This window comes from Martes martes (assembly GCF_963455335.1).
Source record: "Martes martes genome assembly, chromosome: 2".
NCBI lineage: Eukaryota > Metazoa > Chordata > Mammalia > Carnivora > Mustelidae > Martes > Martes martes.
Window position 1 is genome coordinate 122,173,994 of NC_137889.1, and position 72,089 is coordinate 122,246,082.

General features: G+C 36.5%; 1 protein-coding gene across 2 annotated transcripts; it reads right to left on the reverse strand.

Moving 5' to 3' along the window:
* Nucleotides 1-11,768: 11,768 nt before the first annotated feature.
* Nucleotides 11,769-44,351, reverse strand: ANKRD50 (ankyrin repeat domain containing 50). Of its 2 annotated transcripts, XM_080796958.1 has the most exons (4): nt 43,536-44,351; nt 22,880-23,109; nt 16,448-19,998; nt 11,769-14,828 (listed from the first exon to the last, which is right to left on the reverse strand). In XM_080796958.1, the coding sequence occupies exons 1-3, from the start codon at nt 44,045-44,047 to the stop codon at nt 16,451-16,453; spliced, it is 4,290 nt and encodes a 1,429-aa protein (XP_080653084.1). In that variant the 5' UTR covers nt 44,048-44,351; the 3' UTR covers nt 11,769-14,828; nt 16,448-16,450. The 2 variants fall into 2 exon arrangements, with proteins under 2 accessions (XP_080653084.1, XP_080653083.1); XM_080796957.1 differs by lacking the exon at nt 11,769-14,828 and having other exon boundaries at nt 16,320-19,998; nt 43,536-44,062.
* Between the last annotated feature and the right edge of the window lie 27,738 nt (nt 44,352-72,089).

Consider the following 72,089-nt stretch of genomic DNA (forward strand, 5'->3'; position numbering starts at 1 on the left):
TTTCTCTGTAAAAAAAAAAAAAAAAAAAGAAGAAGGAAAGAAGGAAGGAGGAAAGAAACGGAAAACCACTAAATTAGTCTTTACCCAAATTCACCGATTCCCATAGAAAGATTTTCTCTCCATTCTGGTCAGCTCACAAATGCTGCCTGTCCTTTAACTCTCTGCAGCGATGGGGTTAGCGGGGACTGACTCTGTTTTCAGTTCTGCCTACTGGCTTCATCCTAAGTAGGCTATTTCTTTGCAAATGTATACTCTGATTGCTTTACACCCATGTGTTCTGCCTGCTGTTCTCACTTCCCCAACTCCTAAACTGGTGTTACTATTCTTCAAATTGAGGGCACCCTGAGGATGGAAACCTGCAGGGAAGCAGAATGAACTTAATCCCATTGTTAGTTTCTATTCTAAACTGCCCAGCAAGCAAAGAGCCACTCCTTACGGGATGTGTCCTTACAGGATGTGTTGCTCCTGAGAGTGAGAGGGTAATGAACTGTGAAACCAGATGGCTCAGTCCCCTCAAGCCATTACAGGGTTAACTTCCCACTAACTTGGGAGCAACAAGGGTGCCACCTCCCACCAATCACCCCTTCACAACCCCAGGATAACCTCGCCTTAAAAGAAGTCTTTTATTGGAAAAAAGAAATGGTAAAACCTGTTAAGATGAACAAGCAAGAGCACAAGCGAATCAACTGGAAAACCACCATAAGCAATTAAAGATTTCAATAAAGCAGGGAGAGATATGTATTTTCAGCAGTTTTCACATATACACACAATAGCCAAGTGCAACAAACAGTGGAAGAAATACACAAAAATGACATTTTGGGGGTCTATCAGAATGACAAAAATCCCAAAATTCGATCATGTAAAGCTTTCCCTTTTCGCTCTTTTTGAAAGTCCACGAGAAAACAGGCGTGCTCCTTCCCTGCAGAAGGAAGTCCAGGCTGCTATGATCCCTAGGGAGAGCAATTTACTTACTACATCATGAAAAAGCGCCAAAGGACAATAAAAATGGCAGTGTGGACCAAATGAGCAACACTGGCTTCCTCTTCTTCTCATCTTACTTTTATGGGGTGGAGGCACTTTTCACCAGGTTTTGAGAAAAAAGATGTCTTTAGAGCAACACTAACCTTGTCATCGTCCCTAAAAAATTATTTTAAAAGTAGAGTGGATAGAAAGGGAAAAGGACCAGGGCTGGGATTTCAATTTTCTTTTATATGTAGTAAAAGCTCTATTTTTTTTTTTTTTTTTTCTTTTTTAACCTTGGGAAGAGCCTTCCGTTGATGTGCATGCAGTTGCCATAAGCCTTTACAGGGGCCATATGCCGGAGCAAAGTGAATCCTTGACGTCAATTTACAGACAGAGAGATCATAAGAAAAAGAGAAACATTGGAATGGAGCTTCTCACAAAGCACACTCTTGAGTGTCTCGCCTGCATTTCTACTTTTTCAATCCACAGGAAGAACTTCCATCTACCTTCCCACATTAAAATATTGAGGTCTTGAAATTACTGGGAGGAAATGGAAACCGCAGCTATCAGTTTCTCCAGCAGAGACCTGAGGACTCTCGTGGACTTTATTTGTACTCTAACTTCACCGAGGCCTGGATCTTACCCTATCTTTGCTACTGCTACTTTTAAATCTTCTTCTCACATCCAATTCTACTCCAGTGTCATCCATTTTCATTCCTGTCTTTGCTACACTTAAAACTTTGTTGGCCAATTTCCTCTTTCAATGATCCATTCCTATAAAACGATACAGGGGTTTGTCGTTGGAAGACAAGAAAACAACACGATTTCATGTTTTGCTGTCTGTGCATAAAGTGAGTGACAGATACCCAGTGACCCTTCACCAATAGACTTTGAAAGAGGTGACATGATGGACACTGGTCATAATGTGTATCTGTTATGTACCCAGAGATTTGTGGACTGAAAACCAGCAGTGAAGTGTTTACTTTAGGCAATGACTCATGGTTAATACATCATGGTTACTGAAATTTGAACCCTGTTGTTGAGGGACTAGTGTTATTTAACTAAACTGTAATAACAAGTTCATGCATTATGAAGGCTGCATACAAAGTATTTGAAAGTGGTTTTTTTTTTTTTTTTATTCCCCCACAATGTCTTAGAACAGTTTTAAAGACATGAAAATTTTCAGCTTTGTGTCAGATAGAATTCTGTGAAGTGATCTATTCTCCCCCCCCCCCCCAAATAGCTATATTTCTTCTATGGACATAAGATATTTAGTTTCTTAAAAATCTTGTCTGGGGGGGCGCCTAGGTGGCTCAATGGGTTAAGCCTCTGCCTTCAGCTCAGGTCATGATCTCAGGGTCCTGGGATCGGCCTCTGCTCAGCAGGGATCCTGCTTTCCCCTCTCTCTCTGCCTGCCTCTCTGCCTACTTGTGATCTCTCTCTGTCAAATAAATAAATAAAATCTTTTAAAAAAAAATCTTGTCTGGGGTCAGTAGTGGTAAGTTAGATTTTCAAGAAAACTATCCATTTCTTCCAGGTTTTCAAATTTACCTGAATAACATTAAATAGGTCTTTATGTATGCATCAAGTATAGGTTGATTACTTCAGGTTGGTCTTTTACCTAAGAAAGTGTATTTTGGCTGCCTTCTTTTGTTACCTGAGTTCTGCTGCCATTAGGCTATCTTCTTGTTCCCTTCCCCTGAAACAGTATTTGCTGCTCTTCATCCCAAGAAAGGGGTGTTAGGAGATGCTCTTACCACTCACAGCAGACCCTACCCATTTACTTGAATCTGTGAATTATGTCTGTCTTCTGACTTCACTGAAAATGAGCATACAGGTTTTATTAATGTTCATCTTATTACTTTTGCATAAAATCCAGAAAGACAAAAAGGAAATAGCTGCCTTGCATTTCTTGTTTCACTAGAAATAATCACTGGCTTTTCAACACAAAGTTAAACAAATTTTATTATTTAATATACGCATTTAGCTCAATAAAGATGGATTTTTAAAACTAAATTATCTGTGAGTTCTTTTGTCACCATAGATGAAGGGCTTGGTTTGTGGGAAAATTGTGATTATAAATGGAGAGCATGAGGGAATTTTGGGGTAGTGGTGGAACAGTTCTCTATTCTGATTATAGCAGTGGTCATAGAAATCCATGTGTGTGATAAAATGTCATAGAATGATTTAAAAATGGGGAAAAAATGAGAAATACAAATAAAGTTGTTTTTTTTTTTTAAGATTTTACTTATTTATTTATTTATTTTAGAGGGACAGAGAGAGAGAGTGAGTGCACATGAGTGCACAATCAGGGGAGGGGGCAGAGGGGCAGGGAGAGAGAATCTGAAGCAGACTCCTCACTGATCACAGAGCCTGAGGTGGGCCTCAATCTCACCGCCAGGAGATCATGACCTGAGCTGAAACCAAGAGGTAGAGGCTTAACCGACTGTGCCACCCAGGTGCCCCACAAATAAGGTTTATGAGTGTTTTTTAAACAGTGTTTTTCAATGTCAGTTTCCTGGTTTCAATAAGTGTACTATGGTTACACAATACTATCACTGAAAGAATCCAGGTAAAGAAAACACAAGAACCCTAAATCATTTTTGCAAGTAAAATTAAAAATTTGCTTACATTTGGTAAATTTTTGCTCTAATTCTTAGATTAATTTTTTTAAGATTATTTATATATTTATTTATTTGAGTGAGAGAGAGAGAGCACAGAAGTTGGGGGGAGGGGTGTTGGAGAAGGGGCAAATGGAGACGCAGACTCCTCATTGAGCAGGGAGCCTGACTCAGGGCTCAATCTGAGGACCCTGGGATCATGACCTGAGCCAAAGGCAGATGCTTAACTGACTGAGCCACCCAGGTGTCCCCAATTTCTTCTTTTAGAAACTTAGACCTTGTAGATATTTAGATATTTTTAGAGATAGTAGGAAACCCAATAATACTGTTTAGTCTATGATCATTCAAAGCTCATATGTCATGGTGGTTTTTTCATACAGCATGGTATCTTCACTTGAAAGATTGGATTAAAAATTTCTCAAAACTGGGATAAATACTATTGTTTCCTGAACTGATCTATGATGGGAAAACAGAGGTATCTTTGTTCAGTAGTGTGATAGGTTAAAGGAGATGTGATCCACTCTTCTTTGAAATAATTAGATTTCTCTATCGATTCCGTTATGGAGAAGGAAGATACAAAAATACAAAATCTGGAATACAAAAACTGGAATGTAAAATCTTAGAGGTTGACATGTGAAACCTGGGAATGGGAAATCACTCAGCTTGGATTAAGAAGATCTGTCACATGATTGAGACCAAGTTTTCCAAGTCATTCCGTTAAAGGAGGAAGTTGAACTAGATGACCGAGGGCAGCACTTCACAAACTTGGGAAGTTATCAGAAAATACTGAGAAGCTGCTAAAGTGGCTAGCTGAGTTTGGAAATCCACTGATCCAAGATAAATTTTACATCAAAAATTACTATTTTAAGCAGGACTATAACACCATCCATTGCAGAAATAAGCGATATTCTTATCTAACCACGAATTGTTTGAAAAAGTGAGACTTCTTAAACCAACCCATATATGCATTTTCAGGCCTTAGAGAAATACTCTTTTATAATTGCTTTTATCCATTGGAAATTCTAAATCACCTTCAATCTTTATTCTTAAGCATTCCCTTATGAGTACATTTGACTGAAATATATCTTAAATAGCTTTAGTTCCCTGAAATCAAGATTTTCTTTGAGATATTCTGAAGTACTTCACTATCATGAAGGAATTCATTATTTGAGGTTTGAATAGGGTCACTACAAAAAAAAAAAAAAAAAAAAAAAACAACAGATAAGACCTCTATTTGACTTCTTAAGTGATAAAACATTTCTTTAATGTAAGTTTTATTTTACATTCTCTCTAGCTTTTCATTACTTGATTTTCAAAAAATGACTGACCAGTTTTTCTTTCCTTTAAAAAATATTTTTTAAATTGTTTACCACCTCAATGGGGTAACAACTTGAAGTTCTTACTCTTATTTCAACCTATATTAGCATATACTTCAGTTAAAAATTAAAAAAAATTTTTTTTCTTTAATGCTAGTTAAAGACTGTTTTGTTTGTTTTTTTGTTTGTTTTTCCCCTGTAACACGAATTTTTGCTCCGAAGCCACTGATATGTTTTCAAAGCAGAGCTGTTTCTGTGAATATTCCTGTGAGGCCCATTACAGCAGAAACAAATACAGGTAGGATAACTAGGGACATGGCCCACTCTTGCCCTATCTCTCCCATGAAGGTTAAGGATATCACTCCTGGCTCAAGTCCCACATTTGCACCACCATTGCCACCCTGTGAAAAGGCCTGGAACCTATCATGACTGCATTTGGTGTCTTTTCTTCTAAGAAGCACCTGTGAGTTTGGACAGAGGAGATGCCTGTATCATATGGAGTAAGGTTTGTTGCGGGAAATATTTGAAAGCATGATGGCCACGGTCTTCTTCTCCCTTAGGAAATGATCAAAGGCCCAGACACTACTCTGGGAATACCAAAGAACTGTTTATTGGGTGAAGCGTAAGTACCCTGTGGTTAAGGCAGTGGCATAAAGCAGATCTCTTGATTGAATCCCAAACAACTCTTCCTGATCGTCATGTGTTCCTGGATCTTCTTCATAAATATATTTATGTAAGTCTCCAAGTTACACTCAGCAGATAGAAACACAAACTAAAGAAAGATCCATTTTGTTCTTGGTGTCATAGGCCTGCCTGACACATCGCAGCAACACACGATCCTTGGGATTGGAGGACGCCTCCCAGCACAAGTGACAGTACCACTGCCTTGATCCCTCAGAACCTACAAAACCCAAATCTCTCAGCAACATGTCCCTAACCTTATTTTATCCTCTAGTCTCTTTGAACTCAAGTTTTAGTGTTTTAGACATTGTTCTTTTTCTTCTCCTCTGATTTGAACCAGACTTTCATCTATCGATGTCTCTCTGTTCCTTTCAGCTCATCCTCTGGTCTTGTTAGTAGACAATTCCCCATGAATCCCTCTGTCTCTGCCCGTCTTGTGACATCATTTGTCTGGAATATCTTCTCAAGGATGTCTGTGTAGCAGATAGCCTTGGAAATAGAGTGTTTCCTTTCAGTGCAGAGGGCAGATTTCTTTGCTGTCTAAGATAAAAACAATGGCCCTCTCTGGGGCAGAGTTTGGGCAAGTCTGCTAGCAGCCCTTTCATAAGATCAAGAGTTCTAGGCCTGTAGCTCCTTAGTTGTGCATGTGGCATCCTTCTGGGCCTGCTCCTTCATCGTTCCCATACAGTGTGGGGACAAGGAGAACCAATGCAAACATGAAGCCATGAGTAAGAAAGTTCTTTGTCTCTGACCTCAAAGTCTTGTGTCTTCTGCTGGTATAGCTATGAAACTGTGGCATGCTGACTTGTGAGTTTATCAGTGGGGTGAAATGTGATGTTACAATTCTCGATATATCTCAGTTGACATAAGCACCATGGCTGGCATTTTCTAGCCAGGGCTTCCTAACATTTATTTTCTTTTCCTAATTACACCCCGATTTCCTCTTGAGAATTTTGTATTCCTTGTTGGATACGATCTCAGGAAAGTGATTTGATGTTCTGTCCTCTCCCAGCTAAGAGATGGGAGCATGACCCAAGCTAACCTCACTGAAACTTACACAGAATGACAGACACAGTGAAAACAATTGGTATTCATTTATCCCAGCTCCCTAAACAAATACTTCCTGCTATTTCTGAGCATCCTTTTTTTAGAATCTATAGACACCTTGAACTCTGCCTGTGTCCAGGCCAGTTTCTTCACATTTCTCATGAATTTTGTGAGTTTCTAATATTCCCCAAATACATTTCCTTTGGCTTGAGTTGGTTTTCATCACCTTCAACCAAAGACTTCTAAAGTACTCAGCCTTGATCTAACACTCTGCAGGTCCTAATGTGTTTCATATGTGTTATGGATTGTGTTTTCACAGAACATGATTAGCCTTCACTACAGTTTGGGGATTAGAAATAAGACAATATTAGACACATAAATTTTAAAAAACACTCTGAATTTCTAGATTCTGTAGATCTTTTCTCTGGGACAAAGCTATTTCAAAGCATTCATTCATTAATTTAACTAATATTTACTGAGCACCTCCTTTATAGCAAGAGCTGCTAGGAAGATGGCAGCGAATAAAATAGAAAATCAATCTTTCTCATAGGGTTTATAATCTTATTCTAAGTTATATCATTTTTACTCTTGCTTTAAAAAGAGACTGTTAAAATGTAAATGCTTTGTGGGCACAAACCTTGTTTTTCTTGATTACCATTTTTATTGGTAACTGCTTATTAAGTATTCAACAAATATTTGCTGACTAAATAAATAAATCTTACTTCCAATAGGAAGTTCCTGGCCCTGAAATGTCTGCATTATTGGTCACAAACAATTGTCCAAAACGGAGATGAAAAGCATTAGAACCCAAAGGGATGAGGGGATAAAGATCTCTTTGTATTTAAGTCTTAAGTTTTTGTATCAATATGACAAATTTTCAATGTCGAATGGATACTAAAAGTCATTCTTTATTAAGTAAGAATTTAACTAGAAAGGAAATATGATTACTATTAAAGAGAACAAGTAATAAATGTAGCAAACGCAACTAATAAAATAAGTCTGAATAAAATTTAACTTATAGTTTAATGAAAGCCTCTTTGCACAAATCAAATGAAATAGAATTTAGAACTTTAAAATAAGGCAAAATCATAGTTTTCATTAATTAGACAATCTCATCTTGCTTTCTCTTTTAGAGCCTCTGTTTTTAAGATCACATTTTCTTTTGTCTTCATTTTTAAAATTTTATTTTACTGGTTTAATCTCATTTTTAATGGGCTGTTTTTCCCCACATGTCTAACAGTTTTCGTTGCAGCTTCTATTAAGATCTACATCAAATGAGTTATTACCGGGTTTCAAATCAAATGCCTCTTATTATCATCACCAGAAAAAGTTATGGTGGCTTCTTAGGGAAAGGGTCGGGGAGCGATGTGTCTGTGATATGGAGCAGGGCTGGCAGCTTACACTTACCCTTGCATCCCTGAAAACCACCGGCTTTTCCCTGCTTGCTGCATAATTAAAGGACAAATGGGTAAGTTTTCTGAATTTCAGTGACAGTTACTAAGTTCTTCTTAAAAGAATAAACTGAATTCAACTTAATTGTCTCTGGTTACAAAGAGGTCAGTTCAGGTTATCAGCTAAAAAGCAATCACTCATCCGCATATGTTCCAATAAATGATAAATAATTGGCTTGTTTTTCTGCTATATTCAATACAAACTAAGTGAATAGAACAGATGGGGAAGCAGTAATAAGAAAATACGTACTATTTCTTTCTGAGTTTGATCACTTTTGGAGCTTGGGTAAGCTCGGTATGTTTTAACAAGTGGACCAAAATAGTATAATTTAAATATTTTTCCCACAGCTGTTTCTGAATGAAAAGAAAGTGCCACGAAAAGAATAGTAACTGAACACTTACTATGTACGAGACAATCCAAAAGATACAAAGCTGAGTAAGACTCAAATCCTGTTGAAAAGAAGATTACAGTGGGAGAAAAGGAGATGATATGTTTAGCATAATGCTGAAGAACAACCATAAAAGGCAAGTATAAAATACAACAGTAATTAAAAAGCACTTCTCTCCGGCCTGGAGATGGGGACAAAGATCAATGTAACCAGAGAAATAGAGCTTGGAAGGAGCATGGAGTGTTCTAGCAATAATAAATACGGCTGTGGGGGTTGGGGAGCGGAGGGTTTGGTGCGTGGCCCATGAGAGAGGAGCGGGAGAGGACAGGGAAGCGGCAGCGGGAAGGAGGGGTGAAAGACACAGTCTGTGAGGGCTTTTTGTGACAGTCATGAACTGTGCCATTCTATAAGACACACCAGGAGATATTGAAGGTTTCTGGGCAGGTAAGCCATAAACAGAGTGATGTTCTAAAAAGGTAACTGGTGGCTACCTGAAGGACTGACTGCAGAGGAGACAGACTCAAGGCTGGCTGGAGTCTGTGGCAAGAAAAGAGCCATGCTTTCAGAGATACATCTGCTTTCAATTTGTAGGGTTGCAGAAGACCCAGCACAGAGGGGGAGCGTCCTGGTAAAGAGGGGGTTCTGGGAGACCAGGTGAGGCCCATATAAGAATGGCCACAAAAGGCATGGAGGAGGGAATAGGAAATCTGGTGGGGGGGGAGTCCACGCGGCTACTTCCTCATGAGCAGCCAAGAGAGGCAAGATGACACTGCAATATATTTTTCACCCATGTTTTTAACAAGTGATCTTTCAAAGACTGCGGAGCAGGGCACTCTATCATCAAAAAACCGAAAACCAAAACAAAACAAAACAAAAACAAAAACAAAACACACTAGTATATACAAAGGTAAATGAACTTATCTTTTCCTAAAAGACCTCTCCGAGCTTTTAATATGACAAGATACCTTGATTGGCCTAGAGAGAAGAACACGTGCAGCATTTAGGAAACCTAGAATATAACATGAAAGTCTATTTTAGACCTAACAACACATATTGGAAACAAAGTGCATTAATGTTACTTTGGAGTTTAAAACCTACATGCCTGGGAGAGGAGAGCCATGTGTATGTAAAGTAAAAGCCCTCTTAGAGATTCAGCTAGGATGGACATTTAGATTTCTAATCAAACTAATGAGTTATTTAAAATTGTAGTCACATTGTATTTCTAACTTAAAATATATAGAAGTGCATCATCCCTTGGTTAATTTCTTGAGGAAGGAACAAAGCCTTTTCTCCCAAGAAGGGCTCCCTGCCTGGACTTCCTGGTCCTCTTCTGTGCATATGCCACACCCACAGAACATCGTCTACAATATCCAATTTCAGGTTCTTTAAAGTAGAATGGAAAATTATTCACAAAAGAGTTAGGAGGACTGATATTTAGTGAGAAAGTTGATGGCTTTAGGTTTGGATATACTGAACTTAGTTTTTAAAACATGCATGCAGTTTTTTAGCAGGTATTTGGAAATGCATAACTTGCCTTTCCCTACAGGAATTATTATTTTTTTAAGATTTTATTTATTTATTTGACAGAGAGAGATCACAAGTAGGCAGAGAGGCAGGCAGAGAGAGAGAGAGGGAAGCAGGCTCCCCGCTGAGCAGAGAGCCCGATGCGGGACTCGATCCCAGGACCGTGAGATCATGACCTGAGCCGAAGGCAGCGGCTTAACCCACTGAGCCACCCAGGCGCCCCTCCCTACAGGAATTAATCAAAATTAAAGCATTTCTTTTTTTACATGTATACAGCGTTTTTATTTGTTATGTCTTTACCTACCTACTTATGGGAGTTATTAAATCACCTCAAATCTCATAAAATCACATGATTTCTTCTAACCTCTACCTTCAAAATAATCATTAGTTTCAAACACAGATTTATCCTTAGATATATGGTTGTGACCTACATCTTGGTCAGGGGGATGGTTAAGTAGGTACATTCAATTTGTAAAAAAAAAAAAAAAAAACTATAGGACGACGCCTTAAGATTTGTGTATTTTCCTGTATATGTTTTAGTTTAGCATAACTTTACAAACAAAATGGGAGTAACACACATTAAATATGTACAGTAATTCTTTGGGGACCTATTGTTACCTCACTTTCAGACATGTAGAACAGAAATAGGTAAAAACTCTAACGAAAAGCTTCTTCTAAATATTAGAAGTATATTCTTCTATGAATATGTTTCTTGTAATTTAAATTTTGTCAGTGCGGGTAATGATTGTGTACATTTAAGAATAATCTAAATATGCAGTAAATTTCAAATGATTCCATTTTAATACTGGATAATTGTAATAATTTTTTAATTTTACTGTATTAGCAAGACAAGCCAGCAGAAGTCCTATCTTGAAAGTAAGATTAGTGCATGTATTTGCTTAATGAATGAAAATTTCCCCAAACCTAGAGTATGTATCACTACTATTAGTTGGAATCCTTCCAACTACTAGGGCAAGGGATTGAAAACCTTAGTTATTGCCAAGTTCTCACTGTGTATTTCTTTGAACCACCAACTAGTGAACTCCTTATGTTTTAGTCAACCAGTCTGTTTCAAAATTCTTCTAAGGACACCACCCCTTTGTGCTTAAACATTGTTAAAAAGTTTGAGTCAGATTTTTTATTAATCCAATACATTTATAAATGATATATGGTAATTACTACAGAACTCTGTAATTATCATAAAATACTCCAACAGAATACCCTGTTGGCCTTTTTAGAAACCGCTCCCTGGAGTAATACATTGCATATATTCACACACATGCACATACATATATAAGGTGTGTTCTGGTGGGAGAAGCGGATCGTGAAGTGACTCAACTTTACTGAGTGAAGAATACACAGAAATCAACGCTTATACTTGGAATAAATCCCAAACTACCAAATGTGAGATGGCCATAATATTCTATCGACCAAGGAGCTTGCATGCACACAACTGACTGGCTTGCTGCAATTTCTGAGTCATGAAGCCTGACACTGTGAGCTATGGTAGTTATATAGTTATCAATCAGGGAAGAGAGAAAAAGAACACTAAGTCCTTACAGAAGCTTTTAGAAGACATAAAGGCTAGATCTTTTTGTTTTTCTATCTTCCTTTGTAAAGTTTTTATATCTCATTTTTTTTTGGTAAAATGTTTACAAATTCATTTTCTCCATATTTATTTAAAATAAATTAGCAACTTAAAAACCTACAGTTGTTTTCACTGTAAACATGTCATGCATGTTCTGTTGGTTCAAGGATAAAATTAAAACAAGATATCCTCTGTAGAGCAAATATATTTATTATGCACTTTCATATACATAGGGATTTTTGCTTAATATAATACAAGGAATAAAATAAAACTTTTACAATGTGAAATTCAATGTACACTTTAGGCTATTTACATACCCCAAACCGAGGAAAAAATAAAAAAGAAAGCATTTGTCTGCAACTACATTTGCTGAGAAGTGTAAATGGAGAACATTAAGCAAAACAAATATTTGCATAGCCAACAATATTGAGAAAATTATTTACTCCTGTTTTTAAAGTAGTGAATTATTTTTGGTAAGGATTCCAGTAGGGGTGGGGGATAAGGAAGAGAGACAAAAGATACTGGCTGTACTTTGCAGTACACAGAAGTTCCAGACAATTTTCCTTCCAAAACCTTTCCTACATACAGATTTTAATTTTTCATTACTATATTTTTTTAATCACTTCCCTTATCATCAACTCATGACTTTCGGGGAATGGGCGCAGACGGAATGTAAAACAAGTTACAAGCACATGGCATCATAGGTGTGTAGTGACATTAGGTGATTTACAAAATTTAAACATCTTGATTTTTAAAATAGCTATTTAGGCATTTTTAATTGAGGGGACTGTTTTTTACTCTTCTTCATGAAGCAAAAGCCATCTTCAGTCATACTTTTAAATCCCCCACAAAAACAAATAGGCAAAGTGGGGCATCTTCAGCACCCTTATTATCCTTGTCATCCTAACTAAAAGCCAGTTCTGTCCTATTCCAAAACACAATTAATACAAAAACATCCAGAGAAATACTTACTTTTGAAAATCGTATTTTCCCAACAGATTTTCTTCCTACCAACTGTTTCAAGTGTACATAATATGGGTATGAAAACATTCAGCTCTTTGAAAAACACAAATCCCTTATGTAATGAGTCATATCGTTGCCCTTTGGCCACAAGGTGCATTTTTGTAAAAAAACAATAAAATTAAATAAATATAATTCCAATAATTCAAGGTTAATAGAAAAACTGGCAGCTTTCAGGGTTCTCTTTCTAAAGAAAAATACACCTAATAAGAAATTAGAGCTTCATCTTCTACAGTAATGTAAATGTACTATATTTGAGAAATGAGTAAGATTGGTTCTAATAATAGTATGTATTCATATTTATCAATAGAATCATTAACACTTTTAAGGCTACTTTGCAAGAGTCCTATTAAGTGTATTTAATAAATGTCCCATAGGGACAAAAATTCAATACTTGAAACATTCACATTCGAGTTATCAATATTGCCATGTCACCTTAATAGTGAATGAACTTCTCTCCTATTTCTGATTATGACTTACCAATGACAAACAAAATGTGTTTCGCTGACTTTAAAAAAATAAAAAACAAAACCCTTACATGAAGATTCAAGTGAAACACTTATCACAACCATTTACACGTTTCTATTTCTGTGAACAATGCATCACATATGTGTCCTTCATATATGAAGATGGCATTACTGACCTCTTTTACTCAACATTCTTCTCCAGTAGTAGCAGTGTTTTTGTGCTGAATCTCCAAATTCTCTTTCCTCATTCCTCTTTCTTATCAACAGCACATGGGAAAAATACAATTTCTGGGCTTTCTAAAATTCACGGGGCTTATTCAAAGATCAAACCTACAACCAGGGCTCCTCAACAACTCTAACCTTTCCAGACATACACACAACCCAGTTAAGCCAGCCTTACTGGTTTAGAGTCCATCCAGGTGGCCAAGGCTGTGGGTCCCCTGCTCATTTGAACCAGTCACCTTTGTTTTCCCTGGTCAGAGATTTCATCTTTAACCCTGCCATCCAGTTATCCTGTGAGCAACTGGCCAAAGAAGAAAACAGGAAAGAGTATGTGGACAGAAAAGTGCAAATCCATCACTATCGTCTACCAAGTATCAATAAAAAAATACACATGTGCTATGATTGACAGGTTAGTGGTGTCATCTTTGAAGGACCACACATATTACATTCATCAAAACTATTCATCCAACTACCACTAAAACTGACTCAGCTGATTTTGAGAGGGGGCTATTTTGGTCATGCAGTGATTTACAAGATAGAACCAACTGAGAGAGAAGCCAGCATGAAAATCTACAAATCTAAATTGTATTCAACTGGACAGAAAAGATTAAGTGTAGTCAATGAATTGTTCAGGGATCAAAAATCTACCCTCAGACAGCTACATCTCCTTCTACTTACACACGCCCTGAGGCATGGCTTTGTCCCTGAGAATTTTCATGCCTCAGGAATGATAGTCTCTTCTTGGAGGTGGAATGACAAGTGAGTGGAAGGTGAAATTGCATCCCAGAGAATGAAACAGAACTTTGTTCTGATTCTAGTCTGCTTTTTCCTCTCTTTCTCTGTCTTTCTCTTTTTCTTTTTTCATCTTTAGCCAGAGATTAGGAGGATTCTACTGGGAAATCCAAATTTAAACTACTCAGAGCAGCTCCCTAAAACACTAGAATTATTTTTTAAAAGATCTGTCAACAAACCATTTTCACTTCAATGTGGCATTAAATAGAAACACATTTTTCAACCAATGCTGAAGGTGTACTGAACATAAAATAGTTGCATGATTTATTTTATTGAGCAACATTTTTAAAGATACAAGAAACAAGCCATACACTATAACAATGCAAATGTGACTGAAACAATATGCTTAAGTTTCATTCGCCACAAAAAAGAAAAAAAAATAAATACAAAGAACACTGCCTTTTCGTACATATTTGATCATGGCACATGCACATTTATCAAATCTTAACTTAAATTTTTTTTTTAGCTTTTACCAGGGAACTGCAGTATACATCTGCATTTAAAAACAAAAGTGCTTATTCTTGTGTAGTGAATACAAAGCACACAAAATGAAATTTTTTTAAGCACAGAGGGTTACATTGAGAAGGCAGCCTTACTATTTAGGCACATTACAGTAATTAAGGTAACTGTACTGCAGATATCACATTCTTCATTTTTTTTCAGCAAATCAACAGGCATTTTATGATTTCATCCAGTAGCTGAAGAACCACTCCAATCACAATGTCTTCTGTTTCACAGAATAGGAAACTAATGCAAAAGTTAAAGAAAAAATTAATTTCTACATAATACTTATTATATAACTACATATAGTTTTAAGACCCTATATAATTATATATATATATATATAGGTATATATATATACACACACACATACATACATTTACTATGTAAAGCGTAAAGTGGACACATCTATTAGAGATTCATTATTCAACTTATAAATCACTTTTAAAGAATCCACAAAATGTTTACCCTAATTCATGTATTTTACTGTTTAACATATATGTATACTTTGCTTTTACAAAAGATGTCATGAGAGTTAGAGGGCTGTACCATCAGAGTTGAATATTTTAAAAATAAATCACATTGCAGAATGAACTACTTTACACAAATTATTTTTAAATGATATCTGACCAGTCATCCATCAATTCCTATTGAAGGGCATTACTATTAGAAAGCACAGCAAGTTTATAATTTGTAATAATGCTTCACCTGAAATACCCCAAAATATAGCTCCAAAGACAAAAAAAAGCGAAAGGAGGAAATTTCAGTTTACTAAAGAGTACAACTTTGTTAGAGGATGAAAAATGATTAAGCAAAGTGGGATAAATATACTTGTAGTATAAATTAGCAAAGATTCCTAATGAAACCTTTGGATTTATCTCTAATGAGAGAACTGTGCTTCTGAAAAAGTATCTATTATATAAAATTAGGTATATATTTTCCCATTAACTTCCCCTATATAATTAGTGAGACATCCATTGTGGTGGAAAGATAAAGTTTTTATTTAATAAATACGATTTATTTTGAGGTTTAAACATAAAATTCTTATGTCTGAATATACTAAGTTCTAAATATCCTCTTGCTAATACATCCAACTTATCATCTTTCCTCACCTATTCTTCGTGTGTGTGCAAATTTTACTTGGAAGTGGTTTTTTTTTTAACTTGGAAGATTTTTAAGATCTGTCATAACAAAAATTACCTTTTGCTGATTAAATCTTTGACTTCCTCTAGGGTGAAAAGGAAAGAAATTAACACTGACTACCTATCTACTAAGCACTACATACACTATCTTATTCAAACCAAAATGTGAGGATTACCGAAATGGTCCTCTCCCCTCCTTCCATTACCGTCAAAGAACTTCGAAGAGGGGAAATGACGGTATAGGAGGAAATTCTTAATCTGAGATCCATTAAGTAGTATTATTCATTCATTCATTCATTCACTCATTCATTCATCCATTCACATACTCAATACATTTTCACTGAGAAACGACTACAGGTCCAAATAGTATTCCAAATACACGGAATACGTCAGAGAACAAAACAGATAAAAATCCCTACTTTCACAGAGTTTACATTTTAGTTGGGAAGAGACAAATAATAAACATAATAATAAATAAAATATATAAAGTATACTAAAAAATAAGTTCTTTGGATAACAAAAAGCAGGAAAGGAAAAAAGAGTGCTGGTGGCAGGACAATCCGAATTCACAAGGATGCTAAGGGAAGGGCTTGTTGAGAGAGAGGATGGCATCTGAATAGATTAGGCGAGGGAATTGGCCATGTGACTATTAGGGAAAAGAGTATCCTTAGTAGAGGGAACCATATTTTTGATATTTTATTCTCTATGTTGATGAAATGTTACCTTTTATAACGGCGTTTCCTTTTTATAGTTGAAGCTAGGGTCAGAACCCTCAATCTGAAGCTTCAGGGCTTGTTTAAGGCTTAATTCCGTCTCGGAGGAAGGATACCCTTCTAACACTTCCTGATGCCCCCTGTCTTGTATTGTCCGCGGGACTGACACCCTACCAAGAAAAACCTGGTTGCTCTGAAGATGGTAATTTGGATTGGTCATTATCCCATTTCTCTTCTTCTGCTCCCCACTTTGTTGATGAATAAGAAATTGCTGTTGAGATCGACTAATTTCTTGCTGAGTCGAAGGTACCATAATTTTGCACTGCGATTCTGCGGGCATTTGCTTAGGTGGCACATTCGTCCCCGATTTGGCGGTAGGCCCTCTTTTATCGAACTGAGTCATCTCATATTCTAAAACCTTTGGCTGTGAAGAACTATTTTGTTTAGCTTTTTTCCCAGCTGCCCCAGATTTGCTGGAATTTTCTGATTTCCCCCCTTTGTTTGTTTTAGTCGACTTCAAACTGGGCTTTACCTGACTCCACTCAAATTCACTACTTGGTGAATTATGGCTCTGTCCCAAGGACTGCGTTGTGGAAGACGGGGAAACAATTGACTGTCGACTTCTACTGCGTGGCAACGAATGCTGCTGAATTTGTTCTGTAAAGGACAGGTTATGAAAGCTATCAATTGGCACTGTTTGAGCCGTTGCTGTAGATGAAGTAGTTCTCAAAGATGAGTTTTTTGAGCTTTTCAGGGAATTGTTTGACAACGACGACTTCTGACGATCGACTGTAGAATCTGGAGATTCTGAAGGAGAACTGAATGCATGAGCTGGCCCATTAGGTAAACCACGCAACGAAGGTTGCATGTCCCCTCCACCAGTACTGCCAGAGCTATTTGATTTAATTGTTAATGACTGCATTTTTGAAGACACCGACTGCAGAGGTTTTTGCTCCATTGTATGCACAGGAGATGGGGAACAGCCATTCAAACTAGATGCACCATATTTTTCTAATAATTTAATTATTTGAGAATGTCCATTTTTGGCAGCAACACGCATAGCAGTGCGTCCAAATTGATCAGCATGGTTTGGATCAGCACCGTGCTCTAATAAAACCTGCACAACATCAATGTGCCCTTCCTGGGCTGCAATACAGAGAGCAGTTGCACCCTGATTACATGTATGGTCAACAATGGCACCATGCTCAATCAGAAGCTGAACCACTTTTACGTGGCCCTGCCACGCTGCAGACTGCAAAGCAGATCGCTTTTCGTTATCTGCGGCATTGACGTCAGCATGGTAGGTTATCAGAACCTGTACCATTTCCAAATGGCCTTGCCAGCAGGAAACGTGAAGTGCTGTCCTTCCTTCAGCATCACTTGCTTCTACATTTGCACCATTTTCTAGAAAATACTCAGCCATTGTAAGTTGGTTTTCTAAGGCCAAAATATAAAGCGTAGGCCTCCCATCAGCATCTTTGTAATTAACGTCAGCTCCATGGCTAAAAAGCAATTCAACAATGTCTCTATGCCCTTCTAATGCAGCAACCCGCAGTGCATTTCTTCCATCATAACCTCTCTGATCAATGTTGGATTTATTTTCCAATAGTATTTGAACACAATCATAATGACCCTCTTGCGAAGCTAATATGAAAGGTATTCGTCCATCGTTATCGATCTCGTTTGTTCTAGCACCTTGTTCAATAAGTGCTTCACATATTAATCTGTGACCTTCAAAAGCTGCCATATGCAAAGGTGTCCATCCGGCATCGTCTCTGTGATTTTCATCTAACCCTCTGTCCAGTAGAGTACGTACTACCTCAACATTTCCTTGGGCTGAAGCTATGCTGAGGACTGTCCTACCTTCACTATCGATGCTATCCACAGCGGCACCCCAAAACAAAAGCGTGTTTACAACGGAGGCATGGCCCATAGAAGCTGCCGCTAAGAGGGGTGTACGACCATTGTTATCTGTGTGGTCTACATCTGCTCCCCCTTCTAGAAGCAAGTCAACCACATCAACATGTCCTTCATAGGCAGCGACCAGCAGTGGAGTCATGCCATCTTTATCACAATGATCTACTTCAGCACCTCGATCAATTAAAAGACTAACAACTGATGCATGTCCTTTACTTGCAGGCACACAAAGTGCAGCTACAGAGAGCGCAGTCCTGCCATCAACATCCTCGTGATTCACTTCTGCTCCGTGGTCCAGGAGGTGTTCCACAATTTCTCTATGGCCCATGTATGCTGCTGCTATCAGTGCAGTTCTACCTTCATTATCAGCTTTGTTGACTTCAGCACCATGTTGTAGCAAATTCAGTACAATATCCTCATGTCCTCCCCAAGCTGCTGCTCTCAAAGCTGTTCGGCTATCAGCATCCGCACAGTCCACTTTTACACCCGCATAAAGTAGTGCAGAAACTACCTCAGTATGGCCACCCCAAGCAGCAGATCTTAATGCTGTCCAACCATCTTGATCAGTATGATTAATATTTGCACCACACCCAATCAAACAATTAACCACCTTGGTATGTCCTTGTCTAGCAGCTAGGGTAAGTGGTGTATGTCCATGGGCATCTTCAATCTCTAAATCTGCTCCCCTGGAGACAAGTAAATTCACTACATCAAGATTGCCACTGTATGCAGCATTAGCCAATAATGTTCTCCCATTTGAGTCACACTGATTTACTGAAGCTCCATTATCTAATAATGTCCGAATGGAATCCTCTCTTTCCAAGGCTTGTCGGACTATGCACGACGTGCGATCATCTTCACTGTTAACGTGAGCACCAGCTTTAACCAACAGCTGTAGCACTTCTTGTTCCTTGGGTATTAAAGTAGACAAGGAATCTCTGACAGGTGTACCATTCCATATCATCCAGAGAGCTAACTCAGCTGTCTCTAATTGTAAGTTTGAATTAATTAAATGCAATGCAAATTCTTGTGCTTCCAATGGTGTTAAATTCTTGGCTTGACAGGTATAACTCATAGCCAACATTCTGTGTCCTTCTGCTGCGTTACATAAATACTTCTGAGTGCAGTGTTTCACATCCAGAAGCCACTCTGCAAAACTATAATGGAACAGTATTTTAGTATTTCCTAGTCCATCAACAAGAAGTTTGGAGAGGACATCTAACTTACGTTGAAAGTCTTCCAAGGTTAATGACATATTTTTAGTCCATACCGCATGATACAATTCCGTTATGGTCAAAGGCCGGCAGGCTGCAAGAATCACATTCAAAATGGGCTGAACTTTTGCAAACTGTTTCCTTACAAAAAGTCTCTGACACAGCCAGAGATAGAGACCATTTAGAGTTCCTGGGATGTCACGAATCTCTCTTAACATAATAAAATTTTCTACAACTCCATCTAGAACTCGCTCTAGATAAAGAAAGCATCCGCTGCTTTTAATGTGCAGTTGATTTAACATCTCTGCAGTTTCTTTTGTGAGGTGTTGTCGCAAAGCTTCTTCTTGATCTAAACGATGAAGGATGTACTGCTGAACATCCTTAACAATATATGCCTTCCGAAGGTCATCTAAGCTTATTTTTCGAAAACCTAAAGAGACAAAAGTAGATGTCATCAATTGAAAATGATTACAGAAGCTGCCATATATTTGAAGAGGATGTCCTCGATATATAATAAACTAATAAGCAAAGAAATCAATAATAAATCAATACAAATAAATTAATACCTATGAGTATATATAGACACATATACATATATATTTTTAAGCTTTATTTATTTGAGAGAGAGAGCATGTGTGGGTGGGGGAAGGGCACAGGGAAAGAATCTTCAAGCAGACTCCTCACTGAACACAGAACCTGCCAGGGAGCTTTGATCCCATGACCCTTGAGATCATGACCTGAGCTGAAACTAAGAGACGGCTGCTTAACCAAATGAGCCACCCAGGTGTCACAATATCTATGAGTATATAAATCAGTTCTCTCTTCCTTCCATAAAAACCACTAATGGAAGATAAAGTATTCCATTTTCTGATCTACAAAAGGAACTATTTCTTATTCTATTAGTAGCTCAGGGTTCCCCTCAACTTTAATGACAAGAGATACTAAACTCAACATTAGAAAGTCTTACATACATATCCATGAAAACACCTTAGTAAGATTTTCTGAACTACCAAATGACTAAGGAAAAAAGGTTGCCAGAGATAATAATAACACTTGCTTATTTTTAAAGCTTATCTTTTGGGGCGCCTGGGTGGCTCAGTGGGTTAAAGCCTCTGCCTTCGGCTCAGGTCATGATCTCAGGGTCCTGGGATCGAGCCCCGCATCGGGCTCTCTGCTCAGCGGGGAGCCTGCTTCCCTTCCTCTCTCTCTGCCTGCCTCTCTGCCTACTTGTGATCTCTCTCTGTCAAATAAATAAATAAAATCTTTAAAAAAAAATAAAATAAAGCTTATCTTTTCACAGTAAAAATTTATATATTTCCATCCATATACCTAAATGTACACTAGCCTTAATGATGGGACTGAATATTTATATCCAATTAAGAGTATTACCTGTCACTGCCTCTGAATTACTATTATAAATACACTTTCAGAAAGAATACACACAAAATGCTTACAGTTTAAAAAATAAAGCTCTTCCAAATCTAAGTGTTTAGTAATATGTACTTAGATTGAATAAATTATTATGTTCATCATTAATGATAGTTACCTGTTCATTAAAACAGAACTGAGAATACCTGTTAATAATTTGATTATCTTAAGTTAACTTTACTAAAAATACTTTTTTAAAAATTGCAACTTCTAATCACTACATATGCAGTTCTCTTATTAAGAATAAGCACAATTTAATACATTGCTATACAAAGCACTTTAACACATTTTTATAAGGCTGAAAAATTCTCATCATTTTTAAGGGAATAAAAACAGGATTTACTGAAATATTGGACCATACTCTGTTGAACCACTTTTGTATTCTTACTGAAAATATTTCCCAGGGTATGAAACTTCTTAGGGCTACTGACAGTAGAATGACAATGACAGGATGTGTGCCAGGATTTATAACCTGTTGCTCACTGAAATTATTTATTATCCCGAAGAATCTTTGAGGGTAGGGGCTAGGAAAATTAAACTTAAAAGTAAAACAATAAGAAAGTCAAATAAATTCTGGCATGTTGATACCCTAGTAAATTACATAGCCATTAAAATAGTTTGTTTTTTTTTTTTAAGATTTTATTTATTATTTGAGAGAGACGGAGCATGAGAGGAGAGAGGTCAGCGGGAGAAGCAGACTCCCTGCCGAGCAGGGAGCCCGATGTGGGACTCGATCCCAGGACTCCAGGATCATGACCTGAGCCGAAGGCAGTCGCTTAAACCAACTGAGCCATCCAGGCAACCCTAAAATAGTTATTAAAAAAATACATAGTGACACTAAAAGGCTTATAAATGTTAAACTTTATTAAAAAGCAAGAAATCAAATTGATATAAGTATGATCTCAACTAGGTAGGATAACATATACAGAATTTAACACACAATGTTAAAGAGTGGTTATTTAATACTTTATCCCTGAAAGATGTTAATATTTGAGTATCCTGTCATTTAAAACATTTTCTATATGGAGCATGTATTATTTTATAACCAAATATAAATAATTATGTATGAAGATCTCCAAAAATACTTGAGGATTAATTTGTGCACAAAACAGTTTCAAATGGGCTATTTCCTTCAGTCCCATAACATGTATCAATTGCCATTAGCCCACAATAATATCCTCATAGGCAGTCAAGATTCTGCTTAAGGGCCAAAGTAATTTTCATTAAATTGACTCTAATCTGAAGCCATTAATAAAAATGCTACTTACTGGTTAGTGTACTTAATACCCCAGGAAAGAGAAAAATCTCTTCCCAACAATGTTAAATCCTCAGATATGAGTGGGTGAAACTTATTTAGATCCAGTAAAAATATTAATGTTCCTTCCCTAAGGTGATACACCTACCAATTTTAATTCTGAATGCACTCATTTCAATTCAAAACCCATATATCACAACTTAAAACAACAGTAAAAAGTAGAAAGAAATACGGAGGACACTGGCAAGGGAAACTGGTAAAAGTCTAGGAAAAAAAATGAGTAAACGAAAAAATATGCTATGTTCATGGATGGAAAGAAAGCGTATTTCATATTTCAAACTTCTCTTACAAGTTTAAACTAAATTTAATATTTTTTGTTTATATCATTAATAGTTATAATTTTAAAAAGTATGGTATTAAAGTCAGTCCAGAGGAATAAAAGTAAAAGTATATAATTCAGAATAATAATATTGGTGACAATAAGGGCTGGGAAGTGTACAAAAGATAAAAAATATTAAACCAGTGTGGCATTTGCACAAAAATGCCAACAGAAAGTTTAGAAGATAAGACAGTTTAGAAATATATCAATAACACATCAATATACATACATGGCAGTAATTACACTTACCGGTAAACATTTTAGTAACAGCCTTACTCTGTTTTCGGGCAGAACACAGAAGCAATAGCCATGGTGGAAAGAACTCATGGTGACCAGCCAGAAGCTCTGCAACAGTTCCAGATAAGCTGGTAGACGTTTGTTCACCTTCAGTGATATTACATCCTTCATCAACAGAATCAACAAGTAGATAGAGGCTTTGCTGGGGAGGCTTCATTCCCAAAAGAGGGAGGAGAACACATCTGTAAAACACACCCACATGAACATTTTGAATGTTACTGGCTATGACATTTAGTTTCTCATTCAGACATTAGTCATACAGGTTAGAAATATGTGTTAAGAATAAATAAATTAAGTTTTAGATACAAATATTGTACAAGTTTCAGTTTCTTACTTTAAGAATACTAATCCTAAATAGTTCACATTTTTAGTAACAACATTTTCCACAATAAAGTGTGTGAGCAAGGGAGTGTGTGTGTGTGTGTGTGTGTGTATTAGTAATTCAGCATAATTAAGGAGGACAGTAGGAACTTTAGGAAACCACATTTCAATATTCCAATCCTGATTTTTTCAATCACCAATAAAAAGCTTGAATTGCTTATAACCAAGTTAAAATGTGTTACAAAAAACCCAACCAAACAAACAAACAAACAAAAAACAACCAACTTTGGGGCCCACCTTAATAACAAGAAAATATCAAGTGTCCCATACAATTTAGAAATGTTTCATTACTATTTCTCTTACAAAATGACTGCAGCTATACTAGCTTGTCACGCGCAAATTTTGTTTTAATGATGGTACAAAGATAAATTCCTATTATCTAGGTCCCATTTGGTGTATGTTCACCTTTCAGTGTTAAAGAACAAATTATTACATTTAATTCCACAGAAGACTGCATTTCCTACTCATAATTTATACTGCAGTTGGATAGTTGAATATAATTTTTATAACTGAAACAATGCTTATTCATTTTCAACAAATATTTACTTAAGCATGTGATATGCTGAAAATGGCATTGAAAGGGACATAATCCATTTAGTTATGAATACCAAAAATTTACAGATAATCCTTTCTACAACTCTCTTCTTAAATTTGCAATCCCATAGCAACCAAGATCTAATTTGTCACTATGTCCTACCAGTATTTCTTTATAAAAATCTCTCAAACCCACCTCAGTCTGTAACATCACCACCTTACTCCACACTACCATCATCTCTCTCATCCAGACCACCATAATCACCAGTATGTTCTGTATGTTACATGTCGCCAACCACTTCCCCATAATTCCTACTGCAGCCAGAGCAACCTTACAATACTACTCCAGCCACACTAGCCTTCTTTCAGTGACTTTTATTAGATAAAATTACACAAGGACCTTTTTCATTTTTTTCTTTTTAAAGATTTTGTCAGAGAGAGCGAGCGAGCGCGAGTGCACATAAGCAGTGGGAGAAGCACGCTCCCTGATGAGCAAGGACCTCAAGGTGGGACTCCATTCCAGGATGCTAGGATCATGAGTTGAGCCAAAGCTTAACCAAATGAGCCACTTAGGTGTCCACACAAGGACGTTTTCTCTTGCAGTTTTCTCTGCCTGAAATGTGCTTTTCTTTTCTTCTTTCCTCCTTAATCTTCAATTGTAAGCCTTAGAGTCACTTTTCCAAGACTGAATCCTTATGCTTTCAGAGTATTAAATATTTCTTTCATAACACTATCAAATTTGCAATGTTAGACTTACTAATTTAATATCAATAATCCTTATTTCTTCCTGTACACTCAAAGCATCAAGAAAACAGGGGCCATGTCAGTTTTGCTCATGAGTGTATCCCAGGACTTAGTATAGTGCTGTGACCATAACAGATCCTAAATAAAGACTTGACATTGTTGTAGTCTAGTGGAAAAGAAAGAACTTCAATGCATTGTGCTCAGTGCTATGATAAAAAGCAGTAACATTACTAATGTGACTGATAAATGACCAACTCGAGGGAAGTAGAAAGGAAAGGCAGAGGATGTCAAAGAAATATTCAAATATTAGGTGCTCAGATGAATTGTTTTTAAAAAACAATTATAATTCTCCAGGAATTATAATAAATTTAGAATAAATTTTACATTAAATTATAATTAGGAGGAAGAAGGGCAATACTGCCAGAAGGAATATGTTAAATTTGGGAAAATTTACTGTACCTTATGTATGTATTTCCTCTATTATAAGAACAAAGAAGGTTGATGGATAACAGGTACTACAGTAATATATATGCCATAGTATATAACATACTATAGTATTGTACCATAATCACTGCCACTTGAGAAATAACACACAGTGCTATGGGAGTACATAGTGGGCCAACTTACCTTATTTTTTATAGGGATTGGGTAGGGGAGAGCTCAGGGAAACCAAAAAGAAGAACCTTAGTCAGGAGAAAGAGCCAGGGTGAGGACAACGCACAGCACAAAAAAAAAAAAAAAAAAAAAAAAAATCTAGTTGTGGCAACCTCACCCTTCAAAGTCTTGAAGAAGAGAAAGACCACTGAACAGAGTAGGGAAGAAAAGTTAGGAAGATGCATAAATACTGGGTTTTATAAATTTATTATGAAATTTGGACTATGACCTAAAGATACTAAGGAGCCACTGAAATATTTTAAGAAGGAAATTGATACGTTTATATTTGTATTTATAAAGATAACTGGCTATATCTGAAGGAAAGCCTGAAGAAGGGTAAGTCTATAAGGGAAGAGTGAGATGGGAGGCCACTGCTTGTAAAAAAAAAAAAAAAAAAGCGGGGGTGGGGCACCACTGCTAATTTTAATTCAGTGTTTTACATACTTTAGGTACTTTACATAGCCATGAACTCATTTGATTCTCACATAAACTCTTTAAGATGGGTACTATTATAATACCCATTTCCAGATGAGGAAATCAAGGTACATGAGATAAGTCATTTGTCCAAAGTTAAAAGAAGGGATTCAAGTCTAAGCTTGGACTCCAGAACCCCCAAGGATGGACCATTAATCCTGGTTTGCCAAGGATTGGCAAAATTTGGCAAAATTTGTCCAAGTTTTTAGCAGTGATTTGAGAAACTAGCTGTACCTCCTCCCCACCCCCATCTCCTGGGCAAACCGGTAGTTGGTCACCCGGGTTTATACTCTTAACTGCTAGGCTCTACTAATTATATTATAACAAATGCTATGAGGATTTGAGGAAAATCTGGTGGGTGAAACTGATAGGATTTGATGATTATTTCATTGCTTTTGCTTACTCGTTGTTTGCCCTTCTTTTCCTAGTTTCTTACAATAGAAACTGAAATAACCGTTTCATACTTTTCTTCTTATATAATCCCCTTCAATACTACGAAGTCCCTTAAGTATTTTCCATATCATCTGGTTCAAAATAATTTCCCTTTGATTCCTTCCTTGAATTATAGGTTATTTAGAAGTAAGTTGTATAGCTTTCAAATATGTTGGGATTTCCCAGGTTTTTTATGTTATTGTGTTATTATCATTATTTAATTCAACTGTCATCAGAAAACATACTTTGTATAACCTGCATACCCTTAAATTTATTTATTTATTTATTTATTTATTAAAGATTTTTAAAAAATCTTTCACAAGTAGGCAGAGAGGCAGGCAGAGAGAGAGGATGGGAAGCAGGCTCCCTACTGAGCAGAAAGCCCGATGCGGGGCTCTATCCCAGGACCCTGGGATCATGACCTGAGCTGAAGGCGGAGGCTTTAACCCACTGAGCTACCCAGGCACTCCTACCCTTAAATTTATTAAGATTTGTTTTGTGGCCCAGATTATATCTATCTTAATAAATGCTGTATGGACACTTGAAAAGAATGTGTACTCTGTTATTGTTGGATAGACTGTTCTACAAATGTCAATTAGGTCAATTTGGTGATAGTATTGTTTAATTGTTCTTACTAGTCTGCTGTTTATTTGCACTATCAGTTACTGAAAGGGGAGTGTTTAAAATACTAGAAGGTATGTGTGGATCTGTCCATGTCTTATGGCAACTGTATTAGTTTTTGACATTTTGAAGTTGTTATTAGTAAGAAACAATTATGACTGTTATATCCTTCAGAAATTCGCTCCTTTATCATTATGAAATGATCCTCTCTGACCCCTGGTAGTATTCTTTTCTTCAAAATTTACATCACCTGATATTAATGTAAGCTTTATCTTCTGATTAGAGTTAGCACAGTATATATTTCCTCACTCTTTTTCATTTAAGCTATATGTCTCTTTGTATACAAAGTATACTATAGGTAACATATAATTAGATCTTACATTTTTTCACTAAGCAAACTGCTATTTAATTATGATATTTACCATTTACATTTAATATAATTATTGATATGGTTCAGTCTAAGTCTACCATGTTCTTTTACATACCATTCTGTAATGTATAAGCAAATCTGTAACATATATTACTAGGATTACAGTTGGTAGGTTAAGGGGCATACCTATGTATACTTCAGTAGTAATTGACAAAACACTCTCCTTAAAAATTACAAAAATATATATTCCCAACAGCTATGTAAGAGTTCCTGTTTATTTCTTATAGATACATAAAAAAATGGCATCATTGTAGTTTTAATTTACATTTTGCTTATAATGAGGCCAATCACATTTACAAATGCCTAGGAGTTATATTTCTTTTCTTTAAGCCGTGTTTTTATATCTGTTTGCCCATTTTACAAAATATTGTCAATTTTTCCCTTTTGGGGACTCCTTAGTATTAAGAAAATACATTTGTTGCTAAATTTTTTCACTATTTACTTTTCCTTTTGACTTTTTAATGTATTTTTTTTTTAAATGCAGTTTCTTTTTTTTGTTTTTATACAGATAATATATCAGAGTCTTTTTTTCTTTTATGATTCCTGAGTTTTATGTCACATTTCCGGGAGGGCCTTCCCAACTTGAAGCTTAAAAAAAATTTCCTCATGATTTCTTAAAAAGCTTTAAACATTAAAAAAAAACAAAAAAAAAACAAAAAACAAAAAAAAAACCTTTAAACATTTTGTTTTTCTTTTTAATCAAATTAATCCTGACATAAAGATGTGACCTGGGATTCCAATTTTGTTTTCCACATGGCCCCACAGATATCCCAAAACTATTTATGAAATTATTTCTCCTACTGATCTGAAATATCTCTTTTCACAAATAAACCTTCATATATATATATATATATATATATGTTTCATTTCATTCCGTTGTTGTACCATCTTTTCTCCAAGACGTGTTTTGTTTTTTTTTTAAGATTTTATTTATTTATTTTTCAAAGAGAGAGCAAGGGAGAGCATAAGCAGGGGGGAATGGCAGGCAGAGGCAGAGGGAGAAGCAGGCTTTGCTCCAAGAAAGAAACCTGATGCAGGACTCAGTCCCAACCTGAGGCCAAGGCAGACGCTTAAAAGTGACTGAGTGACCCAGGCATCCCACTCCAGGCACTTTTATTTCTGCTTCATGCAATTGTTTAACTCAGGCAGTTGCTTATCAATTATATTTTCATTTAAGGCTATATGTTTGGCCATAGATTTCTTTGGTTCCATGGCAACACTTTTCTGGTGAGTGTTTCTTGTGGTCTGCTTCTCAGATTCCTTCCTCTTTTGTTCTTGAGATATATTTTTATATATTTGTGACAGCTCTTCTTCAGTAAGGTAGTTTTCTCTGGACCAGCAACTGCAGGTTAGTATCCAGTGCCCAGGCTTGTAAGAATTCTCCTTATGACTCAGAGTTACAAACATGAAAAATTTCTTTGAGCTTCTACTTCTCCCCAGCCAATTAAGATCAGAAGCTGTGGGGATACACATAAAACAGGGTTTCTCACCACAACCCTTTCCTGAACTACCCCCAAATGTCTGACTCATTCTTCCCAGCCCTCTTTGTTCTCTCTTTCTGCTTAACTCGGTCCAGGGGAACTTCTAGCATAAGTCTATAACCTGCCTCCATGTTTCCAAATAAGAGTTTTTATATACTCTTGATGATAATCAGGGTATGCACTTATTTTAAAGCATAAATCCTCTGCCAGTTTTGTCTGCATCTCAATTTAATACCAGCTTCCACATTATACTGAGGTTTGGACTTATAGTTCTCTCACAGTTTAATTTTTTTCCTTTTGTACTATTTTCCATGCCTTACTAGTCATATTATAACTGGAAGACAATCTATGGCTTTAAAAATGTTGAGCTATTTTTTTCCAGCCCTAACCCCACCCTAAACTCAAAAGTAAAAATCCCCCAAACTATCTGCTATCTATCTCCTGTGTGGATGCCCCATAGGTACCTCAAATTTAATATGTTTAAAGAAGTGATCTGAAGGAGGTACCTGCACCCCAGTATTTATAGCAGCAATGTCCACAATAGCCAAAACATGGAATGAGCCCAGATGTCCATTAACAGATGAATGGATAAAGATGATATGGTATATACATAAAGAAGACACACACACACATACACACACACACACACACACACACACACACACAGGAATACTATTCAGCCATCAAAAAAATGAACTCTTGCCATTTGCAATGACATGGATTAACTAGAGGGTATTATGCTAAGGGAAATAAGTCAATCAGAGAAAGACAATTAACATATGATCTCACCCAAATAAGTTCTTCCCCATCTGCCTTTTCCATGTATGTCACTTCATGTATTTCAGCATCCCCTAGTTTTTCTTTCTTTTTTTTTTTTTTAATATTTTATTTATTTAATGGAGAGAGAAAGAGAGAATGTGCAAATGAGAGTGGACAAGCGCAGGGAGACCAGTGTGGGACTCAATCTCAGGTCCCTGGAATCGTGCCTGAGCTGAAGGCAGAAACTTAAACCAAGTTAAGCCAAAGTCCTTATGCCAAAATCTTGAGTGTCATTCCTGAGTCCTCCCTTTTGCTGCAGTCACAATGCTCTCCTTTCAGTTCTAACACCAAACATGTATTTTTGGTTTTTTGTTTGTTTGTTTTTGATTTTTAGGCCAATGCACTTGGTACTCCCTCTGCCTAGAAAGTTCCCCCATATAGAATTTCTTATTCTTTATGTTTCAACACAAATTTGCTTCTGAAAGACATGTTCCCTGATCACCATGTCTTACAAAAACTTCATCATCACTTATTGTTATTATTCTAAACACTCCATCTCAACTGTTTCCTTAGTGTCAAATTAATTTCTTGCATTATCTGTGTAATGTTGTTGTAAGGCTGAAATGAAGCTCTTCCACGTCTATTCCCCCTCCCCTAGGACTTGGCTCTCTCCTCCTACCACACTATCTACTCTTCACATCTTCTCAACCTTTCAACATGGAACTATGTCAATATTCAGATCTTGGATCTTCTCTTTCTCTATATACGCTCACTTTTTACATTAGTTTATTAATGTCCTTAAGTACCATCAATATTCCACTGAAATTTACATATACAGCTAGCACCTCTTTTCTGAATCTAGACTTGTGAATCTAACTACTTACTCAACTTCTCTGCTTAGGTATCTAATGTTAAACATATCAAAACCTAAACTTCAGACCTCTAATCCTCATCTTGTGCTTCCCTTAGTCTTCTCTGTTTCATTAAAGAGTAATCCCATCGTCCCAGTTTCTCAGGCCAAAAGTTTTAGAATCATCCTTTGTTTAGGAACTCCTCTTTGTTTTCCTCATACTCCACATCCAACGTGCCTTCAGATCAATCTTAAAAATAATCAAAATAGGGCAATTCTCACTACTTCCAACACTTTACCCAAACCCAAGCACCACTGCCTCTAACCTTCATTTCTACACTAGCCAGGTACTGATTTCCTTGTTTTCACCTTCGCCAAACCAGTTCTCAACAAAGTAGCCAACATGATCCCTTAAAATCTTAAACCAGACGATGTTACTACTCTGTTTAAAAGACCTGATGTCTTCCAAACTACTGAAAGTAAAAGTAAATGTCCTTACAACAGCCTTGAAGTCCATACATTGTATGGATCCTGTTCTCTACTGGTCTCCTACACATACTCCCTTGCTTACTCTGTTCTAGCCACACAGGCTCCCTTATTTTTCTTGGATTATATTAAACCAGGTTCCACTTCAGGACTTTGCAGTTGATAATTTCCTCAGTCTGTAATTTTCCTGTCAGAAGCTTCCTTCACAATACCCTAATCTCCCCTATGTAAAATAGCAATCTTTCTCCCACAACCTCCCAGTACATCACTACTATTCTCTTTAGTCTGATTTTCCACACAACTTTTACTGTCAATTGATATGCTATATAGTATCTTATTAATAATTTATTTTTCTACCAACCACCCACTCCAACCCAAAAAATGTAAGCTCAATAAACATGGATGACATTTTCACTTTTACTAATATATCCCAGTATTAAGAATGGCATCTGGTGCATTCCTACTACCCAATTTATAATTATTAAGTGAATGAATGAATGAATAGAACCAAGTAAAAGTGAGAACTCAAAAAATACATAGATACATGTCTATATCTCACACACTGGTACTATTATAGGTTAATAGTGAAAGACATGCCACCCAACAAACGCCAGTAAAACAATTAAGAATTTTTAAATATTATGACCTAAAAAAGGTAAGATATCAAGGAAATAATAAAAAATACTCATTTTTTTTTTACATTTTAAAACAAAATTTTACAAACAAAATGGCAAGCCACAGGATCAAAGATAGTAAAAATAAAAAGTTAACACTTCACGTTCACTTTCCGAAACATAAAGAACTATGAGAATACAGTGTCAGTGACCTAAAAGAGTAATGGAAACTCAAATACACAACACTGTAAGAGGATAAACTGATACAATTTTAAAGCGTAGTTTGGTGCTATCTCATAGAACTGAAGATGAATATACATACCTTATGATCCCAAATTTCACTTCTAACTAGGCAATTTGGAGTCACCCTTCACTACTTCATTTCTAGTATATATCCCCAGGAGAGAATGTTCTGAAAACCAGTTTTGTGAAAATTTAAAAGCTCAATATATCTTTTGGGGGGCAGGGATTGGGGACAGGGGTGGATAGTGAGAGCACACCCATGCATGTGAGTTCGGTGGGGAGAAAGGGAAAGGGAGAGAGAGAATCTTAAGCAGGCTCCACACTCAAGCACAGAGCCCAATGGGGGGCTTGATCCTATGACCCAGAGAGATTATGACCCCAGCAGAAATCAAGAGTCAGACATTTAACCGACTGAGCCACCCAGGTGCCCCATAAAAAGCTGAGTACACCTTAAAGGAATATCAACATCACAACAACAAATGAATTACAGCATAAAGACTGGAATTATATATTGTATAAAACAAAAGTTTTATACTTTTATCACTAAGATGTGATTTGCCTTTTCACTCTAGATCACTCTGAAGGATACAGTGGAGTTTTCCAGAGGCTGCATTCAAAAGCAGATATGATAATCCAACTGTCTTTTATTAAGCCTAAAATTAGAAAGAGTTGCAAAAAATGTAAAACAATGCTCTTAAGTATGTGGTTCTGGGTTTGGTTTTCTTTTTGTTTCTTTTTTTTTTTTTTTTTTTTTTGGTCCTTGACAATATATATTCTTTAACTGAAAAGTTACTTATGTTAATATGTGATGAACTTATTATTAAATACTTATTAGCACATATTTTTAAAATTCATCAGTTTAAATTTCAAATACAACAAATACTGATACATAACCCACATAAACAAAGGTTCTTTGAAGTCCTTAATAATTTTTTTTAATTTGTTTTAAAGATTTTATTTATTTATTTGACAGAGATTACAAGTAGTCAGAGAGGAAGGCAGAGAGAGAGGAGGAAGCAGGCCCCCGCTGAGCAGAGAGCCCGATGTGGGGCTCAATCCCAGGACCCTGGGATCAGGACCTGAGCCGAAGGCAGAGGCTTTAACCCACTGAGCCACCCAGGCGCCCCGGTCCTTAATAATTTTTAAGAGTGCAAAGAGAACCTAAAATAAAAAAAATAAATAAAAATTGAGAACTGTTGATATAGAATCAAAAATGTATAAAACTTGAGCATACAACTAGTATGTGAATATACATAGATCTCTTCCTATGTAGCAAACTGCATATAAGTTAATCAAACTACATAGATACAGAAAGTAAATCCATAAGAGGGATCATCTTATGGGGTGTGAGATCAAAATTAGTAAGGGATACCTGAGAAGGCTTCAAATATGGATTATTTTTTTCTTTAAAACAAAACAGAAAACTCAGATTTCAAGCAAATATGGTAAAATAGGTAGGTAGAGGCATATTTGTTTTCCTATTTTATTTACTTTCTTGTATAATGGAAAAATTTCAGGGGTAGGAACAATCTATCATTTTCTCCACAAATTCTTTTTCTGCAGCCATTTCTTGTACTTGGTGCCATTAATTTTTACATTTCAATTCCTGTGAAGCCCATAGTTTGTAAGCTGCTTCTCTCTCTAAATTAGCACTTAATAAACATAGTAATTGAGACTTAAGCTACAAAAAGTTTTTTTTCTCCTAATGAATATGAATTTTAAATGATAACCTCAGAAAGATTTATAAAAATTAAACTAGGAAACACAGATGAAACTATGGGTTTACAGGAGAGGCAAAAGGTGGCCTCATGATTCACATCATGTAACATCAGTCTGATGCTGTTAGAGTCTTCCATTTTATAAAAACTAATTTCAACATGTATTTTAAGAGACTACAAATAAAATAAAAAATACTGGTTCAAATGGATTCTTATCATCTAAACTATATAATCTCTCTACATCAATTGCTCCGCAGAAAAACGTGTACTATTTCAAAACTGAATATCGTAGAGCAACACAAATTATCAGTATGAGCAAATTTATAATGTTTTAAATTAAAATAGTTATTCCTCAATTCAAGAAATAGTTACTGAGGCTCTATTATATTCTATGCCCTGGAGATAGAAAGGGAACAAGACAGGCAAGTTGTCTCCTCATTCCAGTAGGTAGGCATAAAGTCAAAGTAAACAAATGCACAAAATAATTTCAGATCATGATAGATACTGACAATTAAGAAATAAAACAAAGTGGGATGGTCTGATTTAAGAAACTGACTGGGTGGGGAGATTTCTTAAAGACTCGATGGAAAGGAAAGGCTCTCTGAGGAGATAATATTAAAGTCAGTTGATATCTAAGTGATATCCAATCAAGTAGTCATATAAAAATCTGCTCGCTGGAACCTGACCTATTTCAAAGCATAATAAAGGTAATGATGTGGATAAAGAGCAATGAACAAGGATGAAAGTGGTACAAGCTGAGGTCAAAGGCTAGGCAAAGAAGGGACCATGTAAAGATCAAACTTTATTCTAAAGGTAGTGAGAAGCCACTGGCAGATTTTAAGCAGGTAAGTAATAAGATCTGATACTCTAACTGCTTTGCGAAGATAAGCGGGACGAATATAGATAGCAACAGGAAGACCACGTTGGGAGGCCAGTGCAGGAATCTACACAAGAAATAACTGGAGTAGCAGAAATGGGGCTGCAGAAGTGAAGGTATTTATTTTACTTGAAATAAAACAAAAGTAGTTAATGAATTGAGTGTAGGGGATGAATGAAATAGAGGAATCAATGATTTCTAAATTTTTGATGGATATTATGGATTTCCTATTTGAAATATTATTTCCTTAGCTTTTTTATCATTAGTTATTTTTATAATAGTGGTATATTACTGGTTCCATACCTTTCTCATCCTCTTTGAACTGAGAAGCTTGCCACAACAGGTCCTTCTCACCATCATAGTAGAAGCAAAGAGGATAAGCCCAACTACTCATGCTCACTTTAAGCCTGTTTGGATCATGTCTACTGACATCCCACTGGTCAAAACAAATCACGTGGTTGAGCCAAATGGAAAAAGGCAGAGAAGCATATTTCTCCTCTAATAGAAGGAACTGCAATATCATGGCAAACCCCAAGAATACACAGAAAGATGAAGATCAAAAACAAATACTTCAATCTATAACAATTTCTTTTCTTTTTAAGATTTTTATTTATTTGGGGGTGCCTGGGTGGCTCAGAAGATTGGGCCTCTGTCTTCGGCTCAGGTCATGGTCTCGGGGTCTTGAGATCAAGCCCTGTATTGGGCTCTCTGCTCGGTGGGGAGTCTGCTTCCCCCTCTCGCTCTGCCTGCCTCTCTGCCTACTTGTGATCTCTCTCTCTGTGTCAAATAAATAAATAAAATAAATTAAAAAAAAGATTTTTATACACGTTTGACAGAGAATGAGCATAAGCATGGGGAGAGGCAGGCAGAGGGAAAGGAAGCAGCAGACTCCCCACTGAGTAGGTGGCATGAATTAGGTCTGGATCCCAGGACCCTGGGATCATGACCTAAGCTGAAGGCAGATGTTTAACCGACTGAGCCACCCAGGCACCCCAATGTATTACAGTTTTTATGTATTCAAATCATGAGTCATAATTGTAAAAGGTCAGCAGCTTCTGGAAAGTTCCAAATCTTTTTTCCAGATAACAAGTAAGATATAATTAGTTCTCTAAATTAATATTTATTTTTTAATTAAGCAATTACATGAGCACTTAAGATTCTATTTTATTACCAATGACTATATTTATTATTATTTTTTATTTTTAAAAAAGATTTTATTTATTTGAGACAGAAAGTGAGCACAAGTGGGGAGAAGGATCAGAGGGAGAAGCAGACTCCCCATTGAGCAAGGAGCCTGATGCCTGGCTTGGATCCCAGGACCCTGAGATCATGACCTGAGTTGAAGGCAGACTGAGCCACCCAGACACCCTTCCAATGACTATATTTAACTATGCATGTATATAGTAAAAAAAACAACATTACATTAGAATATATCTGAGATTAGAGGGACACCTGGGCAGCTCAGTCGGATAAGCATCTGCCTTTGGGTCAGGTCATGATCCTGGGGTCTTGGGATCAAGCCCCATATCCGGATCCCTGCTTGCAGGGAGCCTGCCTCTCCCTCTCTTCCCCATTCGTGTGCTCTCTCACATTCTTTCTCAAATAAATAAATACCATTAAAAAAATATATTTCTCAGGTTAGAATAACATGAAAGAGAGAAACTGACTTATAATTTATAAGACATTTATGTATAATATGGTCAAAGACAAAACTAGAACAATGTACATAGGCAATCAATCAGAATATACTCAAAGGTGCATTTTTTTAAATGTTAAGCTCTATGCCCAACATGGGACTTGAACTCACAACTGTGAGGTCAAGAGTCACCTGCTCTACTGACCAACCCAGTCAGGTGCCCCTTAAAAGGTATTTTTAAGGGCAGAAAAGTATTTACTGATTTTATTTCATAAAATCAAACCATTTTACCATATGGAAAACATTTGATTTCATAAAAAAATTTTTAAAACATCAAAAATGCTCGGGGCACCTGGGTGGCTCGGTGGGTTAAAGCCTCTGCCTTTGGCTCAGGTCATGATCTCAGGATCCTGGAATGGAGCCCCGCATTGGGCTCTCTGCTCAGCGGGGAGCCTGCTTCCTCCTCTCTCTCTGCCTGCCTCTCCACCTACTTGTGATCTCTGTCAAATAAATAAATAAAATCTTTAAAAAAAAAAACAAAAACATCAAAAATGCTAAAAACAAAGTGAAGCAAAAAACAAAAACAAAAACAAAAACAAAAGATCTGCAACATACATAACAGAAAGTTCTATCCTCTCCCTCTCTCCCTCTCTCTCTCTCTCCATATATATATAAATATAGGAAGTTCTTACTAGACACTGAGAAAAATAAGAATAATCCTACTTTTCACATCTCTTACCCACATTAACACTGACTTATACACTTAAAATGTTTCTTGAAACAGCAAATGAGCTTGTGCGCTCTGATGCAGTTTTGGAAACATGATACCTACTTTAGATGGAATAGAATGAAATTATCAAGAACTTTTAATAAAGGTAAGCAGGGAAACTTGAATTTGCAGTATAGGTTAGATTATCACAATCTCAGAGAAATGACCCAAAGAAAGCACTATTTTATTATGGCTAATTGGCCAACTATGAACAAAATGAATTAGAATATAGAGGCTAAAATTAAAAAGATCAACTAGGAGTAGATGAATAAATATTCTAGATTAGGATAAAAGATTCAAGAAACATTCTAAGAAAATGATTAAATACTTTAGAATAAACTAATAGAAAATAATCAAAGAAAACTCTAGAAACAAGCTGAAGTCAGTGCTTCTTAAATTTCAATGTGCACTGGATTCACTTAGGAAATGGGTTAAAAGGCACATTCAGATTCAAAAGACCTGAGATTCTGCATTTCTAATAACTTCTAAGAGATGCCGGTAATATTGATCTTAAGACCACACTTTTAAGTAGAAAAGTCTAGGAAATAAGAACTAAGAAACAACTTAGATACTAAGAGTCCATTTTCCCAGAATTCCAGATAATGACCAAGTTTCATATTAAATGCTTTTATCCTGTATCCTTCCATCTTGGCAGTTGCTAAAGTTGCATTTTTACATTTATTTTTGTGAATATTTGTCCAATGTGTATTCTGCGCCCCCCCCACCCCCACACTTAACCCAGTATCCTGTTTGGCTCAGAGCTCTAGCCCTGACACTGAGCGTATTTCTGGCACCCAGCAGGTGCAGAATATTTGTTTCAGAAATAAATGAATGAGCCAATGAATAGAAACACTGAAAGAGATGCTGATTTGAAAAAGAGAGAAAGGTTAGTGAAGAACACTCCAGTAAAAAGATACATGTGGATCAGAGTGAGCATAAAGGCTATTGATGTAGATTTCATTGCTATCATATTAGATATGACCACTGGTAGCCACGTAAGTTAATAAAATTATTAAAGGAGCATGTATAAAGAGAGAAGAACTAAGTAAGATTTGTTGGACAAACACTCAAAGAGAACCTAGAGGGAGAGTGACCAAACAATGTAGTCAGGGGATTTTGAAAGGAAGAAATTACAAATAATGAAAAAAGTTCTAGGACTTATCATCTAAGGCTAAGATAGAGAGAGCAATGAGTTCAGAAACTACACTACATAAATATCTTTCTGTGGGTATGTATATATAGAAGTCAAACATCAGTAAGTTAAAAAATGAGGTCATAGTTAGAAGTAGTACTTGCATATACAAATTCGAGGTATGAAGATTTGGTGGGAACTTTTTTAAAAAATCATTTTTTTTTTCCCAGAGGAACAGAAAACATGTTCGTGTCTGAAAATGCCAGTAGGAGCCAGGCTGGATATATAAACAAATGAAGTGGTCTTGGAATAGAGTAACAGAGTTGGGGGAACTGGATCAAATTAGGGTGTGTAGGTCCCATCTAAAGACAGCACTTAACTCAGCTCTACCAAGTAACTGATTCTAAAGAATGAGAACCTAATATTGTCAAATTTCCTTTTGTTTTTTCAAGAAAAACTAAAAATCTGGATGTGTGAGTGAAATTTCCTGAATTGGGTAAAAAATATTCTACTTGTAGGGTATAACTTTACTCTCTCTGGTCTAAAAACAAATTCTGAGTTATTAAGAAGTAAATCAAAGAATGGCCAAGTAGAACTAAAAATTTAACTGAAATTAAACAGCAAAAATATGGAGCAATATGTTATGTCATTATAGCAGAAGTGATTAAAGGTAATGGAATGGTTCAGCAAATGATAGAGTACCAGGAACGGGAACCAAAGGTAGTAACTCGTAAGATATGAATATAAAAGAGAAAGAACCCATCAAGGGTAGGAAGAAAAGGTTTTAGGAAGGGAAAGAGGGAGGGCTTGAATGAATGGAAGTCCATCTTTAAGTGAATAACATGGTTAAAAATTCGAAATAACAGACAATTCAGTGAAAAATGACTACCTTATACTATAACGAATAAAGAATTTTGATTATGAAAATTACATTAATCCATTTATTTTATTTAAAAAGTGAACAGTAAAGACACTTAACAAGATCTTTTAATCTGATAACATCTAAGAATGGATAGTGACAGTTAGAAATTATTAGTAGTATTAGTTATACAAGACAGATAATGGAAAGGGAATATTTTTCCTTGAAAATACCCCAAAACTGAGGGTAAGAGGGAAGCACACATTTCAGTCTCATTCTGTTCTTAGTCCCTTTGTTGAGTATGCCAAAAATACTTGGAGCCAGTTAAGACAGAAGATAGACATCTGGCCACTTAAAACTATCTGGACTAATGCCATATTCATACATGCTAAAGAGCAGACACAGCAGGTTAGTAAATTAATAATCACTATATCAATCTGGTCTGCATTGAAAACTGACCTAAATAATATAACATTTCAATTCCCTTTCTTACGCAAGAACTTCAGCAGTCCTTCAATTAGGTTCAAACATATTCTAGATAGGTAAGTAGCATTATTCACTCATTCAGATGATAATCATTTAGCACTTGCTATATGCAAAGCGCTATTCAAAGCACTATGGTAAATATAAAAAATTAATCAGTCATGAATAATGTCATGAAGAAGCATATGCCTAATAGAGTAGATAACAGAAGAGATACACATAAATAGCCAGAAAAGAAGCTAAAAATCTAAAGAGACACAAGTGAAAAATGATGTATGTTCAAGGAGAAGAAATAAAAAGACAAGAAAAAGGATTCAACCATTTGAGGATTCCTAACTGACATAAAAAACAAATGTCAGTTTGGTCTTCCAGTTTCCAATTCTTTTCTAACAAGCATTTCGCTACTAACACATTTTCTTGCTAAACTCTCAAAGTTCAGTCAGTCATCCTAATTCATCACAATTTTAAAGATTTTTTTTTTTTTTTTATTTGTCAGAGAGAGAGGGGGAGAGAGAGAGAGAGAGCACAAGCACAGATAGAGGCAGAGGGAGAAGCAGGCTCCCCGCCAAGCAAGGAGCCCGATGTGGGACTCGATCCCAGGACGCTGGGATCATGACCTGAGCCAAAGGCAGCTGCTTAACCAACTGAGCCACCCAGGCGTCCCATTCATCACAATTTTATTCCATTTAGACATTACACAAAACAAAATCTTTTTACTAAGGAAAATTGATATCACACATAGAAAACTCATACCTAGTCCTGCAGACTGTTAACTAGAAATAAAAACTAGAGAATGGTATCTACCAGGAACAAAAATTTGTATTTCCCACCACCACATCTGTCTAAATCTCCGAGAACATCCTTGGGTTTAAGGATCATGACAGAAAGGTTCAGAAAGGAGATTCTGGTTGAATGAAATAACCATGTCCAGTTGTGTTTCTAAGCGGATTTACCCCAAATATTACTTCTTTATAGAAATAGGATAAATATTACTCTAAGAATTTGAGCTCCATGAAGGCAGGGCATTTTGTCTGTTCTATTCACTGACTCAACTCCAGCTGGACTCTACTTAACACAGAGAAGGTTCTCAATAAATATCTCCAGCTGAACTGTGCTTAAAACAAAAAAGACTCTCAAATATTTGACGTAAAAATGAATGAATGTCAGAAGAAATCTTGTGACAACTAAATCAAAAAATCAAGATAGTATATCTTGTGAGAATGGAAAGAAAGCAGCAACATTTAACTGGATTAAAATAACGTTCCTCTTATTTTGATTATCATATAGTAAAAGACCAGTAATTAACAAGTTACCAAGCAGGTGTAAGACCTGTAATCATGTAAGAAGATTTTTTGTGGTATTACATATTCTATCTAGTATCATTGAAGATAAATACTAGGGAAAAATTAGGAAGTAAACTGAAGTGTATAAAACACATTTGATACTGAATCACTTCGCTGCAATTTCCCCAACTTTGTGGATCTGCGACAAAGTAATATTTTTATCAATTTTCCAGTATTATATACTATTAAATTGTTTCACACATGAATATATGAAACCATCAATATTACCAAGTGTTCAATGTTAAAAAAGGAACAATATAAAACTGGTTTTGAGTTTTTTCCCAAAAGTGAAAAAAAATTTTACTTTGCTTATATTTCATCTCCCATCATGTTATATAATAAGCTTTGATCTCTGTCTCCCTTAAAATAACATAACTTCTTGAAAACAATGATTGCCTACCTGTTGAATTACATTTCTCCCTGCCTAAATAAAATAGATTCTTATTAAAATTCTCTAAAGGACTTTCTTAACAAATCAATCACCAATAAACCTAAAATAAAATCTTGACTCTGTTCCAAAAGTAAAGGCTTAGATAATCTAATGCCAATGCCATAGACTATGCAAAAATATTTCTCTTTAGCTATGACTTGTATTCTCACATTTGCATTTGACTATGGTTATAGTAGAGCTTCACAGTCTTAGAGGAAATGTATTCTATGAATTATCAGAAACAGTTGTTACAATACCAGAGTTACCTAATTTATATAGTGATTAATTACTTTAATGATGAAGAAAGTAACCCAGGTTTCTGAAAGATCCAGGAGGAAATTAAAAGCACCAAAATGTTCCAAATAGAAAGACTATATTTCCATTATCATTTGGGAATACAAAGTGATTAGTTACTTCAGTCAGTCAGGAAATCGGGATTGGTGTGGTTTTTACAAATATCTCTAATTGCTTCTTATTTCCCTTCAATTAGTTAATAACTAAAATTCACATAGAGGAAAAAAATAGGAGGATCATCTCAACAGAAGGACGTTTTCTCAAAAAAATTTATGATACCATACGTAAAAGTCTGCTCAAAACCAGAATATAGCAAAAATATACACTTATCAGACATGATTTTAAATATTTAAGGACATTTGAAATTTACACATAAATTCCAAGAAAATAAACTGTATAATTACCTACTTTAGTTGGACTAAGTTCAACTTAGTTAGCTAAGTTCTTTGAAACTGATTTTCTAAGGTGTTAAATCCAAAAAACTTATAAGAAATGAAATTATAAAAAAAAAAAGAAAATTCAGCTCTTCAACTAGTGATAGGATCTTCACAAAAAGTAGGAAGTCAACAGGAAAAGAGTTGTTTATGTACAGAGACTTTACGTCTCTTAAAAAGTAGAGATTTATATATATTAAAGATATCACCGATTCCCTATTTAAAACCGTCCACTGAACCTGGTATTTCTCGTCTGTGCACCAATATCACCTAACAGATTTACTTGTTATTTAAAAATGATCTAATAGTTTTAAACCCGATGTTGGTGGCTAAAAGCAAAAGGTAACAGATTTGTCCTGAGTTTTACTGGACTGCACTTATACATTAAAAACTCAGCAATAATATCACACCTCTCAAAGACACATCCCTTTGGATGACTTTAATATACCCATCCCATGTTTGAATTCCATACCACTAAACATAAAGATAATTCTGGACTACTACTGTATCACTTATATGGGTAATCTGAAACCTACACTCAAATCACAACTGTGACACACACCCCTGTCCTCCACAAACTTCTAATCCACTCTCCCCCTCAAGTCCTTCAAAGAATTTCTATGATTACAAACCTGTATACATACACACATACTTCAAATCCCAGCTCTGCCACTTACTAGCCTTTAACCTTGGACAAGTTACTTAGGCTTTCTGTGCCTCGGTTTCCTCATCCATGAAATGGGATTAATAATAGTATCTATTTCACAGGATTGCTATGAAAATAATTTAGTATTTGTAAATCAGAACAGTGACACATTTGCTATATTATTAATATTTTCAATATCACTTAAAATTAATAGATTCCATACCATTAGATATGAGGACATCATAAAAACAAACATCATTCCTTTCATAACAATTCAAATCCTGCTTAAATGACTCCTAGAGACACACACAAAACAGACATAGGGTCACACATACATACACATATGCTAATCTCTACCGCACTGTATACCTGCAGCTTTGGGGAACAAACTTTTGCCTGCTAAGAACTATTTACTGTGAAGGGATCAAAGTATATGCAAAACGAGTAATTCAAGCAGCAGTGAGGCAATAGCAAGCACAAAAATAACAATCTGCCGACTTCTTTTACAATGAGCAGAGAGGTGATATGCAAAAAATTCTTTTCAAGGAATCATGTTTTCTTCGCTCACTTGCTCTCTTCTTAGACCAATCCATTTACCAATGGAAAAATGCTTAATTGAGGTTAGGAAAAAGTTGTTTTTCATACTGCTCACTAAAAGAACTAAAATTACGCCAGGTTTTCATTATTTTATAAATATCACATATTTAAAAGCACCACTTAACTTTTTGTTTACTTGATAGTGGAATAAATCCCAAAACACAGATTTTCTTCAGATTTTCAATGGCCAATGACCTTTCAAAAAGAACTTGCCTCACTTAGAGAAATAAGAATACTATAAGCAAAAGAGATTCTATGCTGAGAGTTCCTCTAAATTCAGTGCCATATATGGTTCACCCTCCCTGACAATGTAGCCTCTTTTCCAGGCAGCTAAGTGATTTTCTCTACCACAAGAACAAATATTCCTTACCAATTATAGATAACATTAGAAAAGTAAATAAACAATCGCCATAAATTTGAAAAAAAATTTTTCTGCAGTGCTTCACATTCTGTTATTAGATAAGTAAAATAAATTACTTTTAATCCATATCCTGTGCAACACAAAGCTTAAATTTTGTTTCCTTCAATACTCAAAGTAAACATGTGTATTTACAACTACAGATTATCCCCAAATGTGCAGGTACCCCATAAAATTTTAAAAACAGACAAAAATACAGACCAAAAAAAAACCTAGAAAACATTAATTTTTGCTTAGAAACCAGAACATCATGGCATTCTTACTGTTACCTTTTAAACGCTTCAGCTGGGTTCCTTTCACATTCTCCAGGCTGTAAGAGGCTTTGGACTGCTGGATCCCTTAGCTTATCCTCATATCCTTGGAGTAGTCCACTGCGGCAGATCTGGGCAACTAGACCTCTAATAAAGCCTCCAACACACAAAGTATCAGAGTCTTGGGCTTTGCAGAAATGAAAGGCCAAAGCTTGGCGATGTAAACCTCTCTGCAAGCTTGCAGGTGAACTTGGCCACAACAGCTCAGTACATAGGGCTGTCTTGCCACTGCCAGGCCCTCCTACCAACAACACACCCCAGGCAGCTCCTTTTCCAGAGACAACACTAGCATTATTCCCAGAATTCATTACAAGGGATGGTGTGTTGACAGCACTATTGCAGCAGTTAGTTTTCTCCTGGAGGCAATGCTGAAGCTTGTGGAAAACCCACTCCCTACAGTAAAACTGCTTCCCCTGCAGTAAACTCGTTTGAGCCATTTTGCAGACTTTCTCTTCCCAAGGATTAGTCATAATAGGTTCCTTATCTTCAACATTTGCTAGATCCTGGATACATCAACACAGGTCTTTACATCCATTAGGACATAACTTGCAAATTAAGTTGACTTTGAATGATACAGTAACAAGTTACAGTAAAACTCAACAGCCATAGATGCCATTTGCCAACAGAATGTGCATGACTTTATTTGACTCTTTACTCTTGATTATCAGCAGAGTCTCTATTAGTTTAACTGTTGAACTGGTGGAAAATTGCCTGGTTCCAAAGCGTGGCAATACTTTCCCTAAATCTTGATGGGTCACATAACTCCATGGTTATATCTTAGAGTTTATGTGATTGTGGATGTTTCAAGTGTGCAGATGAGACAATACATCTGGAAAACTAAAGAGAATGCCCAATCTTTCAATTTGTACAAAATGCTTCTCCAGATTCGAAGTGTTAATTCTGTATCTGAAAATTAGATGCAGAAAAGACATCTATTATAGTAAATGCCATCAAAGAGGTTACATGTATACAGTAGATCGGTAGTTCTATATTTCTTGTTGAAGGACAGTCACTCAAAGTACTAGACCTTACCAGTTTCAGGCATCTGGGCAATTGCCAGGGAGGGAACTGTTTCAGATTATGTGGCAGAAATGAGAGTCCACTGTTACCACCTTCTTAATCCAAAGCATTCAAAAACTGCATTTGCAAGAGAGTAGATTCTTAATGAACCAGTTCACAGATTTCTAGGTTCAAGAGAGCTGGCAAATCAACAATTTCCACAAATAACTAAAATAAAACAACAATATCTTAGTGCAAAATACCGTGTGTTAAGAGCTTGTTTACTTAAAAGTTTACAAAGGATATAATTTGCCAGTTAAAATAATCTCAAAAAACCATATACTTAAAAAAAATCAATATGCTTCATCTTTGGTACTTTCAAAAAGTTGGACAATTGCCCCCAGCATCAAAATTACATTTTCCTTTCTGTATTCTTCCTCCTCTATGGTTATGCTTCCCAAAGAGCTGCATTTTTATCAAGTTACCCTAGATTAAAACAAACAAACAAAAACTGTGTAAAAAAAGAAAAAAAAAAAAGGGCTTTATGCACACAACAGTAACATCCTTAACTCTGGCCAAAAAGGTCTTTCCGACTAGCTTGGTAGAACAGCGCCAGTAAAAGGAAGCTCTATTAAACTGCACAGTCCAGCCAGTCAAGGACTCCGTTTACTCGACTAGTCACACTTCTTTGTTGATAGTTTGCAAAACCTAGGGGACGACTACCAGGGTTGTGGCTGGATGGGAATGGGTTAAAAAACAAAACAAAACAAAACAAAACAAACTGAGGGGAAGATGGGGATGATCTTAAACGATAAATCTAAACACCAGTACAATGTGAATTCTTCCTTCCTCTGCACTATAGATAAACGTTTTGGATTGGGATGAGGATTGGAATCTACTACTGTGGCCGGAGAAAAGGCTGCTGGGGAGAATTTCTTCTCATGCAGAAAAGGGATGAGGAGTAGAGTGCTTCAGGGCTGGTTGGTGTTTGCCTACAGTTCCGGCCTCTAGTTTCAGCTGATAGACAAAAGGAACTCCGGGATTCCCAGAGACGGGAACCACCTTCGGTTTGAGCAGCCAGGAGCCACAGGGGGGCCACCTAGGAGAAGACACGGATTGAGGTGCAGCTTCTACGCTGAGGTCTTCCTTCCAGAAGGCTGGGAACGCCCCAAACACCCCGCCCCGCCCCGAGATTTTGGGGTGTGTCTTTTGAAGGGGGAGGGGGTGCCCGACGTCCTTGCCAATCCCAGATGAGGGGTCGCCTCCCTGTTGGTGCCCAGCTCTGCGCCCCCAACAACACGCGCCGCTCCCGCCCCCGCCCGACCCACGGCGGAACGTGGGGAGAAGTCGGTCTGGGGCCGGAGACTAGAAAGGGTGGGCGGGTGAGTCAGGTTCGAGCCTAGCCACAGCCCCCAAGCTTCCGACCTGAGAAGGGGCCTCGCTTCTACTCCCGCTGCCGCCCCTCAGTTACCTCGGCCCCAGCCGCCGCCGTGGCCGTTGCCGCCCCAGCGGACTCTAAGCCCCAGACACTTGCTCCTCTGAGAATCCGCGACCGCCAGCGCTCCTTGTACTCCAACTGCAGCCGCCTCCTTCGCTCGGCCTGGGGTTCGCTCTCCGGTCCAGATTCTCCTGTTCGCCCCCGGCAACTGCCAGTTCCAGCTGCCCCAGCAGCCTCGGTCGTCCTCCTCCCAACCCCCACCGGCCAACCGCCGCCGCCGCCGTCAGGGCAGTGACTGTCTCAGGCAGCCCGGGACTCGGCCGGCTCCGCCCCGCCCCACTCCTCGGCCCCGCCCCCAAGCCCAGGCCCCGCCCCCACCCGACCGCTCGCCCTTTCTTCGCCCGCCCGCTCCTCCCCTTGCCCCTCCCCTCCCCCCACTGCGCAGACCCGTCGCCGGCCGTGCCTGGGCGTGTGCGGGCGCCTGGACCCCGCTGCCCGCGTCGCTGGGGAACCTTTCGCGGGGGTGGCCTTGGGGCCCCGCCTTTCGGAGGGGCGGAGAAAGAGGCGGGGGCTGCGTTCTCACGTCCCCGAGCTCACGCGAGTCGCTGCCCCCACCCACCCCGTCACCACTCGGCCCTGAGCTTTTCTTTGTCTTCCAGGCCGGAGGGACTCGCTGGCTTTGGGGGCCATATCCGCTCCTGGGAAGGGCAGTTGGGCGGGCAGAGTTCCCTCTTGCCTCTCCCTTAAACTCCTTGTTCGAAAAGACCACTCCAGACCCGTCCTATTCTTCAGTCGTCCGGGTTCCCTTTCAATCCATTAAATTTCTCAGTCTGGGACAGAGAAGCAAGGAAAGGACTGGGAAGAATATTGTAAAAATAAAAAAAATAGTAGGGGTATAGGGCGACATTTCCATCCGCCTCATGAAAAGGACATGGCCTCCTACCAGATGTAGTTGAAAGTAGTCATGATTCGGTCTCAGACTCCTGCCCTCCTGGGTAGTTGGATGACCTGCAGGGGCCACTATAGGGGAAAAAGTCCACAGTGGAGGTTAGACTGTAGAATCAGATAAACTGCCCTAGAGGGCCTGCCTATAGGTAGTTACTGTTGAACTAGAGAGGCCAGTTGTTTGCACTCGCTTGGACCTGGGTTCTTTTATTAGATTCCACACTTCTGCTGGGAAGGTAAATGTACTGTCAACTGAGAGAGTAGAAAATGTGCTATGCTTATTGTTTCATTATTTTTGCTAAAGCCATGAGCTCTCCATCTCCCATTCACTATTAATTTGAATGTTTATTTCCCAAATATTAAACCAGCTTCCCATCTGTTTTCTCCGGAATTTCCAAGTACAACTATCACATGTAACTAGAAAATCATAAAACCAAATAGATTGTGCTTGTGCTTACCCTTCCATTCTGTTTATTCCTAGCCTATCCATGGCATTTTGAAGCTTGTTGATCTTAGTTATTTAATTCATTTTTTGTGACTTCTGAGGTTCTTTTCTAAAGTAGAAGCAAAAAAGGGCAAAAGATACAAATTCTCCAGAATTAGAGAGTTGAAAAGAGATTTTTTAAAAAAATACAATTTTGATTTGCATTTGCTTAAGCAATTTTAATTACCACTCAGCTTGTTTGCCACACAGCTTTATAGTCATCTAGTCCTTCAATTTCATGGCTGTAATATTATATGTTTAGAAAAAAGTACAAATAAGTATGTACATCATACTATCATTTCCATTAAACTATTTGCTAATACAATAATTAAAGTAATTTCTGCCCAATAGAGAGAGAAGTTACAGAAACTTGGGTTTAGTAGGGCTAATTTTTTTATGATAACTAACCATCTTAGAATGCTGTTCGAAATACCATGAGGGATAACCGAGCTGTAATAATCTTCAGACTCGTTTAGAAAATTTTTTGACTTTAAAGTTTATTTCACATTTCATTTTTAGGGCTTTTTGCTTTCCCTAATAAAAAAAAATCTCTGAAGAGCAGGGACTATGCCCTACACAGCCTTGCATTTCCAACACTTAGCAAGGTTCCCAGGATGTAAAGCGTGTCTGTTTTTTCACTCCACACTTAAATACTTCCAATGTACCTGACATTATGTTGAGCTTAGTGATAGGTTATACACAACTGGCAGGATGAACACAGTTTCTTAAAGTCTGGGGGACTATTGCAGGGCAAAGGAAACTTCGGATTCCTTTAGCCTTCCTTTCTTTTTGGAATATCCATTTATCATCCCAATTTTTGATATGAAGCAATGATGTTTTTTGTTTTATCAGCCTCTTCTAGACTATATTGCTGCCTTTAAATCTCTCTCACCAAAAGCTGAAATCTCCATTGTTGGGAAATATGTGTGTGTGTGTGTGTGTGTGTGTGTACACTTAGTGAGTCTATTTATTGACCTAACCAGGACATTTTTTTTTAAAGATTTTATTTATTTATTTGAGAGAGAGTGAGGGAGAGAGAAAGCAGGAACAGGGGAAGACAGGGAAGCAGACTCCCCTGCTGAGCAGGGAGCCCCATGCAGGGCTTGATCCCAAGACCCTGAGATCATGACCTGAGCTGAAGGCAGATGCCCAACTGAATGAGCCACCCCGGCACATCTAACCAGGACATTTTTTGAGAACAAAAAACAGAAAGACAATAAAATTAATTAAAATTGTGTAATTCTTAGATATATTTCTTTATTGACTGGAAACTTGATTGTATTATATTTAGTGGAGATATTGACTAGTTCTATTCAAGCATTATTTTCCAAAAATATAACAATTACATATATAAACACATAAATATACATTTATATACAAAATGTTATTACTTTTTTTAATCAATTACATGAATGCTAAAAATGGCATAAGCAGCATACTCACTCTTAGTTCTTATTCACATACATTAATCAACTTCAGTATATTTTTTCTAGCACCACATACTGATATTTTTCCAAAGAATGCATTTTTTAAGACGTAGTTTTCCTTATTTTTAGTGTGTTCATAAAAATTGCCTGAATTTTCGTTACATTTGAATAAATTTGAAATTTTTGACACCGTCAATGCTTCTCTGTAGACCAAAAATACTCTGTAGGTATTTTTAATTGAAAATTTTCTCTCTAAGTGCTGAGGTACCTAGTACATTGAAAGCAAACTCTAATAAATAAAATATATTCTCAATTTAAATTTCTTTATATTGAAATGTACAGAGTTTTCAGCCCAAATCTTTCCATAGGTGTATTCTTTTTTTTAACCTCACTCAGAGTAACATCATTCAACAAATATTTTTACAAGACAAAGCTCATCATTTAAATTTTCTTTCCATTTATTTTGATAGTTGTTCTTATCATGGAATACATTAAATTCCTTCCTTGATTGGTAGAGGTATATTTCAGTATCTTCCTGTTTGCAACTTTTGTTTTCAATAATTACAATCACTGAAAGCTGCAAAATTCTAATATTTTAATTTTGAAGTTTCGATGATTTTAAATGAAGTGATATGAAAATGCAAAGGATTCAGTTGAACTAGTGTAGATCACTCAGATTTGTTTACAAAGTAATTCTTTAAATAAGTATCACTGGCAGTCTTGCAAATTATGCCACAAATTTAAAAGAACTTTTACTACACAAAAGCATTCAGTGCACTTGCTGTATGCTCTACTACAGGGTAACTCAGTCTCCATTTCACCTATACCTTGCCTTTGGTTTCTCAACATTTACTCCTGATTCTCTGATGTGGCAGCCTGGTAAGTTCACGCATGTCAAAGGAGGCAGCAGCACCGGACCACAGCACACCTGACTGGTACATCAAACTCCTGGTCGGATCAACAGGCTTGAAAGTTTCTCTATTCCGAAGACCAGCAGTTGGCTGTACCTAGCCTCCCATATCAAACTATACTTCTTTCCCCTAGCTGCTATCCTTCACACCATCCCTGAAAGGAAGGGGTTAGTTACTTTGCATCTGGAAAGAATCCGGAAAAGAGTTATTGCTGGCAGTCTTTCAAATTTCCCAACAAATTTAAAGAATTTTGTTCACTGCTAATGTATCTCACACGCTATTAAACAAGACCATAGCAGAAGCTGCAAATAAATATGAAGGTCTACCAAACCTTCTGGATTATTTTAATACTACTGTTGATAACAGTGCTTTGTTTACACAAACATGCACAAGTTACGCTAGTTAACTGGGCCTGATGTAGCCCTAGACTATAGAAGTCTTTGATGCAGTAGGTGTAATGATAGGAACATCCAGCTGTGGCTATCTGCCTAAACACTCCTTTTAAAAACTGCTTATTCAAGCTCTCCATTTGAAAAGTATTGTTGCCAGCTGTATTTGTTTCTGTTTTTGAAAGCAAGCCCCAAAATTGTTTTTGCTTATAAAATGTGCAAGGTATAGTCCTTTCCTTCAAACGATTAAACAAACTCCAAAGTAAGATACATTTTGCAGAATTACCAGCTAACCGGAATAAAGGCTCAACTAGCTCTGTTTACCGAGTAACTGGCTACAAAGCTCTACCTTATCCTACAGGCTCCCAGATAGAGTAGAAACTCTGTAGACCCCAATATTACACCTATAGTACACAGGATAGTATGAGTCTGAATCTCATATACTTGTCCAGCTCCTAAAGACAGCAAGGAATATAAAGCAGCAAACTAGAATCTTCTAAAATATGTCCTTCCATTGGATTCTCATAACTTGCTTTTTCCTACCTTTTCTTATATAGGCTTCTATATAGTTTAAATGCCCAGTTCCAAACACAAGTCGCCACTGCCCTTTTCTCACATCTCTTATCCTGATAAAGGTAATTTGTAAAATCTCTGAACCATATTTTAAAGATCTGAGAACAGCTGAAACTGACTTAGTAATGAGTTATATTCCTGACTCCTATGTCATATGGTCATACGTAAAAACAGCAGTAATTACCTATAATTATAGTTATTTAAAAATAGTGCAAAATGTCATTTGTCAAGGTGGACTTCTCTAATTTCATTATGTCTATGTACTATGCATTCTTTGATAAAATGTCAGTGAAATATGAGATATAATTAATCTCTTGATTTGCTGCATGTAAATGCAGCAGGTAAATGAGAGATATTATTTTGTTTCTTTAGTCTTCCTGCTCTTCTAGATACCATATCTTTTTTTTTATCCTTTAAGTCTCTGTTATTTGTTACACCAGTATTTGTGAAATACTAATTGCTGGCATCAGCAACCTCTGAGAGGTAGGTAGGTTGTATTAATTTGCAAGATTAATATAATATACTAGAAAGCATAAAAATAAACTGAATGAAGGAGCTGTGGGAGTAACTCATCTCAGAAAACATTTTTTTAAGGTCACAAAGGCTCCTGTGAATCCCACGCTTCCCATCCCACACATGTTGCCAGGGAGCTCATTTATATATCTCTGTGGTAATGGTAGAGGCAGGGACGGTCATATAATGTAGCAGTGCCAAGAGGCCTATGGCAGGTGGTTTACTTCCCAGAAAATTGTTTTGTTTTTTCCTCCATTAGGCTAGATGTTAAATGACCTCCATGAAGTAATTCATAATTTTCTTCCCAGTCAGCTTTATCTAGATGCCTATATTTCTTATTAGTGCTCTTCAGTTAGCCTAATATATGATTATTCTTTTAGATTATTTCTTTTATTTTTGTTTAATTTTGATTAAGCCCCTCTATTTTTTAAAAAATTATTCTGATGGAAAAGCATAACTGAAATCCCAAGTCTAGAACTGAATTGGTTGAAGAGCGCCTGATGCCAAGTCTTTAAAGTATGAAACATAGCATTCTGTCAGAAATGATTGGTGAACTAGAAACATAATGAAAATACCACCCAAAAATTATTTTCTAAAAGGCTTATCTATAGATTCCCACACCAAAAAAAGGAAGAAATGTTTTTATGCTTTTCTTTCAACTTCTGTCCTAGGTAGACTCCAAATATGCCCTCAGTGAACCATGATTACTGAACTCTACACCCTTAAGCAGTTGCCTCACATAGTATCTGGCCTGGCCTGTGACTTGTGTTAACCAATAGAATAAGGCAGAAATGGCACTATATGGTGTCCTGATCTAGATTTGAAGAGGACTGACAGCTTCTGTTTCATGTCTTGGAATGGTCACCTTTGGGAACCACCATTAAAGAAGTCTGGCTACCCTGCTAAAGAGACCATATGGAAAGACCACATCAGGAGGCCACATGGAGAGGCCTTGAGATCCTCTGGAGAAGTGGAGAGGCCCAGCCAGCCCATCAACCCAGTTGGGCCTTCTGATGACTCCAGCCCCAGCCACCATTTACTACAATTTCATGAAGAATCCCGAGTAGACACACTGCAAGATTTGTCTAGTTGAGCCTAGTGGAATCAAAAACTATAAGAGATGTCAACATGATTGCTATTTTAAGCATCTAAGTTGTAGAATGGTTTGTTATATAGTAGTAACTAAAACATTATATGATAGAAATAAATCTCTTAGTATTTCACAAATACTACATATAATTTCTATTGTCCCTCTCTTCATCTAGTCTCTTGGGCAATTTCCATAGTTTGGATAACTGAAATAACATACCTTTATCTATACCATCCTATTTTTCTGTGGTATATACACTACCCATTTGAGAAATAATTAGAAAAATGAGACAGAAGGGTCGCCTAGGTGGCTCAGTTGGTTAAGCGTCTGCCTTCGGCTCAGGTCATTATCCCAGGGTCCTGGAATTGAGTCCTATGTCAGGCTCCTTGCTCAGTGGGGAGCTGCCTTCTCCCTCTGTCTCCCTCTTTCTGATTGTGCTCGCTTGCTCTCCTCTCTGACAAATAAATAAAATCTTAAAAAGAAAAAAAAAAGAAAAGAAAAGAAAAATGAGACAGAAGTTAAGTGAACTTTTTAATATCATATGGATTGAGGATTTATATTTATTTCCAAGTGTCTTTTCTTTCCATTGGATATTTCTTATCACATTAGAAACTTTATTCAACAAGGATGTTTCTCACTGTGGCCTATCAGATAGCCATGTTATATCTCCAAATACATAAAAACATCAGGTTCTAGCACACTGCTTAATAATAAATGAGAATCAGAAATTGACCTCTCAATTTACCACCAAAGTTTTACATGTGTTGGTGAAAAGCATGGGGTAGATCCAGAAGTACATTATTTTAATAATGTTGATTTAAGTTCTGAATGTTGGTAGCTACTTCAAAATGTAAAAAGAAAAAAAATGTTTAATATTAACCTTAAGAGCTTTTAATTATTTTCTTCCATAGAGGATTCTATATTTGATAATAACATATTATTAAGAAACTTATACAAATAAAAGATAGATCTAAATTTTGGATAATTCAGGCAAGCAAGCTCATTAATAAGTTATTCAAAATCTCACCATGTAACTAGAATATTTAACATGGAGGTAAAATAGTTTATCCAAGGATCATACCATTATATGAGAATTCCATCAAATTTATTATTACAAAAACAAAAAAGATAAAACTAAATATTTTTCAATCAAATCAGAGAAATTAAGACTCCAGAGGAGATGGGAAAGGAAGCAATCAACTTCACACTTGGAAGTACACTTTGAAAAAGAGAACTAATTCTTTTTTCTAAAAGACCACATGGAGGGAAGAAAAGGAATATAGTTTGGGGAAATTTCGAGAGGGAAGATATCAAAGAAACAACATTCATGCAAAGAATAATCATCCCTGGAACATCAGGAAGTTCCTGGCTTTAAGAAAGTATAGTTTTGACACACATAGGCTGTGTGCTATAAAACAGCAGATGACACCATTCAGATGGATTGTCATGTGCTTCACTAGCTCAAGGTAGTGAGGACAGTTAAAGATCATATTTGAGTAGGTGCAACAAACCCACATCCAATGGTTTGATACATAAGGACTTATTTCTCTTATGTAATAAAAAGCCTAGATGACATGACTCAAACAGGACCTCTAAAGTGCCATCAGGAATCACCCTTCTATCTTTCTCTTCTTCCTCTTCTGCCATCCTAAGTATATATCTTTTATTTTCATCGTCACATCATGGAGGGATGACCAATTTGTCCTAGCTTTAAAACTGGAAGTCACACATCTAGGAAACCTCCTTTGTCCCTAGTAAATCAGGACAACTGGTCACCTTTCATGGTGTCAACATGACATTCTACCTCTAGTTTTTTAGATTCATATCTCATATTCTTCTCAAATCTTGAAGACAGGAAGAAGATGAGGAAGAAGTAGAGAAAAAGAGGTGCGTAGAACCTATGTCAGAAAAATAAAACTTTTCCAGTAATTCTCAGCAACCATCTAACTTACCAGAACTACCAAGATAAGCTGGGAAGTGGATTATATTAGCTAGACACATTGCTACCCTGAAAAACTTGGGGTTCCATTTGTAAGAAGGAACTGAGAGAGTGCATAGGAAGACAGCAGTATGTGTATAATTTTGTGACTTTCTCTAGGAATCCTCAGTATCTATAGGACGGCAATAGAGAAAGCAAACAAGGAGGGCAAACCAGGGCTGGAGATTTGTCAAAGGAAGAATTTCAGAAAGGTAAAGGAACACATTATTTTGGGGTATGCATATAATTAATGGAAAAAGGAAACAGACAATAATAGAGCAGAGCAAATATGACTTGCAAAAGTGGCTGCCTCGCCTGAGAAATTGAATGTGGATTTAGGCATGTGAACTCTTGTACTGATACAAAGATCCTGGAAATTTTGATTGAAGAAAACATTTATAATAAAATTCTTTCAAAGGTATTTTTTTAAATTATGAAAGCATTGTGAAGTAATACATTTTTCTGAAAATCAATATCACTTCCTTTTGACTTAGGAGAAGATAGCATGAAAATGTTGATAAAGAGTCTCCATTTGGGCCACATTGGTCAAAATGGTTCTTAGTAAAGGAAAAAGTATTTGAAGGGAAACTTGCTGTTTGCCTCTAATTCAGCTTTTTGAGGTATATTAGATTTTTGGTGAATCAGTTATCTGTTGCTACATCACATAACGTAACCTAAAGCTTGGTGACTTAGAACAACACAGGATGTGGATTGACTGGGTGGTTCTGCTTGTCTTACCTGGGATCCCTCATGTAGTTGCATTAGGTTGGCTTCACTCCCATGTTTGGGTCACATGTTGGGTTGGCCAAGAGGTGACTGGGCTTTCCTCACATGGCTTTTTCACAGCAAGGTGGTCTCTCAGTTCCATGAGAGCTAAGGCAGAATCAGGAAAGTCTCTTGAGGCCTTGGTCTGGAGCTCACACCATGTCACTTCTGCCATGGTTCATAAGTCAAAGCGATTCAGGGGGACAGACCAGATTCAAGGAGTGGAAAAATAGACTAACTTCACCTTTTGATGGATGAAAGGCTGAATATTATTGTTAAGATTTTTAATACTACAAATAGAAAAGTTTGAGAATTTGAGAAGTAATTTAAACTCTCCACTGGCAGGGTGGGGGGCAAATGTACAGAAAGTCTGTGTTAATTTTAAAGCAATGATGCCCTGTATGTCATGGGACTCCAGGTTAAGAGTCCCTGATTTAAACAGCTTCCCTTAAATTCAGTGTACAGCTTAATATGAATAAACAGGAATACAGTCAAAAGGATTAGTAAAAGGTTAAAGAAAAATATGGCCATCTGCAATGACATTTTTTTCAGTGTTAGATTCTATATTCTATATTAAAAATTATGTTTTTACTTAACATAACAGGACTTTGAAGAGTTAAGGTACAGAAAACTTACATCATAGTTGAATAGAGACTGATAATTCACTTGATTTTGGATGAAATTATTACTTATGTAAATTAATGCATAACAAAGGACAATTTCTTTTTTCTAGTTCTTTAAAATTCTTCTGATTTTAATCAAGTTGTCACTCTATCTCTGATTAAACCAAGTTGTCACTCTATCTTTGATTAAATTTTTTTAATTTAAGAAGGTTAAAAGCAGCCTATTTTTATCTTCTTTAGTTATTGGTGGTTGAAGGATCTTCTCTCAAACAGGGAAAGTGAAGTAGAATTTTTTGCATAATTTTAATTAATAATTAAAAAAATAACTAAGTGTATGTTAGAACATACATCGACATGAACTTTTTTCAAATATAATTTCATGTGTAGTAATTGACATTAGTAAAATCTTCTGAAGACATAGTTCTTATTTGATATAATCTTTATGAAATGAACAAGTATTATAACACATGGTAGTTTAATTTGACTAAATCCCAATTAAAATAAAGACTTATTTTATTATTTTTATTATTTACATACATTTATTATTTGCTTCCAGAAGAATTTAAAAATGTCACATAAATAACTGCCTGGCATTTTAGTCTATAATCTGTAGTTGATAAGATAAAAGCCAGACTTTCAGATAGGTGCACAGGTTACATAAAGGAAAGCTTCACATAATTCCTGAAAGGTGAGGAACAAGGGGATACCCATTCAATAGATAGAGGTAAAACCTGGAAAGAGATAAATACCTTAATCAAGATGTGCTCTCAGACCAAGGCATAAAAGATTATTGAAGTGTTCATTGTGGGAAGTTTATATTAAAACTCAAGTCCACAAATTACATGTTAAATAGGAGTAGAAAATCTACAGTTTAAGCCTCACATTTGAACTAAACCCAACTCTGAGTGATGATTTTCAGGTAGTTTTTATTTTTTTCTACAAAAAGATTCAAAACTTGAGAAAGATTCAATACACCACTGCTGACTTTGAAGATGGAAGGGGGCAATGTGCAAAGAGTGGCTAATGACAGGAAGGAGCCAACAGTATTCCCTGGCTAATTGCCAACAAAGAAATGAGTATGTTAGTCCTACAGTTGCAAGGAACAAAATTCTGCTAATGGCTAGAATGAGCCTGGAATAGGAACTTGAATTCTAGATGAAAACACAACCAGTAGACAACTTTATTTAGCTTTGAACACTTGGAACCCACTCAAGCCTGGCTGGAGTTCTGAGGCACAGAAACTGTGAGATATTAAGTGTATGTTGTTTTAAGGTCCTAAATTTGTGATAATTTATTCTGTAGTAGATTTTGGTATCCACGATGCCACGAGAGCAAATGCCCACAAACGTAGAAAGGGATTTGGAATCAGGTAATGAACTGAGGATGAGAAACATGATAGAAAAAGCCTCAACTGCTTTGAGAAGACCATTACTAGAAATATGGACACAAAAAATGCTGCTTATGGAGGTGCCTGATTGGCTCAGTGGATTAAGCATCTGCTTAAGTCTGCTTCTCTCTCTACCTCTCCCCACCTTGTGTGTGTGTGCTCGCTCTCTCTCAAATAAATAAATAAAATCTTAAAAAAAAAAAAATCTTCTGCTGAGGGCTCAGCAAGAAACGAGGAACTTGCTTCTGAACACTAGAGGAAGGGAGATCCTCGCTATGTAGTAGTGGAAAGTTTAGAAAAGTGGTTTCCTGCTGCTACATAGAAAGCCGAACTTGTAATAATAAACCCGGATACCGAGTTGAGGAGATCTCTAAACAAAATGTTGAAGGTGAGGCCTGGTTCCTTCTTTCTGCTTATAATAAAATGTAAGAAGAAGAAGAAGACATTGAAGAAAGAACCGTTAACTAAAAAGGACCCAGGACATGAGGATTTGAGAAATTCTCAGCCTATAGAGATGGCAAAAGATGCTAAAATTAAGAAATTACTCCTGAAAATGTGGCACTGAATAAAGGTGTGGGTGTGTCTATACAACATTTTGCTGCCGCCCTGGAAAGATCAAAAGGTCAGAGTGTTCAATCACCAGAGATTAAATGTATGCCTCATAGGTCTCAATTAGATCTGATGGCCTCTCTGAGAAGCTTATTGGCAATGTACCTTAGATATTTCATTTCGAGCCAAAAATAGAAAAGGAATTATTTCAGAAAGAAATTTATGAATGAGTCTTTTGTCTGATGGAGTAAACCCTCCAGAAATCCACATAAAGCCACAAGGTACTTGGGAATATTTTATTAGCAGGAGCATTCCAGCTTCAACTGAAAGTGGCAGCAAGAATATGAAATAAAAGGAGACTCTCAGCATCCCCAAATTCTCCTGGCAGGAAGCAGGGTCTGATAATACTAGTCAAGTACAAACAGGATCTACCTTTCATGAAAAAGGAAGGATGACTCAGAGCCAAGATCACCAGAGGGCAGAAGTGAAAGCCCCAGAGAATATCCTTAAGTCCTGAAACCTAATAGGGCCTTCCTAGGTGGATCTAAAACTGACTTCATTTTCCTTGTTTTGGGGCCAGAATGCCTATAACTATATTAGATTTCTATTGCTGTGTAACAAATTACCACAAATATATAAACTTAAAACAATACAAATTTATTGTCCCTCAGTTCTCTAGGTCAGAGTTTATTATGGCTCATCTGGCTTCTCGAGTCTTAGAAAGACAAAATCAAGATGTCAGACAGGCTGGACTCTTATGCTGGGGTTCTGAGGAAGAATCTGTCTTAAAGTTCATCGGCTGAATTGAGTTCATGTAGTCCCCTGTTTCCTAGCTGGCTATTGGCTGGGGTCCAGTCTTATCTCCTACAGACCACCTTCCTTTGCATGTTCCCCCCCACCCCCACTTTCTTCAGAGCCAGCAAAGGCACAGGGAATCCTTCTTGTGCTTTGAATCTCTCTTTCTTTTCTTGATTTCGGGGTTTGTTCTGGTATTTGAGTGTATGAGCCCATTTCAGTTTTAAGCAGTGAGAAATTCTTAGTACCTCAGCAAGACACATAAAATGTGTCCCCTCAGTTAAAATGAGAAACACAAGCCAGTGTTTTTGCTGAAATCACCTTTGATTTTATAAGTGTTCCTTTCTATAGCCACACTCTCTCTACAGCCACACTCTCCCTACATTGCCAATACCGAATGTTATCTGGAGAATATTGATGGAATAAAATGGCAAGTAGTACATAGTACTCTATTTTATTGGCCACTGGGATAAAACTCTATGGAATTGTCTGAGAGAGCAAGCCTATCAGAAGAGAAAGCTGGAAATCCAGATATCAGGTTTCCAAATCATTTATTGGATTCACTTTTCACCATAGGATATTTTCGTAATAAAAGCTTCAGAAATACCACTAAAGAAATGCAAAGCGATGTATTATTACTATTATTAATTATCAGTTCTGTGACACTGCTGTTACTGCTGTGGTTGTCTCTGATGAAATAGTCCTTTCCTCATTTTTTAGAGAGATCTGACTCCTGCATCTCTCTTCCATGATTCCTCTACTTGTGTTCTCCGTCCCAGCCACACATACTTAAGACTATGTGTAAGTCCCTGGACATGCTGTTTGTTCTTTTGTGCCTCCTGAGCTTTCCACTCTGAACTGACTTGAAATTTTGTAATTTTTTTTTTCCATCGGCACTTGCCATCCTTTAGAAATCAGAGTACTAGACCTCTAATACTTTACCTAGTATTTGGTGCCCTTCCATGTGCCTTTTATTGTGATTCTGAATTGTGTTCCCTCCAAAATTCACATGTTGTAACCTTCATCCTCAATATGACTCTACTTGGAGGTAAGGCCTTTAAGGGAGTAATTAAAATTAAATAAGGAAAGAAAGTTGAGGCCTTAAACCAATAGGACTGATGACTTTATAAGAAGAGGAAGAGGGGCACCTGGGTGGCTCAGTGGGTTAAAGCCTCTGCTTTCGGCTCGGGTCGTGGTCCCAGGGTCCTGGGATCGAGCCCCGCATCGGGCTCTCTGCTCAGCGGGGAGCCTGCTTCCACCTCTCTCTCTCTGCCTGCTTGTGATCTCTGCCTGTCAAATAAATTAATAAAGTCTTTAAAAAAAAAAAAAAAGAAGAAGAGGAAGAGACACCCAGGGTGTATACAAACAGAAGAAAGACCATGTAAAGACACAATGAGAAGGTGGTCATCTGCAAGCCAAGGAGAGTGATCTCATCAAAAACCAACCTTGCCAGCATCTTGATCTTGGTCTTTCAGCCCCTGGAACTGTGAGAACATAAATTGTTGTTGTTTAAGCCATGTAGGCTGTGGCGTTCTGTTAAAGTAGCCCTGGCAAGGTAGTTCAGTGCCTTTGTTGCTCCCTGTGCACAGCTCATCCATTGCTGTTGTTGTTGCTTTTTTTCAATAGCGAAACCCACACTGAATGAAAACAGTAATATCCACTCATAAGCACAACTAGAAATATGAAGGCTGATTGTTGGCTTCTATTCTTAACTTCAAACTTCCAGAAATATTAGGACAAGTTTAATGTTTTCAGTGTCTCAACTTCTGTTTTCTCTGAAACTTCTTATCATTTGACTTTTATCTTCAAAATCCAGCCAAAATTGTTTTGTTATGTCATTAATGACCTTCTAATGGACCACTCCTCCTCACTGAATCAACCTTACTGTGTCAAAACAACACTTTTTAGCTTGCCCTTATTTTCAAGCACAGTTCTGTTTTTTTCTCATAAATCTTTGACTACCTCTTCCAGTCTTCTTTTGTTCATTCATTTCCATCCATGTTTCTCTTAAATAAGATTATTCTGCTTGTTTCTAGTCATTGTCCTCTTTTTCTCTTTCCAAATTCTCATTCAAGGCCTCAACTTCTGCTAGTGTCTGTATTTGAAGGGATCTCCCAAAGAGATATGCCTGGTCCAACTTCTCTGTACTATGCTCACTTCTGCAGATTTCCATTTGGATTTCACACAGGATTTCAGACTCAGTATGTTCGAAATTGAATGCCAATGATAATTTTAAAATAGAGGAAATTGTGCACTGAGAAAATAGAAGGGAGATAATGTAAATCTTCGAGTTGGAGTAAATATTTTTTCAGTGCAAACTTGCTAGAGATAAGAAAGCTAAAGCAAAATACAGCAAGCCCTCAAGTCTGTATTTCTGAAAAAAAAGCAGAAGGGTTCAATGGCTATCAGTTAATGTGGCCTCTAGATTTTGTTATGCTCTTGTTTTCAAGGGAAATACTAAAATTATGAAACTCTGCATTATAAAGACAAGTCAGAGAAATATCTTACGTATTCTGAAGTACACTGTAATGGAAGTTGTTAATATCAGCCCCTATTTCAGTCATATATTTTTTCTTTCTAAAACATTTATGTCAATTCTTAATTTTTTTGTCTCAAGATACCTTTACATTTTTAATAATTTCTGAGGAAGCTAAGGAAATCTGTTACGTAGATTGTATCTATTGATATTACTATATTCAAAATTAAAACAAAACTATAATTATTATGTTTAAATAGCCATAAGCCTATTATAATTTTATAAAAATAATTATATCTTCCAAAACAAAAAAGATTAAGTGAGAAAAAGTCAGTGTTTTACATTTTGCAAATGTCATTAATGTCTGGCTTAATAAAAGATAGCTGGATTCTCTTATACCTGTGCATGTACCCTGTTTTGATGTGCCTTTTTGGTTAAAGTATGTTAAAAAAAAAAAATCAGCCTCCCACAAATAGGTAATTGGAAAAAGAAGAGTATTTTAATAGACTTTCAGGCAATGTATAATATTCTCTTTTATACCACACCAAAACTTGGCAAATGGTGATGTCTTAATGCTTTAAAGCTTTAGCTTCAATATGGAATTGGAACGCCTATCAGTGGACTTTTCATACTCTGTTACAAAAAATTTAATTGGTCTTTTAGTCTGCTGGGCTGCTATAACCACAGCATAGAATGCCATAGACTGGGTGGCTGATAAACTACAGAAATTTATTTCTTATATTTCTGGATTCTGGGAAGTCCAAGATCAAAATACCAGCAGATGTGGTGTCTGGTGAAAGCCTGTTTTCTGTTTCATAGGCGACAATCTTCTTAGTGTCCTCACATGGCATAAAGGGCATAGAAGCTCCATAGAGAGGACATAATCATCTTCCAAAGGCCCCAGTCCAATTACCAACACATTAAAGTTCCAACATATGAATTTGGAGGGATACAAACATTTAGTTTATAATGACTGGCCTATCTTGAACTTACTTTCTGTCTTTCTTTCTTCTTCTTTTTTTTTAATCTTGAACTTTCAATTGACTTTTATCCATGCATGATTTTGTTACATCAGTAATTGGTCATTTGAAAAATTTAGTTCACACAGTTATGCAAAGGCAAATACATTTCATTATACGATGTCAAAAAACTACACGTTTGTTCATATTACCACAAATTGAATCAGAAAAGTTGGTCAAGTTCACAGAGATGGAAGCTGATATTTCAAAAATTTAATTTCAGTTCGAAAGCATAAATGTCGTCATTGGCAATAAATACTATTACTTGTATTCTTAAAGTGACAGTCACACTTCATCCATTTTTGGAGAAAATATTTGCCAGATAGTCAAGTCTGATAGTCATAGTTTGTCCATCAGATGTTCTTTCAATTAAAAATGGTGTTTCATAAAAAAAAAAAAAAAAAAAAGTGACCAGTGTACCTCACAATTCACATTACACAAAAGTGCTTTTCATTGAGTCAGTCACAGTTTGGTATGCAGCAGGATATATACTCAACCATGAAATTTAATAAAAATAATTTTTTGATTGCTTAGTCACATGTATTCTTAGGTAAAACTGGCTTTTTTTTTTTTTAAACTGTGAGTGTATGACAGTGAAAATGCAGTGACTACTAACACTACTTTTGAATCATGTCAAGGTGCCAGCAATTTTATTCACTATTGCTTTTGTAGCTATCACTGGAAATGTCAACACAGTGAAAAAGTCAAAAGATTTTTAGTTTTATTTTTTTAAGATTTTATTTTGTTATTTATTTGATAGAGAGAGAGGGAACACAAGGAGGGGAAGTAGGAGAGGGAAGCATGCTTCCCACTAACCAGGGAGCCTGATACAGAGCTGGATCCCAGGACCCCAGGATCATGAGCTGAGCTGAAGGCAGCCACTTAATGACTGAGCCACCCAAGCACCCCAAATTTTAGTGTTTTTATGAAAGTAATTTTGACCTTATGGATCCCCTGAAAGGGTTTTAGGGATCCTTTCTTAGTGATCTAAAGATCACATTTGAGAAGAGCTGATTTAATTACACTCGAAAATGGATTACAGTGGAAAATAGGAAGAGAGAGCATATTTATTTTATTTTTCTTTAAACTGGATCCTCTGTCCATATTCCCATCTTGTTTAATGGCACCACTTTCAGTGAAGGTCCTGGCAGAAAAAGGATGGGCATACTCAAACTGGGTGGCTCAGTTGGTTAAGTGACTGCCTTCGGCTTGGGTCATGATCCTGGAGTTCCAGTATCGAGTAACATATCAGGCTCTCTGCTTTGGGGGGTGGGTGGTCTGCTTCTCCCTTGACCTCTCCACTCTCATGCTCTCTCTCTCTCATCTTCTTTTTCAAATAAATAAAATCTTAAAAAAAAAAAATAAAGATCTACTAAATAAGCTAAAGAGAGGTATGTAAGTAAGTTTTATGGAAACAAAGAAAGGACAAGTGCAGTACCCCAAGGTTAGCCACAGCAGAAAGTGTTACCACCCAAGACCTGAAGGGACAAGTGGAGCGAGTAATTACTGGAAACTGGAGGGAGGAGCACAGAAAGAGGGCTGCCTGAAGCAGACCTTCAGTTAGAGGACAGAGTCAACCTGTGGCGAACCCTCAGAAAAAGAACTAGAAGAACTTCTTGACCTCTCATCCTTGCCTTCTCCCATCTCTTCTCCCCACCTCCCACTTGCCTAACTCACAGTGAAACCAGAGGGCAAGGGTGGAATCCGCACAAATTAGCCTCTGGGCTCAAGTCTAGTGACTAGTGAAGAATAGATCTCGAAGGAGAGAAGGAAGACATCCAGGGATTCAAATCAGTCTTGGAAGGCATTTTACACCCTCTTCAGTAAACCCATAATTCAAGCATTCACTGGATCTGCTGTTTTGCCTTCCTAATTTAACTCAGCATTTTTCATATTTGATTCCTCTCATCACTGTTTCTGTTCAGGATTTCTTCAGTGCTTATCTAGGCATCGTAATATTCTCCTAACAGGTCTTTGTTTATCTAGTCTTCTCCAATCCATCTTCCACATTGCCAGCATAATGCTCATTTTAAATACATATCTAATCATAATCCTGAGCTGTTTAAACATGTTGATATTTTATTGAGCCCATACCACCATAAGATAAAGCCTAACATCCTTTTTGGGTTATACAGATCCTTCCATAATTCTACTCCTGCCTACTGATACTGCTCTCAACTCCTACTTTTTCCACCCTTCCATCACATTTTCCAATCAATGGCAGCCATCTTACCTAAATGCTTTCATTCCTTTGTATATTTGCATGTTATTCCTACCACCTGAGACTCTCCCTCCTCATATCCTTTGAACTCTTCCTCATTTTGCTTTGTTTTTCTCCTTTCCTCCCCTTCCTTCTTCTTCTCCTTCTCACATAATGAAGCTGATAAACTAATGTTCATTATGCTTTTAAAATGTGTTTAATTTATTTGAATAGGTAATACATATGCAAAATTATATTGTGTGGAAATCCTTTTCATCCTCCATAATTCAACTTAACAGAATATCTTCTATAAAGCCTCTGTTTAGCTTTGCTCCATCCATCACCACCAACCCAGTTCTGGTGGCAATAACTCCTTCTCTTTGCATTTCCTGAAGTCCGTATATATATATATCAAAGGTAGGATTTATTCTTGATTATCAATGGATGTATTTTCTGTTCCTAGTAATTCTTTTTATTCATATAGCCTATTTTCTATTCAATATAGACAGTAAGCATCCATTGCCTCAGGGGACAGATGATGCCACAACAAAAAGGAAGAAAAAAGTCATTTTCATTACTGAAGCAGAAGCTTTTGATTTATAATATCTTAGGTATTTTGAGCTTCCAAAACCTTGGAAGATGAAGAGTATACATTTTATGCTGATAAATCATGGATTTAGAAGAATGTATAATGACATAAAAACAAAATTTTCTCATTCTAGGGGGAAAAACATTCTATGAGTGGGGAAGAAAAGGGAGACTCAGAGTGGAGGTAGAGAGAAGGTGATACCAGGGGCTCCCTGAGGATGCACCCTGAGCCCCATGTTCTCAGCTTCATGTCATAGAATATACAATGGAAATCCTAGATCACTTGCAGAAGACGGAACATGAGAGCAGAGATTTCCAGAGTGGAGCTGCACGATTAGAGTAGCAGAGACTTCATAATCAGATAGCGTCTAAGCAAAGGTGCCTGAGACAGACTCCAGAGTTTTCTTGTATCCAGGGTGGTATGAGTGAAAATCAGTTGTTTGTTATATGACTCTGAGGGGCTCATAAGTACTTTAGAGAGCTGGCCTCCCAGATTAGGGTTTAAATATGATTAAAAAGCGAAAAACAGGCTTGCATGGACTAAAAACTAGAGAATCGATGGGAATATGAACATTTTAGCAGGGGCCAGTGCAATTGGAGGATAAGAACCATTAATAGACTGTTCCCGTTCTATTCCCCACTGTTTCTTCCTCCATTCTATCTGGGCACTGAGAGATCCCTTAGGACACTGAAATAATTCTAAGGATCAGGGAGAGTGTGAATTATGAATCAACCGAGGGAATTCAAAAGTTTTCCTGAGGCTATTCTAAATTGACTGATTCTGAGATTAAATTTCTATTATCAAGCAGAATGGAAGTCACAATAGAAATATGTTGGATTACTGAAAAAGTAAAATCACAGTTCATGCACATTGTGTTTGAAGACTAAGTTTTTTTATATGCTGACCTTCTAATATGGGATTTATAACACTTTATTTCATTTATTTGTTTGCAAATCTGTCTTCCCATCTAGATTGTAAATGTTTGAAAGATAGGAAATTGTTTTTATTCATTTCAGTATGACCAGAGCCTGCATAATACCTGCCCACAATAGTCCTTCAAGCAGTGTGGAAATATCACAAGATCATTGACTCTTTCATAAATACAGGTTTCAGATTGGCCACTAAAATGGTTTAAAAATATGTTTATTTCTTTATTTATTCATTTCTCTCTTCCTTTTTGATTTTACTGCTATCATGAAGAAAGTGAAAGTGAAAGAATAGGAAGAAGCAATTGTATCTTAATAACACAAAAATTGGATTCTAATCTTCAATATCCACATACACATATTGAAAGTAGCCAGTGAAACTCTGGCTATCTTTATGAGTGGGCTATTAGCCCTTGAGAGTTAATTAACAGCAACATAAATTGACTCCACATAAATGAAAAAGAAAAAAGATAATTAGAAATGTAATTAGATCCTATCATGCTATTATGAATGAGTCAGCAAAAAAGTCTAAAGGATTTTACTCTTCTGTTATTTATATATCTTAACATATTTATGCATTTAAAAATGCCAAATAGTATGAGATAGGAAAGAGCAATTATATATATGCAGTTAATTATGAAATTTACCTACAGCAATTCTCTTATTTTTTATGTGGACTGACAGGTAAAAGACATTAATTGTAATGTACAGGCATTTGATAATGTGTGTGTGTGTGTATGTGGGGATGCATGCATATGCATGCCCATATACATATACACAAAAATAACAAGTGTTTTGAAGTTTAAATTTCAAACTTTTTAAACTTTAAATTGAGAGGTATGAATTTATGGAACCCGAAATCAATCAGTTATCCAACAACACTCCTTTAATTGTGTACTCTCAATTCTATTAAACTTTGTGGGAGAATAAAATGTTAATTGAAAACATACTGCTTGATTTAAAGCAGCTTATCCTGCAACTGAAAGAAAGAAAACACATACTGATAAAATAGTAAAAACACATACTGATAAAATAGTAAAAGAATATTGGTAGAATATGTCATGAAGTAAAGAGAGAAGAAATGAAGAGAGAAGAGTCCTCCATAACAAAGACTCTATCCTATGACTCGCAGGTTGAAATTAAAGAAAATGCCTTACCACCAGGGGCACCTGGGTGGCTCAATCAGTTAAACATATGCCTTCCGCTCAGGTTATGATGATCCCAGCATCCTAGGATCAAGCCCCTCATTGAGCCCCACACTGAGGCCTCCATCTAGCCCCCCTATCGGGACCCATATTGAGCCTCCCATCGAGACCCACATCGAGACCTGCATCAAGGAGTCTGCTTCTCCCTGTCCCTCTGCTCCTTCCCACTTCTGTTCTCTCTCTCTTACTCACTCTTTCTTTCTCAAATAAATAAATAAAATCTTTTAAAAAAATGCTTTACCACCAACCGCATCCAATTTAACTTTATAAATTTAATATGATCATAACAGTTTATAGAGTAATCATTTGATTAGTCTCCGAAATATTTCAAATGTACACAATGAAAAACTTTTTTACTTTAATAAATACATTTATTTTTCATAGCACTTAATAGAGTTATAGTCCTGTTTCTGCATTGCTTTCAGTGAAATAATACTTATATGATAAATCATTTTGAGTTAAATATATGTACTATTAACAATTCACATCTCATGGGAAAAACTGTGTTTATATTAAATATCTCAGTGACATGCATAGCTTATAATAAAAACGTAGCACTAGATGGCTGTATTTTCTATCACGAACCCCCCCACCATCCACCTTACATAAGACTTCAACTGACTGGACCAGGAATGAGCAGCTAACCCAAGTAAGGAAATTTATAGATTGACCAGAAAGCCTAAAAGTGAACAAGACTAAAAAGCTGTGCAAAAATCGGGATGAATTGGGCCAACATTGCTGTATATTCTGGAGCGGTCTTCAGATCCACAGAGAAATTCAGGCAGGTACAGCAGAAGCTATAAATGAAAAGATGCAGAAAGACAATGAATTCCAATAAGAGCCATGATGAGTCATGTTAAAGTAGAAGTATAAGAAGATAGAAACTATCAATAATCATAAACTGGAAAAAAAAAAGAAATACAAAATCAGTTTGTAGTTGAAACAAAAGAGAAAAGACTCAAAAAGGAGGAATGGGAAAGCAAGTAGAGGGATTATATTCCTTGCTAGTTTCTAAAGGGAAGAATCATAAATTCTCACTTCTGAGGTCCCTATTCTTGCCTTGAATCTAGTTCCAATCCCCATATATACTGATTCTATTCTGCATCTTTCTCATATATTTCTATGTAAGCATCATCTCTCTTACTGAGTCTTATATTAAACTTCCATTACTGGAGCTTGTTTATGTGACTTTGCTCCTTGCAACCAAAAGAGCCTGAACAAACATTCAACAATGAGTCCATATTATGTTCTAGGTGCTTGGGATGCAAAGATACCTCTGCACCTACAGAGTTCAGTCACAAGAAGTAGGACAAACATTATAAATAGATGACTCAGAATACATCAGAAAGACTGAATCTTCATTTTTGCAACAACAATCCTATATCACTGATTTTTATCAGCCTACAAATCTATAAATCCAGGTTTAACCTCCTTCTTGACTTTCAGTATTTTGTTTGCAAAAGGCTGCTAGGAAACATCATTCATCCATAGCCTTTCATGATTTTCTCCTAAAATAAGAAAGTTTTGGTCTTCCCAATTTTAGTGTCACTGCAAGAATACAGTAATATTGGTTTAAATCTTCAGTGCCATCATTTATTTCAGTTCTGTCAATTCCAACAATTAGACAAATTCCATGGATTGGTCTTCCCATTGTCTTTTCCCCCATAACAGCTGATCTTTCTCTAGGTAAGCCCTGATAACCATTTAAATGGTTTTCCCACTAAGCTGGCTTGAAAATTAATCTTAGTAAGAATAGCTCTGACAGGTCCTTCATCTCCCTTCTCAGAAACTCTCAGTAGATTCCCAGTACTACTAAGTCGAATTGTGATTCTCTGGCTTCTTTTAGGTCAGATGATAGTTTTCCAATGTTACTGCTAATCATTATTTTAACTACAATTGTCATATCAGTCAAACTAACACTACATGGTCTTTCTGTATGGTTTGTCCTCTCTGCCCACTCTCTTCTCTGCTCTTGGAAAGACCTCCCCACATTTTCCATCAAAATCCTTTTCTCAGATATAATTTAAATTCTATTTTTTAAAAAGAAGTATATTTGCTGAGACTTGCCACTGTATATAATTGCTCTCTTACCTGAATTCTCATAGTAATATTTTATGATACAAGCTGACTATTTGTGCAATTTACTGCCACTCTGCTGCTCAGTTAGAAGTTCCTGAAGGGCAGGGACCATGCATATCCATTACTAGTCATTACCACCCACCCTCACCCATCACCCTACGTTGACATTGTTATTCCTCAACAAGAATGTTGAATAAATAAATGTACTGTGACTAATACAGAGAGGCACAGAGCCACTTTATAAAAAGCAACTTCACTCAATATACCCACAACATGATATTTTCATTTTAATTCAAATGAACATATCTTTCCATCCCACACAAATCTGTTCCTCCTCCTGTATTCCCTCTTACTGTTTAGCTACATTATCTGCTTGGTTGCCCCAAGTCAAAAACCTGGGAATCACCTCACACTTCTTCATTTTCTTTACTCTTCATATTAAATTCTATTTTTTCCTAAATATTTTTTATACTTGTTTTCTCCTTTTCAACATTACTATTTAGTTCAGATTTTCACCTCACTCCTTTGTTCTTCCTACTTACAGTCTCAACCTTCTGTAATTTATCTTCTATACTATTGCAAGAGTTGTATTTTTTTTAAAAGATTTTATTTATTTATTTGACAGAGAAAGTGAGAGGGAACACAAGCAGGGGGAGTGGGAGAGGGAGAAGGAGGCATCTTGCTGAGCAAGGAGGCCGATGCGGGGCTCGATCCCAGGACCCTGGGATCATGACCTAAGCCAAAGGCAGTGGCTTAACGACTGAGCCACCCAGGTGCCCCAAGAGTTGTATTTTGAATACAAAAAAAACCCCTGATGATCATGCTCCTTTGTTAATTTTTCCCCCCTCTTGACTGCTCTGAACCTATCTGTGTGGGAGGTAAATTCCTTTGTATAGCCCTTCATGATATGGTACCTAACTAGCAATCTAAATTATCTCCTGACCTTTTTCCCCATATACAATTTGTGCCTAGTGAATTGCTTGAACTCTTTATACTTCCATACTTTTGGAAAGATTCTATTTAGAATACTACCTTCTCACAACTTCCATGCACCAGAAAAACTATATAACCTTTAACTTTACATTTCTTTATGGAACCTTTCTTGATTTCCTCCAGCTGTCTTCGCTATATTCATTCTTCTCCCTCCGCATTTTATGTGTTAATGCCTATTTCATTAAAACAGTGCATTATGTTTGTCTACTTTGCCATTAGATTCTTTAAGGATACAAATTTTTTTAACATGAACTTTTAGAACCTTGTGGAATATATTTAGAACCTAGTAGAATATATTTCACAAAGTCATTCAATAGGCACATGATAAAGTCTTGTGAAAAAGGATTAAGGAATAAATTAATATGCATTATAGGAAAGAAAACCTCTGTATTTCTTAACTTTTAAATCATAGATTTCATCGTTGGTAATTGTTAAATCATCCCTTGAAGTGTAAAAGGGGCATTAAACATTATCTTTGATCAGTACAAATGAATAATCATGAATAAAAATTATGACACAAATTAATAATAACATAGCCAGACTTTTTATTTCCTTAGTAAGAAAAAGTAAAATTAGTAACCAACACTAAACACAGAATGCTAGATTATGCCCAAATTTATTGTTTCATGAGTATAAAAAAAAAATGCACCTACACATTTTATACTTTCTTTTTTTCACATTCTGTACTTTCTAAATGTGACAGTTTAAAAAACGTTTATATCCATTTTCAATGATGAGGCTAATTGAGTTGACTTTTTAAATAATGATTATCATGATTTTCATTATCCCAATGTCCTTAAAATTTATATCTATTAAAGAGAAAGATGAAAGAGTGTGTGTCCCTGGAATGATAAGTAGATTTTAATGCACTTAACAAAAATTATATCATAGTAGTAAGAAGTATTATACTTCAATAAAAAATGAATATATTTTATGCCACAATAGTTGAATTAGACAACATTATATCTGTGGCTCCACCTTATAGACCAGAAATACTCCTGAGTAATTTTACATGATTAATAAACCTATAAATCTTACTATTATCAAGTCACAAACTTTACTTCTCCATAATAGCTGAATTTATATTCATTTTACATTCTATTTTGGAGATCTAAGTAAGAATTTTAAATACAATTAATGCAATTAACTTTGAAGGCTATATCAAGTTATTAACTATCCAAATTAAGGCAGGTTCTTTGACATCCAAATATATCATATCCTAGTGTCAAAACTTTTTTTTTTTTTGTCAAGGACACTATAATAAAAATATAAACAATATGAAAAAATATATGTATATATAGTGATATGACTTTTTAATAAAAGAAACTACCTTGGTTTTAGTCTATTAATAAAGGATCCCATACAGTACACTTTAAAATATTCACTTTATCCTAAAATAATTATGAAATAATATGATGCTGAAATGATTCAAATATTTGCTTTCTTTTTTTATAAATCAAACTTCATCATTTACTAATATAAAATCTAATTCTCGAGTTTTTACTGCTAGGAATTGTACTAGATCCTAAAAGTGCATTATTTTAGTTAATCGTCACAACAATTCTCTAAAGTAGGTATTATTTTCACTATTTAACCAACAAGAAAATGGAGGCTTGGATGGGTTATGGAACTTCCCCATAATTATGCAAGGTGCCAGTGGATTTGAAACCAAGTTGTCTGAATCCAGTCTGGGAAATTTATTGCTCCATTATAATAGCCTACATATACCTTTATTTTAGATCAACATTGGAAAGTGTTCAAGAGAAGAAGTGCATAGTAACCTGGTAGTGATTTATGGAGAAGATTAAACATTAGATTGGAAGGGCAGCTGAATGAAGTTTAAGAGTGATTCTCTCCTTGTGATTTCATGAGGCTATTTCTACCTTCGTTGTCACCATAATCTCTCAACCGTACAACTGCTCTGTTTACCTGCTGTCCCTGATTTCCCTCTGTACCACCTCCACTCTGTTCTCTACACTACAGTTAGAATGATCTTTCTAAATCTGTGTGACTTCACAAATTAAAGTTCTGAAATAAACAATAATACTTAAAATGATTTATAAACTCAACATAGGTTAACTCCTATCATTCCAACCTTTCCCTGTACTTCGGTCTTCTTTTCAGTCCTGCCTGAAGAGCCATCATCATCAGCCATGAAA

Excerpts from the sequence above, each read along its gene's own strand:
- ANKRD50 (XM_080796958.1), bottom strand. The coding sequence starts at position 44,047 with ATGACTAATCCTTGGGAAGAGAAAGTCTGCAAAATGGCTCAAACGAGT. Across the intron at positions 23,110-43,535 it reads CCAGCTGAAGCGTTTAAAAG|ATGTGTTCTCCTCCCTCTTT; the intron begins GTAACAGTAAGA and ends TGTGTTTTACAG. Across the intron at positions 19,999-22,879 it reads TGTTACTAAAATGTTTACCG|GTTTTCGAAAAATAAGCTTA; the intron begins GTAAGTGTAATT and ends TTGTCTCTTTAG.